This window comes from Mangifera indica, chromosome 13, assembly GCF_011075055.1.
Source record: "Mangifera indica cultivar Alphonso chromosome 13, CATAS_Mindica_2.1, whole genome shotgun sequence".
NCBI lineage: Eukaryota > Viridiplantae > Streptophyta > Magnoliopsida > Sapindales > Anacardiaceae > Mangifera > Mangifera indica.
The window spans coordinates 8,835,902-8,907,990 of NC_058149.1; the positions used below are offsets into that span (position 1 = coordinate 8,835,902).

The following is a 72,089-nucleotide window of genomic DNA, read 5'->3' on the forward strand; positions in this document are numbered from 1 at the left end:
TATAGAGGTTATTCTCGAGTACGAAAGTGATATCTTGTATAAGAGTATAGAAAGAAATAGATAACAACTCAAATCTATGACCATAATAGAATTAGATCGAAGCATAGTCCAAGTCATTTGATTATTGATATGCATCAGTTTATATCGAGGAGTTACAAAGATAGACACACATTTATGTCTCAACCTCAAGAAATATCAATTGACGAATAGATCATATTGTGTTTAATCTATAGTTGACTAAGCCTAAAGATTTTCATTGAAACTTTATCGGTTAGGTCGTCATGATGTCTTGCTAAAGGACAATCTTAATGTAACACCTCTCTCTAGATACATATCTCTATATGAAATGTGTACCCAAAGAGGCATGTCAAATTAAAATTTTCATGTACGATCATTTAAAATAACATGCAATAAGTAATAAGTACCAACCCACAATCTCAAAAAGTTTATTTATCATTTATTGAATAACAATAGCAAAGTCTGAAACATCAATCCATAAAATCTCAAATGCATAACTAATATAATCCCAAAATGCATAAAAGAAAATATATAAAAGTCCAATCATGGAACGTGACAATGATGCCCTTACCCTTATGCACATCCTTGAGTTGATGCATTGGCTCCCTTGTTGTTGTCTTGCTACTTCATAACTCTACCTATAAAACCACACAAATAGAAGATGTGAGTAAAATACATTCAATAAATAAGGAACCCATATAGATTAATCATATATGCGATGACATTTACATGTCCTTTATTTCTCAAATTGTGGTCTCACAAATGTTTTTTCAATATCCCAAATATTCATCTAGATTATCTTGATGCCTAGTGCCCATTACTCAATGTCGATGTCATCTAGGATGATTAGTGTCAAACGAGGTGTACCTTATACATGTGCCAATTGAACTTAGTGTAGGATCGAATGCCTAAGAGGGGGGGTGAATTAGGCAATTTTAAAACAATTTTTACCAAATTTGAGAATTAAAGCAATTTATTTAAATCAATGAATGTTGTCTATTTTTAATCCAATTTATGAGAATAACTAAAATATTCCAAATAATCAATACAATCAAAATAACATAACATAAAGTATGAGTTTAAGGGAAGAGAAAATCAAACACGCGATGTATAGTGGTTCGGCTCAACCCGGCCTACGTCCACTCCTCCAAGCTTTCTCTCTTGGAGTATTCCACTAATCCTTGATTGACTAAAACCTCAACCAAGCTTTTCTTCACAACCAAAATAGCTTCCAAGGTGCTATTAACCTTTACAAATGTTAAAGCTCAATTTCTCTCACTAGAAATTTGCTAATCTCTCCAAGAGTGAACCTCACTCTTTTATAGTACGAATTTTAGTATGAAATTGAAATATGATCTCTTTCAAAAAGTGTATATGAAAGTTAAAGCTTAGTACAACCCAATGCAAATGGAATTACAAAGTGTATGAGCAAGGGTTTTGATTAGAGAAAAGAATTTGTACGTAAATAGCTCAAAACTAATTTGCTCTCAAATATGTGAAAGTTCTTGGTGGCAAAAATTATTTTCGAACGAATTTGATTAGGTTTATTTAGGAGAAAATAAGGAAAGTTACCGTTGTACACAAAGATAGCCGTTTTAGTTTTCCAAAAAATGCACAATTCGTAATTCAGTCAATCGGATGTGACGTGGCACTTCCGTGGAGCTTACATGGCACTAGCCGTTGAAAAATTCAAACTAAAATTCGATCGATCGAATTTCTGGAAGCCAAAATACATGGCTTCTGGATAATTCGGAAGCTGATTCGATCAATCAAATTCGGTCGACCGAATTTTATTACATTTTACCCCTTGAATTTTCAAAAATCATATTTGACCCCTAAAAGTTTGAAAAGTGACAATTTAACCCATTTTTGAAAATTCTTTCAAAACCAACTTTAAGATATGAAAATGTAGTTCACAAAACTTCATCATTTTAAATGAATTAATAAAATTTAGTGAAAAACTTGGTTAACCCAATAAGTTTGAAAAATGACATTTTAACCCAAAATGTGAAAGATATGAAAGTGAGTTTTCAAGTGAGCTATCCCATGCAAATAAGAATTCTAATCAAAACGAATGCTCCAAGTTACAAACATGTCTACCTAAACTTGAGTTTTACTTCAAATCTTCAAGAATTCTTCACTTGAGCTTTGTCTTCATTTTTATCTTGAAACTCCTTCAAGTGCATTAGATAAATTCTTGCAATCTAAACACACACTCAAGTAAAATCATTAGTTAATATGTTTAGGGACATATTAGTTTGTTATCATCAAAATAAGAGCATAATGACTCATTGAGTCAACACTTAGGCTAAGAACACTGTATTAAAATAATAGCGAGATCTCAAGCCTTTCCTATCATCACACATGTATCCCAAATGTTTTGACGTCTATCATTAATGCATAATTATCTAAAGGTATCAAGATCATATATAAATATTAGTCATGTCACTTTCACTATCACACTATATATAATTAGATAATTTATGCTAGTAAAGTACATTGTTTCAAATTTTTGATTTAGAGCCGTTCCGATCAGGAAACATGTTGTCATCCACACAATCAAGCATATCCTTAATGATACTTATCATTAATAACCTTTGTTATGGCCTGTTTATTGGCTTTCCTCATAATTATCCATTCTAAGGGTAATTTAGTTATTTCTAAACTCTCATACTTATATCTGAACTACCTACTTTCCTTGCAAAACTTTTATGTCTCTTTTCTCAAAACTTCCCAAAAGTACATGAATATGTGTCATTTACACACAAAAGTGCATTATTTAATCCTTATAGCAAAAACCTTAGGTACACAAGGGTGTTTCTTTGGGGCAGGACAAATAGTTGTATATTTTTTTTCTCAACATTTCCTAAAAGTACACAGACATATGTCCTTTACATATGAGGGTGTATTATTCAATCCACACAAAGAAAACTTTAGGCATACAGGTGTGTTTCTTTGGGACAAGACATACAGTTGTGTGTTTCATATCACACGGGCATGTCAAATCCATACTCTTAGGTATTGATCTAACATAGGGAGACATTTTCTCCCATACACACGATCATATGTCAACTAACACATAAGTGTGTAGTTTTAACTTTCTAGAAATTATGAACTTCATTCTTCTTACATTTTCTAGTCTTTTAACCATATACCAACAATATCCAATATGCTTTACCACATTTAGAACACAACTACAAAATGCCATCATCAACAACATCAAAAACATCCCAAAGTCACAAGCAAAGATCCTAACACAAACCCATATTCAAAAGATGCTACACCAATTCCTATCACTTCATCTTTAACCTATCCCTACAACTTCATTATTATCACCCAAGATTTTTGGAATAATCGCTAAAAAGCTTAAGAAAGCTTTTCAATAAATTGCTCAATGAAATTCTTATCCAAATTCTAACATATGTTATTCAATTCCACACATAACTCATACCCAAAAAAAAATCATTACAATTCACCAACCTTTCTATCCTCTTATTGACACTAATATTATGTTTTGTGTTTAATCACAAAAAGAAAAAAAAAACAAATCAAAGGATTCATGTTAACTTTTTAACATGATCAACAAACTCTTATAACAAAACATGGGCACTTGATGATCTGAACTCGTTCATCACACCATCAAATATACACCAATTATACTCTAAGTTATCATCATCATAATCATTCACATATCCAAGCACTAAAATACCTCAAGTTCATTACACGTTGATTTTCAACCAACTTTCATGCATGTAATTTTAGGAATTAAACTGAACAGATTAAAGAACCAAGAGATTGTCTATTTACCTCTCTTCTGTTAATGCACTTGATCTTTTTATGGCCTTGATTAAGTCTTCTAAAGTCTCCCTTACGTCCAAGGTCCCTAAAAACTAAAAAGCTTGCTTTTTCTCTTTGTTTTCTATAAAAAATATTAGGGTAAAAAATTAGCCAAACGTCTTTGTGATCACTTTCATTTTCATTCCAGACAGCAATACATAGATATGTACTTAAGGCACACTGACATGCATGTTATTGCATGATTAAAGCCACGTTTTAAAATCCTCGTGAAACACATCTTTATCTCAAATTCAAATATGTTAACAATGCATGAGTGTGCATACCCTATACATGGGCATGCATATCACCAAGACTTAGCCAAATATCAAGAAACTACTAAGAAAAGATAACTTTGCCCTTTTTGCCACACACACACGAGTGTATGGTCTCCTTGCACAGTCGCGTGTTAACTATTTCACCCATATTCATTATTCCTACATCAATACACATATATAAAGACAAAAGATAAATATACCCTTAGACACACATGCAGGTGTTACACTTGGTCTATGTTCAAATTTGATCAAAATAGGAACACTATTAATTTGATAAAAAGCTTATTGGTCACATATATATAGTATTTGATTCAGACTCTGAGGTATAAGGTTATTTGGTGATAATCCTATTGTATTTGGATTGAGATGAAATCGAAAATGGATTAGGCTTGTTTAATAAGATCGAATCAATCTAGTTTGACTTTTTTTTTTACCATAAACAACCGTTCATGGTTACTCAGATTAGGATAAAATTTTATCCAAATTCATACTTAAGGATTCTAATAAATCTTTGATTGTACAAATAAGGATCAAACATGGATGATCATTTATTATTGTATGAATAGTCGTTCATGGTGTTCTCTATAAATAAAAATATGTTTCATTATTTCAGAGTAAGGGTGGATACGAGCTGAGCCTGAACAGGGTCCAGCTTAAACTCGTTTCAAGCTTATCAAGCTCGTTGAAACACATATTTGTGTTCAGCTCGCTTTATAATTTAAGTGTTTGTTTCGGCTTGCACCTAAGTCAGGTTTGTATGTACTAACTTGGGTTCACTCAACTCAACTTTAGGCTTTCATTTCAAGCTAGTGTCAAATTATGGATTATTCTTAATATTCTTTATGAAAAATATATACAAATAAAAATCTCAAATTCAAAAGTTAATATACATATGTAAAGAATATTATTAACCCAAAATATATATTACATCATATTATCATCATTTATCATAAAGTTTAGATTTCTCCTTAATATTTAATTTGAAAGACATGAATACAAAATAAACTAGTTTACATGTTTACAAATTACTTAAACATGAACAAATGGCCAAAATGAAGTTGTCTCCGATCAAACCTAAATCAACCATATTCCATGTCATGGTTCTGTAATTTGTATACCTCTTGTCAAACCTCAATCAACCCTACATAATTATAAAATGTCATGGTTTCAGTCAAACCTCAGCAAGCATTTTCACAAACTATAGCCAATTTATTTCATTCACCATACTTGCAAAATAAATTCTAGAATAAAAACTATAATCTAGCATTTCTGCTTACCCCAATATAACATTAACAAGACAAAAAATGGTATATCAAAACAATTACATTTAGCGTTAACAAGAAAATGAGAATTAAAATAAATTTCATAGTAGCATCAAGAGAAATTCTTCATTCCATAACATCAACAAGTAAATGAATAACATGTAAAAGCAATTACATAATTTTAGTCATGAGACATATATGAACATAATCTGTTCTTACTTGTATAAGAACATTACATCATCTTCCAATATGTGATTATTTAAGTGTCTAGTAATATGTCTATCTCAGTATCAGTGTCCTTAATCTTCAAGAAAGCACATGATGTGGTTTATTAAATTGGTTATAAATATCATAAATAAATAAGTATATGAAGTTAAAGTTACACCTATATTGGTTTTTTTACTGAATCTTTGGCTCGAATCCAATCACCTCCATACATAAGCATGTTTATAGTTTTTAGTGCTAGAGATGCCCTATACAGGGCAATCACCCTACCCCTAGCACTAAAAGCACTTTTTGAGGTGACGATAGAGATTGGAACTTTAAGAATCTTAGCTACCATACGTGATAAGACTAGAAACTTAATTTGATTAACAGACCACCAATAAAGTACGTTAAATTTTTTTGTCTCTGCACCCTCTGATGTCTCAAATGTAAATACATCAGATTCGAGGTATATAGTCAACTTTGACTTTCTTGTGGCTTCTGTTTGACTTTTCTTACGATGCTCATGCCATTCCAACACAATATGAGGATCATCTATCATTCCATGTGAAGATATGGAATTGGAATGTATTCCTACAATGTTTTTTAATTAAAAATACATAGCTATAAATTAATCTAAAACTTTAAAAGTTATGATATAACACTTAATATTAATATATAATGAAATTATATACCTGAGGTAAATGTTCCCATTTATGATGTAAGGGCAAGGGATGGGTTCTTTATTGACAAAATTTTCAGATACTCACAATATAACTTTTCCAATATGTGGCATAGGTTGTCCAATTCAACCTCTGCATCATATCCCTTATATAAAATGGGATAAGCAAAGTTTATAAACTCTAATTTATACCTACAATAACAAGAAATTAGTTTGTTACCACATATATTGGATCAATAGCAATAAATAACATAACAATAATCAAAATTATTACCTCAGATCCATAATGATTGAGACAACCATGAGTAGATTAACCTCTCCCCAATATTTTTTAAACTTTAACATCATTGATCTAAGTATTGAGGCCATGACAGGATCAAATTCTCTATCCTTTAACAATATTTTTACTCTAAAAACCTCCATAAAGTATAAGTTAGCTATTGGATAGTCAGTTTCTAATACAATCTTGCTTACATTATTAAATACTCTCAAAAAGTCATAAACTCTAGCCAACTTGTTCCATTCAACCTCATTCGGTAAATATTGCAAATAGTTTATATCTATAGCTCCACATCACGGTCATACTTCTCGAAAAATCAATGTCACATTCAATATATTATAGGTGTTGTTCCATCTAGTGGGACAATCTAAGACCAATTTCCTTTCTTTAATCCTACAAATTTTTGTAATACTTGCAAAATCTTGTTGTCTAACCTAACTGACATGCACATAATTCACATTGTCCCTTATTTTATCAATAATATCCTTAATCTCACCAATACCATCTTAAACAAAAAGATTGATGATATGAGTTATGCACCTAATGTGGAATAAATTTCCTCCAAAAACTAGTAATCTATCTATCTTAAAATCTTTCTTCAATGATTTGATACACCTATCATTCATTGATGCATTGTCCACAATGATGATAAACACCTATTAACATAACATTAACATGTTTATAAATTATAATTGTTGTCATTTATCATTGATAAGCAAAACAAACAAATTTCACCTTACCTTATTTTGAATACCCCAATCTTCGTAGCAATTGTACAAAGCCTACACAACAGTTTTCCCATTTCTTGGGAAAGACGCATGGACAAAACTAATTATGTGTTTATTTAATGACTATTCTTAATCTACTTAATGTGCGATTATGACCATATATTTAATGTTTTGTGCATCTGACTTCCATAAATCAGTTGTCACACTTATCTTTCTTAACACTTTAAAAAAAAATTTCAATTATTTGGCTTTAGCTTGTACAACTCGATCACAATCAGATTTTACTTATTTTACGCATATTCTCTCATATAATGGTTGTAGAATACTGCAAAAATAATTGAGACCAATATGTTCAATAAAGGAGAATGGCAATTCGTCAGTTAGAATCATGTAAGCCAATGTTTTACAGATCTGCATGTTAAATCACAATAATAATTAATTATTTTAACATAAATTAGTATGCAATTGATAGAAAATAACCAAACAACTTATTTAAATATTTAAGACATACCATATCATAATTATATTTTGTGTTCAGTCTCATGATAGGTGGAGTGAGGGGGTTTGTGCAATTTCCTTATATTGGTTGAAAGTTACAACATTTGTCCCTTCAAAGAACTCTACTTACCCATTGTCTTCTTTCACTTGACACATTATCCCATATGACGACAACAGTTGTTGTTAAATGTGTCTTCTATAGCTTTAAACTTTTGTTACAGAACTTACATACAACAAATCGTGTGTCTCCCACCGTTATAATCATGTCTTTAGGAAAACACTGCTAAACAGCAGAGGTTTTTTTTTTCTTGTTGGGTAGGATAACTAGAGGACTAGGTGAGCTAGATTTTGCTTCAAACATTATATCTTCTCACTCACCAACATCTTCTTCAGACTTTTCTTAATCTTCTATAAATGTAGTTTCTACTTCTGTATTCTCCACAAAACCATATAAATGAGGTCCTTGAATTGTCATTCATTTCCCTTTTACTGACCTTGATGAATGAGAATGTTTATTTCCAATTGTAGTTGATAAATAAGAGGAACCTTGACTAATATTTCTTTGGTGTATCTACATTCAAAGCATACATAATTCATGAATGACTAGTTCATTACATTCAAAGCACATTTCCCCACCTATGTTAATAGTTTATAATAATAAAAATATTAATTATGTCAATGGAAAAGTCTAAAGCCAAACTTTGGTTTAGATTTTAAAGAAAAGATCACTTAATTATAGATACTATTTTTATTAGTCCTATATTTCTCCCTAAGAACATGCAACCATGTATAATTGTGGAGTTTGTTCCAAACACGAAACTATATTTCTCCTATGTGCAGATGCAACCAAAATGGACAACACTTGTCATATGCTTAATGATTCACTTAATCATTTTTTCAGGTATATAGGAACTTGCTTAAGAATAAAAAAGTTTCACTGTATTGGATATCAATGTCATGTACTAACAACATTTAATTAGAGGCATTCAAGTTAGGATTTAATTCTAACCCATAAAAATTAAAATAACATGCAATTGAACATTGACCAATTAGACTAAATGCATACACAGTCATGTTATTTTTAGTCTCCAGTAAATTTCTGAAGGTTTTTTCAAAAAGAATAGTCATCTATATCTAAATTCTTAAGTAATTCCTCTGGGAAAAATGAGTTAAATTTTTAGTCCAAGAGAGCAAGTCATCTAATTTAGTATTTCAGAGCCAATTACATAATTAGTTAGAGTCAAGCATTTTCTACTCTATTCTATTGTTGTTTTCAAAAACATAATCAACATCACCTAATTTCTATGAAAGAAAAACAACTCTTAAATTTACAGCTATGTTTTTCCTCCCTAATTAATTCAGATATAATAATCCTGTCAATTTTAATCATAATATTGGCTAAAGGAACCCTTTCATTGATGCAAATTATAACTTTGACAAACAAGTCATATAAAGTTTGATGCCTACATAATGTAATTCATTAAAAGAAGGGTAACACAGCTTAGCTCATAATTTGCATATCATTAAGTGTCGGGTAAGGTACATAGTTTAACAAGTTTATGAGAAATTTGAACAGCCTGTAAGATGAACAATGAAGAATTAAATATGAGAAATTTGAAAACGTTTATGAGAAATTTGACTTACAAAAAAGTTACCTTACTTGTTCACATCATTGAGTTACCTTGTTAGAGTGGAGAACCAAGGAGAAATGATAGAGAAGAAAAGCCAAAAGCCATTGTGCAGTGGAGAAAATAGAATATAAAGAAAAATATTGTCACAGTTACTAAACAACATTGAAGTCATAGTGGTTGAATGGTGTTTAAACTATGAGCGAATAAAAGAGTCAGAGAAAGTCTAAATGTCGGAGAAAGTCCAAACAATAGTAGAACTTCTAGAGAAATGGCAGTTTGACATGCAAGAAGAAAAACAAAAGAACTTAGGTTTTTTTTTGGTTAAGTTTAGTTAGTTGCTTCTCAAACGGTGACATTTTTAAACAGGAACAGGAGTCCAACAATAGCTTATGCTTTAAGTTAAGAAAGCCTAACTCGACTCACCGAGTTGAGTGAGCCGAGTATTGTTCAAGTTCAATCTCGTATTTGTTTTCTAATTTTTGTTTAGGCTCATTTTAGACTCATTCGAGCAAAGCCCATTTCGAACTCAAAAAAGCTCTCTTCAAATTTAGCCTTATTTCAAAGCATCCTTTTGTAAACCCTAACTGACGAACGCACATTCCCTCATACAAATAACTCATTCACAAAGCCCTAACAACCTCTAATGAACAATTTTATCCTTTTCTGGTTTGTGTTTTGTATCGTTACCAAGGTGTCACCTTATTGTGGGTTAGAGAGCATTCTCATAGCCATATACAGAATGAAGGAGTCGTCTAACGTAGGTATAAACCCTAAACCCTAAGTTTCAAAGGTTTAGAAGATAAGGGAGAAGAGTAATACAATGGCCTTTGTCCAGTGACCCAAAATTGATCGAACTGAAAAATCATTATTCCATATTTTATAATAAATAAATGAGTAATATTATATATATAAATGAATTATATAATTTTTTATTTATAATTTGATACAGTTACATCTGATTAGATAATTTTAAAATTAGAAAAATGATAAACAATTACATCACCTAATCACAAACTACTATATCAATTTGTACAAAAAATATTATACAATTTATTCGTACACATAATTTTATTCTAAATAAATGGTAAATTACATTTTCTCAAAATACAATTTTTCATCTCTAAATAGCATAAAAAAAAAATTTGTTCACTTGAAATCAAATTTTATTAATGAAAAAAATCCAAAAACACTATCAACTAGTCAAATTATCATTTTATCTCTATTATTTTATTTTTCAAAATTATCATAAAACCTCAAATTAACAAAAATTAAAAACATTTTATACATCTAAATTGCAAAACAACTCAATTATTTCATTTCCTTTCACTCTCATGCATTTTCCTCCCTTTTTTTAAGTTTCAAATCATCAACAACAACTTCATCCTCTTCTTCTTCTTCCTTTATTTTTCTATTTTATTTCCTTTTACTGTTTTCGTTTTCTTCCTTTGTTGGTTTGACAAATTTAGGCTGTCGTTAAAGACAATTCATATTACAATGGGAGGGTTGTACAGAATGATAGTGGTGAGATCATGGTGTTGTAAAGAAGTTCTGGTAGTGGCTAGGGTTGCCAAAACCGAGCAAATTTATTCTGTTTGGACATAGTCTTGTTTCAAGAAGGCTTGGACACCATGCCTTTTAAAAGGATACGTCTTCCCTCCATTAACAATAACTAAAGAGTGAAGCCGAATGAATGGTAGAATCTTGAAATAGTGTAAAACTTATTAAATATTTTCAAAAGTAAGTTGAATTATCATATTAAATTCTTGATTTACAGAATTGCATTTGGAATTTTATTCATTTAATTAACTTGATGGCTTAGTTTAATACGTATTTCTAATTAAGGATAAAAAAAAATTGTTGGCGTGTATTATTGCTTGGTCAAAGGTAATGGAAAGATAGTCAAGGGCATATTTGAGTGCAATCTTATCAACCACTTCCTCTCTCTCTCTCTCTCTCTTTGGGCAATGAGGGTGAAGAAGATATATTCCTTTACTCATTTTGACTTGGAAAATTAGAGGTGAAGCCTTAAGCCTTATCATTTATATGAGATTTAATAAATATAAACGGAAAAAAATAAAGGATAAAAGAAAAAGGGTGATGCTTGGTGAGAGGTCATCTTATCAACAAATAAACAAAATGGTACTCTATGATGCCTTCTATTTTCTTTTTATAATAGAATTATTCATTGATTTGCTTTGCAACTTGACAAAGTACTAGTTGGAAGGGACAGATGCCCATTGCCCCATCTAAGTTTTGTGGGTCATTTTATGTCACATCACACACAAGTGAGATTTTGAAACAATGACCTAATGTAATGTAGCCCACGCATGCTCATCATACAAAATTTCCTATTTTGGAGAAATTACAATTTCATTATTGATTTAAGAGAAAGATAAAGTTTTGTTTATCATGGACATAATGTGCTCTCAATCCCATTTTTTGTAATTTTATTTGATGATACTATTATCAATATTTTACCAATTTCTGCTAAGTATGAAGATCATGCTTAAAAAAAGAAGTATGAGGATCATAAACCTTTTGAAACAATCACCAATTGGTAGGTCGGGCCCAAAAGATCAAAGCTACTATATATGGTATGATCAAAATTAACCATATGATCTATGCATAAATATTCACGTATATTACCTGTTTTTCATATTTAGAAATCCCTCAATAATTGCTTTGCAAGCTCAGTTTCAAAATTGGAGTCTCCACCAAATCCTCCGGTCATTTTTTTAAACGGAAAAACTTTATTTGTAAAACTATAACCTTTAGTTATGGATATTACTTTCGAGGAGATCAGAATACCGAACCTTGTAAGAACAAAACCTATAGGGAAAATAATATACGTGCATAATATTTGATTTCATTTACTAACTTTTGTAAAATAAAAATGAAAGAAAGTAATTAAAATAAATAAAAAATTAGAGATTTTGCATTGGTATAGTCCGGTTTGATAGTTTTTCAAACTAAATTAAAAAAATAATTTGAAAATTTTTAAACCAAACCAAACCATATTAGGTTTTAAACCAAACCAAATTGAAAAAATACAACTTGGTTTGGATTGTATTATAGTTTAGACATATTAAAATTATTCGCTTTTAAATATATATTATTTAATAAAATTAATTGAATTATTATTTTCTATAAACATATAAAATATATACACAATATGCATATTAAAAAAATAAACATGAAAAAAACAAACTACGCATCTAATTGCTTATTAAAAAATTCTATCAAATATAGTTATATGCATATATTTTAAGAAGATATGATTTATATTTGATTCTATTTGAAAATCATCTATACTATAATTAAAATTGAAAACTATTTTTCAAAAAATTTATTAACTCAAATCAAACTATTTAACAAATCAAATCATAATTTTTTAGTAATTTGATTTAATTTTATGATTTGAATCGAATTATAGACACCTTTAATCGAGTGTTTAGGTCAAGCAAAAAGCAAGGTTGTTAAACCTAATGGATACATAAGCAACATTTACATTGACAAAATGGGTTCCCCTCATGATATGTTTATAATGTGTAAAGCACAAAAGCACTACATATGATGGAAATTAGACCACCTAACTTAATTCAATTCTCATCTCCTAATTTTTATTTCTTCGGAAACACATATTTATATTATTATTTTTTTAATATTTTTATAAAGTTAATTAAAAAAAAAAAGTGATGTAGGCCGAAATTTGTCTTTTCAAGGCAAGACTTTTAGCAACTATTGTCTACTGGTAAGTAAAAGGTATTAATAATTTGTTCATGAGAGTACAAAATCTTGACCAAATTACACAAATAACATTACAGAAATATAATGTAATAAGTTTACTTCTCCATGTTTAAATGTAATATATATTGCAAGTTATAAATATAAAATTCATTACTAGGAAAAGAAACTAGTAATTGTGGCCAAAAGCTTTATACATTATTTATTTATTTTGCATTGGAAAATCAATAATGATAATAATAATGAATGGTATTTAATTTTAGAGGGTTAAAAATTTGCGAATTATGATTTTCTTAATCAATCTTCAATTAAATTTGAAATTTATGTATTTAGAAAGGGACATAAATTAGTTCCGTAATTCCATAAAACTTTAAAAGGGTGTTTGGTTTGAATAATCTTTTGTTAGTAAAATATTATCTAAAAAATTATTAGATATAAATTATTATTATATTTGATAAAAATTGATAGTTATAAATAATTATTGCATTTAATTTAAGATAATAAAATAATATTAATATATTTGTTTATTTAAATGTCTTGAGTATAAATATTTTAAAATATTTTTTATGTTATTTATTATATTAATTAAAAATATGATATTTTTGTCCTAAAAAATTTATAATGAATGATATAATTATTAAAAAATTAAAATTACTTTGATAATATTTTAATAGCTAAAATAGATGTCGTAATTATATCAAATCCTATCACATCACTTTTGTTAATAAAAAATTATAAAAAAAATTTTGTTGCTGACAAATTAAACAAGATAATGCTAATATTGTTAAGATAATCTTTTATTGCTACAACCCAAACAACCACTAACAACATAATCATATCATTTATCAATCGAGGCAATCCTTGTTTGAAAATATCCTACTACCCTTCTTTCTTAATAATTTTAGGATAATTAAATAAATTGAGATTATACTATATAATTTAAACTTAAATTTAAATATAAAAATATGAATAATACTATGTAAATAAACAATGACATATTATTATATAGTTAAAAATTAAAAATAAAATAACACTTATTCACATAGTGATTATTGTTATCTGTGAACAAAAATTACGCGTATAATTTTATTGTACAAATACCTCAATCCCTTTTATTAAAACCCTAATATTTTCCATGAAATAAACCCCATACCAACTCCTACAAGTTTTAAACGTCTCATTTTTACTCGCTCACCCACATTCTAACTTTAAAATCCAAAATCAAAGAAGAAAGTTTGTTATATTTAGACATTTATACACAAATTTACTCTGAGTTTGACTTATGTGATGATCAAGTATTGTTGTTTGACATGCTAATTTGATTTTCTAAATGTATTTATTAATCAAGAATGATTGAAATCAAATATATGTGATTCACAGGACGAAGTACGTTAAAAACCTCATTATGTTCGTACCTTAAATTCCATCAATATTCAGCCAAAGGACTTATTCCCCCTCAAAGTATGTTGTTTTTTCAAGTTTTCTTCTATTAATTTTGAAAATCTCATTTACCTACCCATAAACTGTTAAAATTAACTGAGTGCGTTAGTTATATCATTTTTCTCCTAAACCCTAAAAACTAATAATTTTCCTTAAATCTAAGTTTTCAAAAATAACATTTTTCCCCCTAGAGTTTTCAATTTTTCAAATTCAAATTTTCGACAACGAAAAGACTTCTCTAACGATTTCTAAATAACATCTCTTTCTCTCCAACATGTCCTTCTTTTGACCATTCTCCTCTTCGTAGTCATCAATGAAGACGACTCGTCTTCGTTGAGACGAAGACAAATTGTCTTCATCTCTGACGAAGATGAATCGTCTTCGTCCAAAGGTGAAGACGAGGTCTTTGTTGACAACGAAAACTCTTCATTAATAATGACATCGAGGAGGATGCCAGAAGAAGGATGCATTGGAGAGCAAGAGATGTTGTCTGAAGATCATCGGAGAAGTCTCTTCATCGTAGAAAAATTGCATATGAAAAATTTGAAACCCTAAGGGGGAAACTGTTGTTTTTAAAACTTAGTTTATGAGAAAATTGTTAATTTTTAAGGTTTATGGGAGAAAAATAAAATAAAATTTAAGTTTATTTTTAATATTAAATATAAAATAACGATTTTATTCTTAAAACTAATATATTTAACTGTATATAAATGAATAAATAAGATTTTTAAAATTAACGAAGAGAAACTTGAGATAAAAACATATTTTTGGTGGGAATAAATCCTTAGGCCTCAATATTCGGTTTACTTTTTGTTGGTGCTAATTTTAACTTAAAATCTTGAATTAAATAATCAGAATCTTGTAGGCCCTAAGCCCAGCAAATAGAGAATAGATGGTAGCTAGCAAAATCATGGCTTGGAAATAAAGCCTATGCCTTAATCAAGTTAAACCGACCACTAGGTCATATGGGCCTCGATGGGGCCTGATAGTTGCTTGGACAGTGTCACCCAGGCCGCAATCTGACTAGCTGTGGCGGTGTGGCCTATGCCTAGAGGTTGTTTTGAATTGTCCTAAGGTTGGAAAAGATGAACTCAAACCTTCCCGTTTCGCAATTTCTGGGGGGACACGTTTCGCAATCCAAACCAAAGTTGTGCTCACGTGTATTAGGCACTACGTTGAGGCGTCGCATTTGAGAAAGCTAAAGCTGATCAAAACCAGATAAAACTCTAACCCGAACCGAACAAATGCAAAAATTCCTCTTTATTTATTCAATTGCCCAGTCCCCAATCATCTTCATCCATACCCCCAACCTAATTTAGTCATTCATTCAACATTTATGTTGATGGTGTGAATTGTATTATATTGTTATATGTCTAATTAGAAGTAGAAATTGGGATCGCTGCATGAAAGAGAAGAAAGGGGGAATTGAGTAGAGATAGGAGAGAAGAAATTACAGAGCAGACGGAAGCTAAAACATGTCTGCAATTCTGTGTGGAAAGAGATCTTTCTTTGAAGATATAGCTGCCTCTCCTCCTGTTACTAAAAGAATTCGTTGTTCTTCTTCTTCTCCTGTGCGCTTCTCTTCTGTTTCTTCCAGTCTTTCTCCTCCTTCTTCGCATATCTTCGATCAGCTCGCTGCTATTTTCCCTCACATGGACAAGCAGGTTCGGCTTTTTCTTTTTTTGGATATGTTCGTAATTCAACAATGAATTGATTGATTGATTGATTAACAATTGTTTTGTTTGGATGTTCTTTGTTTTAGCTTCTTGAGAAAGTGCTTGAAGAATGTGGAGACGATTTGGATTCGGCGATCAGAAGTTTGAACGAGCTTCGTTTGGGCTCTGCCAATGGGAACGAGGACTCCAAAGCCAACGTGCAGCTTCACCCGCAAGGTTAGATTCTTTATTAACGAACTGCAGCCAATTTGCTATTTCTGGACTTGTGAAACTTTTTTTCAATTAAATTGTGGCAGATTGTCCCTTGTGTCTTGTTAATGAGAGCCAATGTTGTGATTGTTCTCTTGTTTATCTCTCCATTAATTTGGTATTCCTGTTGAAAATGGAGATATGGCATTGACCTTATGACATTTCATGATTTTAACCTCAAAACTGGTTTATGGATGTTGGTTCTTTCTACTTCAAACATCTGTTTAATGGTGCTGATTAATCAATCGCCCAGGCCATTGAGTCATCAGCTAGGTATTTTTCTCATGAATCATCTTTCTGTATTTTTCTTCTATATATAATAAACATTTTTCCTGTATGGTTCTCTCAATTGACTTTTTTCAATTAGAAATGCTCTTCTTAGGCAGTTTCTGATTTTGATTTATTGACTTTACTGGCATAAATAACCCCGGTTTAAATATTCTGGTTCAAATTAGTTCTAGCTTTTCTTTATTATGCATGTTATAAATTTCAAATGTTATTGGGTGTGTTTTCTGGTGCAATTCTGAAAGATTGGTTTGATGCTTTGTTTTTGACCACTTAGGCAGCCCATAGCTTGAGGTCTAATCTAAATTTCTGCTGCTCAAAGTTGCTAATTTCAACCCATCATTGGTTTATAATGTACAGATGTATATTTTATGATTTTGTGATGGTGCTACTTTTGCCTATTAGCTTTGTTACTGAATTTGGTTTCTTAACCATTTCCTGTAAGGTATGCTTGGTTGCTTTCTTCAAGATTTGGTAAATAACGTTCTTCTTCAAGTTCATCTGTGAATATGTGAACAATGTTATTTCTTTATTTGCTTATTATGTTTTGTTTTCAAAAAAATTCAGTTATTCTTCGTCACCACAAGTATTTCTTTTTGCTTTGCCTAGCTTTCTAAATAATGTCTCACTCCAAGCTTTTTGTTTCTCCTAGTTTCCAAAATATTCTCACATTAGACTTTTTTTAATGTTTCTTGAGCTTCTCTTGTGTAGGAAGGACTTTGTTTTTGTCCAGTCTTAATATTTAAGCTATATTGCTGACACCTTGAATTCATTTGACCAGCTTGTCAGTTTCTATTTACATCATTGATCACCACACCCCTGATAATACCTTCAAGTCTTAAACACTGCTGATCTTTTATAAATGTACTCTTACTTGTTCTTTACCTGATTGAATTCCTTTGCACTTCTCATTCTTTTGTACCTTTAAACTCTCAAATCCAGGGACATGTTATTCTTAGGATCTCATTAAAATTTGACCAGAGATTCCTTTTATAATTTTCCCCATTCCTTGCCTCAGCTTATTTTTCCTTTTGTTCTTTGAGATGTTCTATTGTGTTTGATATTTGTTCTTCTTGATATGTTCATTACAAATCCACTATATAAACTGGCATATCTTGGCTGGCACATGTGAGAAACTTAGGTGAAGTTGTATTGACTGAGAATAAGTTGTCAATAGCCATCTGCTTTGTATCGTACCAAGAGTCTTTGCTAGTTTTGACCTTGGATTTGTAAATTTTGTTCCTTATTAGATGAAATTTAAGCATCTTTAGTCATATCCAGTCATTGTTAAGATTTGGTTAGTTATATGTATAACAGAAACTTAATTACATTTTAATAACCTGCACATGTAGGAATAAACTTTCAGCTTTGATTTGTAAACTTAATTACTTTTTAATAACCTGCACAGGTTTGGAAAAATAAATTTTTTCATATCCCACCAAAATTCATTATTGGTTTTTGAATACCTTGACCTTAATGATGTCAAGTGATTTGTAAACTTGATATCAAGAGAAATTTACTAGGCAAGATAATTTATTGGACTAAGGATTGCCTGAATATTTCAGACGCAATTCTTTCTGGGCAGGACAGAAATCAAGTTAGTGTACTGAAATTTTTAGGCACAAAGAAACCCAAAGTGACTGTCTTAAAGTTCAAAGAAGGGTTTGTGTAAGTTGATTTTTTAGAAGTACTTCTCCTGATGATAAACCTAACACCTACAAAATGCCCCTTGTGCTCCCCATAAAAGATACACACACACACACACTACAGTGAGTACATAATTACTCCTGATACAGCAGCACTGAAATTTAAGCCTAAGACAGATTGACACTTTTGCAAGTGCCTATTAAAAACTCTGCAAATTGTTACCAAGACACTTGGAGTATGATTTTTTTGTCATTTGGTGACAACAATATAACAATGTACAATTCAATTAATGCTAGATCTAATAGATTTAATGCAGGTCCAGATGTTGATCCTCGTGATAGTAATTTTAATTTACATTTACAATTCTCAACAAAGAGCATTTTTTTCTCTTTCAGGTTCTGTAACAGCTAATGAAGAGGTTCCACCTACCGAGGATCCATCTGCTTCGAAGGCCGTCCAACTGGATGGTCAGGAGTGGGTTGAGCTTTTTGTTAGAGAAATGATGAGTGCTTCCAACATTGATGATGCTAGAGCTCGTGCTTCTAGAGCCTTGGAGGCTTTGGAGAAGACCATCTGTGCACGTGCTAGTGATGAGGCTGTCCAAAGCTTCCATCAGGTTGGTTTACCTGTTTTTGTTGGTTTAGGGGTGAAATTAGTGCCAGAGTGGTTTGGCTATTATAAATGACAAGTTCTGTCAGGTGTTCTTCATGTTGCTTGCCTCATTGCAGGAAAATAAGATACTAAAGGAGCAAGTGGAAGCACTTATTCAGGAAAATATTGTTCTCAAGAGGGCTGTGGCTATCCAGCATGAACGTCAAAAGGAGTATGAAGATCAGGGCCAAGAATTGCAGCACCTAAAGCAGTTAGTGTCACAGTACCAGGAGCAGTTGAGAACACTAGAGGTCGGGCTCACACACACATACCACAACTATTATATTGAATATGTTCTTTAAGCTTCTCGTTATGTAGTTGAAATACATGTCTTCTGCTTCTGTTTGTACCCATGGGAATCTAACTTGTGTAACTTTTGTTTGATTTTATGATGCCCTACCAGGTGAACAATTATGCATTGACAATGCACCTGAAGCAAGCGGAGCAAAGCAACTCCATACCAGGGCGTTTCCACCCGGATGTTTTCTAATAATTGTTTATAAATATTGAATTGGCGACAGAATATACAAAATGCACCTTTTGGACACAACAGGAAAGTAGTTGTACTGATGTTATGAAGGGTGCGAAAGTTAGAATTATGTTGGACCTTTGGCGCATTTTTCATACAGGGACCCATTGATTTTCATGTATTAGGAGTAGGATTTATTAATAACATTTCAAACATTGTTAAGTTGTTGATAATATTGTTTCTGTAATCAATTTGAAGCGGACATGATACCCATGGATATTTATTTATATAGACTCTGCTTTAGTGGGTTCCATGCCTTGTTTGCAGAATCAAACCCTGGAGAAGCTCCATCATTAGCATGTGTGGCTGCCAATTTCAAATTTGCTTGTAACGCAGGCTAAGTTTTCGTCCAAGTTGCTTTCATCATAACCCAAATACTTCTCTTCGCCTTGAAACATTCTTTGTTTCGGTGGATGGCAAAAGTGACTCTCTAAAATACGATTATTTTTACTTTATTTACATCCAATTATTCACGATCATGCATGGAACATTTGTTTAGTCTCTGATTTGAAGGATCGAATTCCTGTAAAAGCTATTGAAACTATTACCCAAATTTATTAGTTGTTTTATCAGAAAACTGCATATTCCTATTCTTATAACAGTGTTCCAGACAGTGTTGAGAGTGATTTTTTACTAACAAATGTGTAATTTAAAAGCAAGATCTTTAGATGGCATATATCAAACATTCTAGGGAGAAGGACTATTTCCCACCTAACTTTTGATGCGTTTTCAAAATGCCACCCACGGCAGATGAAAATCCACTTTTCTCACGCGTGACCAAATTGCCGTCCAATTTTTCAGTTAGGGAAAAGGGTAAAATTGTCATTTACTATTTAAAACCTTAAAACTTTAAAATTTTACCGTTTCCCCCCTCCAGGTTTTAAAAAACTAATAACTAACCCATCCTCAAAGTTTGAAAAGTTTAGATTTCACCCCTAAGGTTTGCTTCCTTCTCCGGCCACCACCGACGACCGACGCAATCAATCGATCTCCCATCTCCGACTACAAACGACGACGAAAGACGACTTTTCGTCGCCCAGATCTGGACGACGAGGAGATGAAGATCTCTTCATCGCACCACTGCCGTCGTACCAGGAGAAGGAGGAGGCCGGTGACGACGTCGGGAGATGAAGTTGAAAAATGTGGGTGAAACTGCTAGTTTTGAAAGTTATGGGAGCGGCTGTATTTTGAAAAATATGGAAATCCTAAGTTTGAGGGTGAAAATATTAGTTTTCAAAGTTTAAAACTTTAGATAAGGTGAAATGTTAGTTTCTAAACCTAAGGGAGGTGAATGGTAAAACTCTCACATCAATTTTGGGATGAATTGTGCAGACTAAATTGAAGGATATTTTTGTCATTTCATCTAACAAGGGTAAAATAGACATTTTACCCTTATGCAAACAAATATCATCCATATTAATGGCTCACGGATGGAAAATGTGAATTTTCATCTGCCGTGGGTAGCATTTTGAAAACGCATCAAAAGTTAGGTGGGAAATAGTCCTTCTCCCTATAATGTTTGATATATGCCATCTAAAGATCTTGCTTTTAAATTACACAGTTGTTAGTAAAAAATCACTCTCAACACTGTCTGGAACACTGTTATAAGAATAGGAATAAAGAGAAAATTTTATACAACATATCAAATGTACTCCAAGATGTATGTGAAACTCAAGGCAAACAATTTTAAGAAGAAGCTTAAAACTGGACGGTGAACGGCACTTTTATTGTCGTATCAACAATCTGTGTGACATCTGAATTTTGTTTCTCCTCTTTCATGTAAATTAGAACTCCAAATTACCTGGATCTGGTAAGGATGAACTTAGAATCCATTTAGATTCAAGAGACTTTAACAAGCTTTTCTCCAGACTTCATCATCCTCCTGAACTCATCAAAATTAACCATACCATCTCCATCACTGTCAACCCTCCTAATCATCTCTTTACAATTCTCAGACTTCTTCCCTTCCTTTAAACCTAAAGAAGACAAAACAAAGCCCAGCTCCTCCACTGAAATTAGCCCATCTTTATCTTTATCAAACACATCAAAAGCCTCCTTTAAGTTCCCCTCTTCATCAAAAACCTCATCTTTGCCATCTTCTCCAATACCTCCTGAAGCTCCATGATCTTGATGCCCAATCACAGCTTCGTACAACATGCAGAACTCATCAAAGTCAATCGACCCATCTCCATTAGCATCAACTTTCGCAACCAGTTCTTCAACTTCCTTCTCTGTAACCAAGATACCAAGGTTCTTCAACGACTCTCGAAGCTCTTGCTTCGTTATGAATTCATCACCGTTCTTGTCAAAGGTGGCAAATACCGTCGTCAGCTCACCTTTCTTATATCCACTACTACCCTTCCTTTCTTTGGAAGATTCCAAAACTTGACGAGCACTAGCGGCAGCAAGAGTACTGCTTGCTTTCGGACACGCGTTGGTGAAGAACGACTTGATCCATGCATGGATTTTTTTGGTGGGAAAATAAAAGAAAATATGAACAACGCTTGCAATAAAAACAAGTAGAAAAAACAAAATGGAAATGATCTCCATATCTTCTTGGAAGAAGAACAGAAGATAACAAAGATGAGATAAGTGTTACATGAGGGTTTAATTTATCGAGTGAAAATAGGTGGTGCTGGTAATGTTTCATTGTCCAAGATACGCGGTATTGCTGATATCACAAACCGCGTTAACTGTTAAAAAATTGGAAAAGAAGATGCCATATTTATGCGAGTATCTTTTTCAAATAAAGTATTTATGGATAAATTTATATCGTTCACCTACAACGCGGTACTTTTGAATGAAATCTGTTGATTCACTCGGTCAGACACACTTGCATTTGGTTATATATTGTTCTTATTATTATTATTTTTTTAATTTAGAAATGTTTTGAAAAATATAGAACTCAAAGTTAACACCATGTAACCCAACACCATGTATATGGAAATTGACATGGGTGACGATCATGCCAAATTTAATTTAGATTAATTGCAATTTGGTTCTATATTTGATTAATTAGATATGAAAAATTGTTTTAAATATTATTTTAAAGTTTATTTAAACAACGTCTAGATTGGATTAAGAAAGAACCAAATTGAATCATTAACTAGGTCAAAGTCTTTTTCTGATAGTAAAATGCTGATTTGCAATTCTCACTTCTTGAATAATTAGCTTACAAATTATAACTTTGTCCAAAAATTAAATAATGGTAGAAGGGTATGAAGTTATCTTAGCTTCTCCCTGCATTCAAAATTTAAAATTAACGAAAAAAAAAAAGGTTAGAGTTGAATCAGTGGATTGCAACTAGTTTTGTGAGATTCTTGTTAATGCAATTCATTTGAATCACTAGATCACACCTTGAATTTTCCAATTCCAGTTGAATCACACACAAAAAAGTGTTAATTGATCAAAATCACATCAAATAATATGTGATCCGACTAAAATCAAACCTTTTTAGGCACGATCACGACCAATGCAATTTTAATAAAATTATGTATACTTACTTTAAGTACACAAATAAGTACATACTTTTATATGTTATTATGTGATTAGATGATTTTGAATTAAAGATAAAGTAACATCTAATCACATGATAATACACATAAGTATATAGTCGTTTGTGTATTTAAAATGGATATATATAACAATGCTCATAAATTAATTATTCTATTATTGTTAATTATTTAATTTTTCTTTCTTTATTCATTACCTGTTTCTATCATCATATTGTGCTTGGATCCAATTTGAACCACATCGATTAAAATGCAATTAGACAATTCGAGTCAAAATGCATTGGCCAAAACACACTTAGCCTAATGTAATACTGATCAAATTGTACATAATAGATGTGATTCAAGTTAAATCGTACTTAAACAAAGATGTGATCTAGTGATTTAGGCTAAACTTCATAAACAATGCTATGTGTACACTTTTTGTACATAATTTTTGTACATACATAATATGTCATTATATGATTGAGTATTATTTTATTTTTAATTTAAAATCATTAATTACATGATGATATATCATCTATGTATTCAAATGCATTGGCCAAAACACACTTAGCCTAATGTAATACTGATCAAATTGTACATATTATATGTGATTCAAGTTAATCGCACTTAAACAAAGATGTGATCTAGTGATTTAGGCTAAACTACATAAGCAATGCTATGTGTATACTTTTTGTACATAATTTGTGTACACAGATAATATATTATTATGTGATTGAATGTTATTTCATTTTTAATTTAAAATCATTAATTATATGATGATATATCATCTATTTATTTAAATTATGTACCAAAAATATATACGTATAGTTTTATTATTATGATTATTATATACAAAAACACATATATAAGTTCACAGTATAGTTAATTTTATATAAAATCAAACATATTTATATAATGTTAAATGAAGAAATACATGATTGATGTCTCCTTCCAACTAATTAAATATGGAGTGTACCAAAAAGTATTTGAATAGATAATACATAGTAATGAGTAAGACAAGTATTATGTTACTATATAAAATAATGTTGACCGTGTCCATAAATTTATTTATTTATAACATATTAAGAAATAATTTATATAAAAAAATTATATTTTTGATTATATATCACTTTCTATAATTTTATCCTTTTTTGGTTTTCAATTTATATATATATATATATATATATATATATATATATATATTCTAATGAGAAATGTTACGTGCATTGTTGAATACTATTTCAATAAAAACAAGATCGACTTGGGAAAAGGTGGCGCATTTGGACTTTCCACAATTTAATGGAGATTATTTCGATAGTTGGATTACCAAAGTTAAGAACTATTTCAATTTTGATGGTACTTCGAATGAAGGTGGCGACATTACATTTGGAAGAGCATGCTACCCAATGGCACTAAGGGTTTATGAAGTCAAGAGTCGATACTATGATAAGTTGGGAAGAATATACTGCAGCATTACATGCTAGATTTAGCAAGTATGTTTTATAATGATCCATTGGCAAATTTGAGAAATTTGAGATAGGTTGGTTCATTGCAACAATATTTAGATGAGTTTGATGAACTTTACCCCAAAGCTAGAATTAAGGAAGACCAGACGCTAAGTTTTTTCTTATCAGTTTAATTGATGCCTTGCAAATACCATTAAGAATGTTCTTACCCAAGTCTTTGTTAGAGGCTTATGCGTTGGCTAAGATTCAGGAGATAACCATGGATGCAATTAAGGAACAATCAAAGCTTACTAATCACACTCCTTATATACCTCCAATTTCTAAGGCATCTTCTTATCATCATAGCAGTACCACTTATCCATTGAAACTAACCTATAATCTTGGACTACTACCTACACCTAAACTAACTTGCGTAACTAATGCAATTAATTCTCCTACTAACAACAAAACAAGTACCAATAAGAACATTGATGAAAAAAGAGTCAAGGGCATCTGTTTTTGGTGTGATGAGAAATATACTGCGAAACATAAATGTAAAAGGAAACAAGCCTTCATGTTACAATTGAATGACTTGAATGAAGATGCCTCTAATGAATTAGAGGAACCATGAACAGTGGAAAAGGAATAAGGCCTAATATAGTTGTCACTTCAAGTGTTGCAAGGCTCAAAAGGCTTTAGAACCATGAGAGTTAAAGGAATGCATTGTAAGTGGCTGTTATATATACTTATTGATTCGGGTAGCACACATAATTTTGTGAATGAGCAATTAGCACATAAGATAGGTTATCTTTTGAGGAAAACAGTAAAGTAAGAGTGATAGTTGCAAATGGACAGGATTTAGAATATGCTACTTTATGTGAAAGGTTAGAAGTAAAAATTCAGGGGCAAGTATTTTCTATGGATGTTTATACATTAACCTTGAATAACTCTGATTTAATTTTTGGAGCTCAATGGCTAGCCAATTTAGAGGGCATTGTGTGGAATTTTAGGGAACTGACCATGAGTTTTTGGATGGGAAATCAACAATACTATTTATAAGGAGATAAAGAGGTTAACTTAAATGTGATTGGAGATGGTAGGCTTAATAAATTCTTGAGGAAACAATAATAGCTTGTTGTTATCCAATTTCTGTGGGTGGCTATAAAAGAAGACAAGACCTCAATATATGAGTTACAAGTGAGCAATGTAGAAATAGTTCTAGAATGGCATGTTGTTGCAACTATTGGAAAAATATGAGCATGTTTTTGCTAAGCCAAAAGGCCTACCTCTAGAAAAGTTATAGGATCATCAAATTACATTAAAGGAAGGTTTACAACCCATGAATTTGTGACAATATCATTATGGAGGTACACAAAAAAAATGTCATAGAAAAGATGGTAAAGAGATGTTGGATTCAGGTGTCATTCGAGATAACAATAACCCATACGACAACCTTCTTATTGTTGTTAAGAAAAAAGATGGTTCATGGAAAATGTGTATGGATTATAGGGCTCTAAATCGGTCCATTATGAAATATCATTATCCCATTCCCTTGATTAAAGAATTGCTTGATGAATTAAGAGACGTGGTATTTTCAAAGGTGGATCTTTGGTCAGGCTATTGGCAAATTCTTATGCATCCCACCTTTATTGCAAAGACTGCCTTTAAGACTCATGAAGACTATTATGAGTTCTTGGTAATACCATTTGACCTTACCAATACTCTTAACCTTCTAGCACATCATGAACCATGTTTTCAGGTCTTCTCTTAGTAAGTTTGTACTTGTTTTTTTTATGACATTTTACTATACAACCATAGCAGAGAGGACCATTTACATCACTTGGACATTGTTTTGAAGTTGTTGGAAGACAATCAATTTTGTGCTAAACATAATAAATATATTTTTAGGGTTGCTCAAGTAGAGTACTTGGGCTACATAATCACTGCCAAAGGAGTTCAAACTGATCCTACTAAGGTTTAAGTTGTACAAGAATGGCTTGTGTCAAGGAACTTGAAACAACTCTGAGGATTCTTGGGGTTCTCAAGATATTACAAGTGTTTCACTAGAGGATATGAAGTTATTGCTAAACCCATCACTGACCTTTTAAAGAATGATGCATTTGCATGGTCAAAAAAAGCTTGATCTACTTTGAAAGACTCAAGCATTGCCTCAACACTACTCTTATCTTAGGCATCTTGATCTATTGGAAGAGTTTTTAATTGAAACTGATGCCTCCAATAAAGGAATTGGGTTTGTGCTTATACAAGAAGGCCATGCCATTATTATATTAGTAAGTTTTTGTCCCCAAAGAATCAATTATTGTTAGTATATGAGAAAGAAATGCTGGCTATCATGTTTGCTATCAAGAAATGGAAACAATATATAAAGGACTAGTATTTTGTGATTTGTACAAATCATCGAAGCCTTAAATATTTGTTTGAATAAAAGATAATTACTCCTTCACAACAGGAATAGGTAGTTAAACTAATGCAGTTTGATTATGAAATCAAATACAAGAAGGGCAAAAACAATGTAGCTACTAATGCCCTTTTCAGGTGTTGCAATAGAGAACTTCATAGTCTTACTTCTATTCTAGTACTTGATGAGTTCTAGCTATGATTGAAGTCGGTTGGCAAGAAGACTCCTCTCTAAAAGCTATTATTACAGCTAAGGTAGTAGATTCTACTGCTTTTAGGAAATACGAGTGATTAATGGTTAGTTGTGCTATAAAGGAAATTTAGTTGTGGCCAATAATTCTAAATTGCAACACCAATTTCTATTATTGTTCCATGATTCTATGGTGGTGAGACATTTAAGAGTGGCAACCATAGTAAAGAAGTTAGTTTTAGTAGTATATTGGAAGAATATGTGGAAGAGTATAAGGAACTACATCAAAAGGCTGCTCTATTTGTCAACAATTTAAGTCTGAAAATGTTGCATCTCCAGGGCTATTACAGCCCTTGCCCATTCTTGAAGGGATCTTCTAAGATCTCACCATGGATTTTGTTAAAGGCTTGTCAAAGTCTCAAGGAAGGTCAATTATCATGGTAGTGGTTGACAGACTCACCAAGTATGCACACGTTATGGGCTTTATACATCCTTTTTTAGTAAGGACTATGACACAACTTTTCCTGAACCATGTATATAAGTTGCAAGATAATCTAACTACTATTACCACTAAATGAGAGGTTATTTTTCTTAGTCATTTTTGGCATGAGCCTTTTAAGCTGCAAGGTGTTAATATTCTATGACATAGCATCCTCAAACAGATGACTAAACAAAGGTGGTTAATAGGTGCTTGGAAGGGTATTTGTGATATATAGTAAGGAAGCTTCCTAATACATGGTTTTATTGGCTATCGTTGGCTGAATTTTGGTACAATTTTAGCTACCATTCAAACATTAACATATCCCCCTTTCGAAGTCCTGTATGGTTATGCTACTTCTCTTCACGTACCTTGTTTCCCAAAAGACTCTCTAGTCACAGAGGTGGACTCCATGTTGCGATTAAAGGAGGATATTATTAAAGTACTTCTAAGGAATTTGCAAAAGGCTCAACACCACATGAAGGTCATGGCAAATAAGAATAAAACTCATCAATGGTATAAATTAGGAGATATGGTTTATGTTAAGTTGTATTCTTACAAACAAGTAACCATGGACCATAGAAATCAAAAGCTTTATCCCAAATATTTTGAACCATTTGTTGCGATTGAGGTCATTGGTCCAATGGCATATCGTCTTCAGCTTCCTCCTAAGTCCTTAATTCACAATGTTCTTCATGTATCTCATCTTCAACCATCCTTTGCTCAAGTTCGTGCATCCCCAACCTTACCTACCCAACTCTAGCATAGTCTTCGTCTCCCTTAATTCATATTTGGCAGGAAGATGGTTCATCAAGGTAATGTAGCTACAACTAAGCTGTTAATTCAATGGTAGGGTGAGCCCAAAGAAACTGCCACTTGGGAATTTGCTAATAATATTAGGTAGTGCTTCCTAGGCTTCCTTGAGGACATGGAAGCTAAGGAATGGGGTTTTGTTGCAGAATAAACCGTTTTACTCGCACAAAAGAAGGCACAACTAGGATGTTATTTGAATTGGGCGATATGACATCATTAGAATAAATAATTGGTGCAGTGTCGTTTTGGCATAATATTTTGGTTATTGTAAAAAATATTGTAAAACGGTGTCGTACGAGTTGTCACGTAAATAATGGTGGAATTGGGACATGAATTGAATAATTTTTGTGTTAAAGAAATGAGAATTGTGTGTTTGTTCCCTCTCTAGAATTCTCTGTTTTCCTTCATCTTGTGTAAACTTTCTTGTGCAAACTGTGTATTTAGATTTAATTGCATCACATAACCCAAAAATTTCTCTCCGTCTTCTTTGTTTTGGTGGATGGCAAAATTGACTCCCTTAAATACGATTATTTTCACTTTATTTACATCCACTTATTCACGATCGTGCATGGAACATGTGTTTGTCTCTGATTTAAAGGATTATATTCCTTTAAAAGTTATAGAAACTATTACCCAAATTTATTAGTTGTTTTACCAAAAAACTGCAAATTCCTATTCTTATAACAGTGTTCCAGACAGTGTTGAGAGTGATTTTTTACTAATCAATGTGTAATTTAAAAGCAAGATCTTTGGATGGCATATATCAAACATTCTAAAACTGGATCATCCCTGGTTGAACTCCAAGAATAAAGAGAGAAAATTTTATACAATATATCATATGTATATATGTGAAGTTCAAGGCAAACAATTTAGGAAGAAGCTTAAAACTGGACGGTAAACAACACTTCTATTGTTATATCTACAATCTGTGTGACATCTGAATTTTGGATCTAGTAAGGAAGAACTTAGAATCCATTTAGATTCAAGAGACTTTAACAAGCTTTCCTCCAGACTTCATCATCCTCCTAAACTCATCAAAATTAACCATACCATCTCCATCGCTGTCAACCCTCCTAATCATCTCTTTACAGTTCTCAGATTTCTTCCCTTCCTTTAAACCTAAAGAAGACAAGACAAAGCCCAGCTCCTCCACTGAAATTAGCCCATTTTTATCCTTATCAAACACATCAAAAGCCTCCTTCAAATCCCCCTCTTCATCAAAAACCTCATCTTTGCCATCTTCTCCAATACCTCCTGAAGCTCCATGATCTTGATGCCCAATCATAGCTTCGTACGACATGCAGAACTCATCAAAGTCAATGAATCCATCTCCATTAGTATCAACTTTCGCAACCAGTTCTTCAACTTCCTTCTCTGTAACCAAGATACTAAGGTTCTTCAACGACTCCCGAAGCTCTTGCTTCGTTATGAATTCATCACCGTTCTTGTCAAAGGTGGCAAATAGCCTCTTCAGCTCAACTTTCTTATATCCACTACTACTCTTGCTTTCATTATTGGGAGATTCCAAAACTTGTCGAGCACTTGCAGCAGCAGTTGTTGGGCAAGCGTCAGCGAAGAACGACTTGATCCATGCGTGGATCTTTTTGGTGGGAAAATGAAAGAAAATATGAACAACGCTTGCAATAAAAACAAGTAGAAACAACAAACTGGAAAGGAACTCCATATCTTCTTGAAAGAAGAACAGAAGATAACAAAGATAAGATAGATAAGTGCTACGTTAGGGTTGTAATTTATGGAGTTAAAAAGAGGTGGTGCTGGAAATGTCTAATTGTATAGGATACGCGGTGTTGCTGGTACCACAAACCGCGTCAACAGTTAAAAAATTGGAAAAGCAGATGCCACATTTATGAGACTATCTTTTTCAAATAAAGTATTTATAGATAAATTATATTGTTCACCTAATGTTTGGACTTCTAAGGAGAAAATTTGGGGTTCAACATCTGTCACGTTTACAAATTTTCACCTAACTTGTTTTGTCTGAAAATTAGATAATGGTACAAGGGTATAAAGTTATCTTAGCTTCTCTAAACCCTAGATTCAAAATTTAAAGTAAAAAATTAAAAAAAAGGGCTGGAGTTGAATGTTGGATTACACTTGGTTTTGTGTGATTCTTGTTAATACAATCCATTTGAATCACTGGATCATACCTTGACTAGTGTAATTTCAATCAAATCACACACAGAAAAGTGTTAGTTGATCAAAATCATATCAAATTAATATAATTTGACTAAAATTGAATCATTCTGAACATGATTCAGTTAATCTAATTTAGCCTAAATTACTAGATCACATTTTTTTCAAATGTGATTTAACTTGAATTAGATTTAGAATATTTATTCTGATCATAACTGCATTAAGCCAAATGTGTTTTGGCCAATGCATTTTGACTTGTCTTATTGCATTTTAATGGATGTGATTCAAACTGGATCCAAACACATTATGATGATGGAAACTAGCGATGATAAAAGAAAGAAAAATTAAATAATCAAGAATAATGGAGTAATTAATTTACATAATGCTCTTTCAAGAGTTTTGAGTTATTTTTCATTAGTAGAACTATGTTTGGATAATTATCTAAAAATTAAGTATTTAAAAGATACCAAATTGGAATATTCTCAATGAGTAAAAAATAATAATTTACAACTAAAGTAATATTATATGTATATATTTTTTTGTACATAATTTATATATATATAGATGACATGTAATCTTGTGATTGAATGTTATTTTATTTATAATTTAAAATCATCTAATCATATAATGACATATCTGTATATTTAAATTATATATAAAAATATATATATGTATAATTTTGTTATTACGGTTATTATATATAAAAATACATATATAAATTTACAGTGTATTTAATTTTATATAAAATAAAACATATTTATATAATGTTCAAAGAAGAGATACATGATTGATGTCTCCTTCCAGCTAATTAAATACGGAGTGTGTCAAGTAGAATTTGATACTTTTTGGCTCAAGAAATGACATTTCCTCCAAAAATTAAGTTTTAAAAAGTGACGTTTTCCCTTTACCTAGGGTTTCAAATTTTGTCGATGAATTTCTGGCGAACAACGACCGATGTCTCTCTCTCTCAATGTCGTCTCTTCCTCTAACATTTTTCCTCCAATCGACGACGTCTAGATTTAATAAAATCTAAATAAATAATCGAAACTCTTCATCATCCAAATAAAGTCAGTTTCATCTAGACAACAACAACAATCCAAATGAGAAGTCATCCTCATTTGGAGGACGACTCCTCATCTGAACAGTTGTCGTGGTCCAAACGAAGCGAACTTCATTTGAACAACGAAGATTCAGACGAAGAGTTTCGACTCTTCGTTTGGATTTTGCCTGGATTCTATCAAATTCAAAAGTTATCAGTAGGAGAAAAAACATCAAAGGGATTACTGGTGAAATTTGAAACCTTAGGTAAAAGGGAAAATGTCACTTTTTAAAATTTAATTTTGGAGGAAAATTGTTAATTTTTCAAATTAAAGGGGTAAAATGATATAAATTTTAATTTTTTTAGATATTATTATTAAATAACGATTTTATCCTTACCCCTAACTAAAAATTTTAACAGATTTCAGTTCATTAGTTAATGTTTGAGTTTTTAAAAATTAAAAGGTAAAAGTTTAGGATTTCATTATACCTTAAATAGGAATAAATCTTTTAAGCACTTTTTTAAATTTAAAGAAGTCGTTTTAATCAAAGGGATTTAAAATATGTAACACTTCTAAAAGAGTAAAGATATGTGAATATATATAATATAATTCATAAATAATAATATATTATTATATAATTAACTAAAATAAAAATAAAAAATAAAAAAATATTTAATTATATTATAATATATTATTATTTATATATAAAATTATATATAAATTTTAAAAAGCGTAATATGATTTTATTCCATACAAGTGGTGCATCCAATTCCAGCATATGGATTATGACAAAACTTCCGTACCTCAGACAACATTAATTGCATGGAAGCTGCCGAGACAGATAACAATTAAATCAAAAATAATTTTTAGGCCAAATGACTATTTCCCACCTAAGGTTTGATGTTTTCCCAAGTTTCTACCTTTTAACTATGGAAACACCAAACACCCACTCATGACCGGTTAGATTTAATTAAACTCTAACGGTGATAATCGTCATTTTCTCTATAATATTAAAAATAAACTTAAATAGAATCTTTTTGCCCCCCTAAACTTTAAAAACTAAAACTTTCCCCCAGCCTAAGTTTTAAAAAATCACAGTTTCACCCTAGGGTTTCTTTTTGAAATCTCCAGTGACATCTCCGGCTCCATTGCCTACGGTCTCTCCCTCCCGAAGCATCCTCTCCTATCGGCGATCTTTTTCCTCTCATTTGGACCCCCCATCAGAGTCGGAGAAGCCGTGGAAGACGAAGAACTTCGTCGAGGAAGACGAAGTTCTTCCTCTTCCCAGTCGTTGTCGTCGTCTTCATCTTCCAACTGCGATGGGGCTTAATCTTTGTCTTCATCTTCCAACTGCCATCGTCATCGTTAGATAAGTCATCTGGGAAGACGATTTCTCTTCCCAGACGACTTATCTCTGCGTCGGATGAGTAGTGCAAGAGTTTAGAGAGGCCGTCGGTGGAAGAGAAACCGTCGGGAGGGGAAGGCGGCCGGTGATGGCACCAGAGAGATAAACCCTAGGGGGGAAATACGATATTTTCAAACCTTAGGGGGGGAAATGAGATATTTTCAAACTTAGCTTAGGGAAAAAATGTTAGTTTTTAAACTTTTAGGGGAGAAAATTAGATTAAATTTATCACCGTTAGGGTTTTGTTAAATCTAACCGATCATAGGTGGGTGTTTGGTGTTTCCATAGTTAAATGGTGGAAACTTGAGAAATCATCAAACCTTGGGTGGGAAATAGTCGTTTGGCCATAATTTTTAATATGCTCTGATCCTCTGAGTTACACACTTGTTAAGGGATTGTGATTTGATTTGATATAAGCAAGAGTTTTTTTTTCAAATAAAATTTAAAAAAGTAATTTAATTTTTTTTTTAATTAAATCATTTTAAGTTTTAAATTAAACTAAACCAAATTAAAGAAAATACAGATTGATTTAGTTTAAACTTATTAAAATTATTCACTTTTAAATATATATTATTTAATAAAATTATTTGAATTATAACTTTTTAAAACATAATATAAACATGTAAAATAAAAATAAAATATATATACAATATAAATAAATAAAATGATAAAATAAATATGAAAAAGATAAATTGAACATTTAATTATTTATTAAAAAATGTTGTCAAATATAGTTATATATATGTATTTTATAAAATATGATTTACGGTTTTCTTTGATTTGAGAATCTGTTAAGTTACAAATCAAACTGAAAACTATTTTTAAAAAAATAATCAACCTAAAATAAACCATTTTACAAATCAAACAAGAAGAAATCATAATTTTTAAATAATTTGGTTTAATTTTATAGTTTAAACTATATTATTTACACCCCTAAATTTGCTCCTTTACACTAGTCCTATTCTCCCAAATAGGGGAAAAAAAAATAAAATTTGCTCCCTCCTCGATCAGTTTAGGATAAGAAAACGTGAAAGCACTTCTCTCTTTATTTAAAAAAAAAAAAAAAAAAAACATCCACAACATCTTAGCACTTTACAATTTACACCCTCATTTGCTTTATTTGTAAGTGCTTTATTCACAAGTATTTTCGATGACTTTATTGTTTGTTGTGGACTTGAGCGAGAGAGAAATATAAGGCAAAGGCAGCTTAATTAGTATCCATACACCTATGCAGATTAAAGATTATACGTTTTAGTGGATTATGGAATTTTCCTTTGAAAAGCAATTCCACTATGCTTTATTTCTTTTTTCTTTCCTTTCTTAGATGGGAATCTCTATTATGCAATGTACACTCATGGTTTAGGATGGATTTAATTCAAACTATTTGAACTCGATCAATATTCGATTCAACTCGAACCCTTTTATACCATTGACATTTACTATTTTTTTCCCCTCTTATAAAAATTTCTTCTCTAATTATTTGAACAAGTCAAATTCAATCTTAAATTGATCATTCTAGATTTAAGTCGAGTTTGAGTGGCACAATACTTGGGTTTAACCCTCTTAAATCCATCTCTTTTCATGATTTATAATATAGGTAATGTTTATTAGCATTTATTATCATCAATAGGTCTAAATGTTAATTTTCAAGCAAATTAAAAAATAGAGCTTGTAGAAGAAATTTTAAGTTTATTTGATTATTTTGTTTTTTTTAATAGTAAACCTTGTGTTTTAGCCTCTGTGTCTATGTTTTTTACTTCTTTTTTTAAGCTATTAATTTAACCTTCAAATTAATTAAAAAAATTAACCTCTTAACATTGTCCACAAATGTTAGATATTAAATTAATTTAATTTTGGATGAATAATAAAATTAGTACCCACTAGACATTTCAAGTTGTGCATTAGCCCAAAGTTTCATAGCTTTAATTTGCTTATACCATCCTCTTCTATTTCGAGTGCTAACCATCCAGTAATAATAGAAATCTTGACTTTCTCATCAATCGATTTTAAGAAAATTTCCATTCTTAATATATTTTTTTTTAAAAGATATCCGTTGTGAGTAGATAAGTGAATATAGAGAATTTAAAATAGTAACCGTAAATGATACAAGTTGATTATAGTTACAATTTCCAAACACAATTACATGTGTAATAATATTAATAACTTGCTCATGAAACTATGTAGCAAAAAAGACAATGAGCTGTAAACGTGAATAAGACAAATCGCTTTTACATGGTTCAGTTTATATCTATGGGATCAAGTCCAATACTCTCAAATCCACTATAACAAAATTATTTAGCATACAAAACTATAAAGCAAAAACCGGTGAATTAAAATTTGATTAATAGAAAAGTTAAATAGATATAAAGATACACACGAACATCCCACTCATCCTCATTAAACCTCCAACTTAGGACAACAAGTTTAAGCTCCCCTTGAACAACAAAATGAACTCCCTTCTATTGAATGAGATCAAAATCCTATATAAAAACGATTTCTATCAAAAGAACTTTAAAACAAAATCAGAATAGTGGGCTGAAAGCAATGCCCTAGCTAATATTAGCTCAAGAATGAAAGACGATATTCATATTGCCTTTCAAATGAAGAAGGGCTTTTTTTATAAAAATCCTATTGCCAAATTATAATCCGCCTGTCCACTTGCATAAGAAATATGAGAAATACAAAGAGTGTGTGTGTATATATATATATATATATATATATATAGAGTAGTGTTATGTGTACAATTTTTATGTATAAACAATGACGTGTCATTATATGATTAGATAGTTAAAAATTAAAAATAAAATAATATTTAATTATATATGACAGATAATTATTTATACACATAATTTTATATAAATATATGTATGCACACAAAATAATGCAGTCCATTGTAATGAATCATTTATGGTTTGTCAATTAAAAATTTACAAAATCATACTAATATATCATCAAAGAAATAATTTATGGCATATAAAAGTGAAAAAAGTAATATTGTTTCTTTTCCAAGAAATGAAAATTTAATCTTTGTCAAAAAAAGATCTCTCAATTATTTTTCATTTTAATTCTAACAAATATTAAAAGTCGATGCTTAATACAACAAATATATCCAATATCAATCAGGAAAACTAATACATCTATATAGCATAAGTTCCATTGTTTTATATCATAAATGATGTGATAAATTTATCTAATTTACATATTATTTGATAATATGTAGTTGATTATTTGAACACTAGAATTGTAAAAGTTCTCCACAATATATCAAATTTTTTTTTTTTTGATTCGGTTAAAAATGTGACAAATAGTTATTATATGCTAACAAATAAATCATTTATAGTTTGGGTAAAGGTTGTTTGAGCTAGGCCTACCAGCTTCTACTAAGCCCAACTTCTGCTAATGAGGCCTCCACGAAATGGCAAATTTCCAGTAGGATTCTTTCGGGATAAGAAATTGATGTACATAGATAATTAGAATATAGATTTAATCAATAAAGTGTGATTATATGTTGAAAAGTATGTATATGTATTTGGTAACATATACATACAAACCCACAAAACGTTTTAATCCAAAACTCAAACTCTTTCCCAGTAATTGACATATTTTAAAACAATCCAAAATGGAATTTAGTTAGCATTACCTCAAATTCACTGGTTAAATATCCAACATTTATGATAATTTTGGAAGATAGAATTTTAATAAAAAGAAGTTTCCTAGATAATTGTCTCTTTGTGAGTTGGTTCTTTGTTTTAGTCTTTGATTATCATTTTTGAAAGACCCCTCCTAAAAATTCTGAGATTAGACTATAATCATTGTTAAACCTAATAATAATAATAATTATTATTATTAAATCTTAAAGCTGACACAGAGATGTTGAACGAGAATTGAGTAAAGCATGTGGGCTGCTCATGTTTATAAATATAATAGTCACCTTTATTTTTCTATATTGCATAATTCATGACCTTAGCATTTACGTACCGTGGATTGTTTTTTGTTTTGTTAACATATACTTCACTTCTGATTTCCTTTTTGTTTGCTTTCATTAGAAAAAAAAAAAGTTGTTACAATACAAGCATACATTTCTTTCTTTCTTTCTTTATAGTATTAGTTTTGATTTGATTTTCATTCAAGTGATTAAATGTCTGATTGAATAATTAAAGTGCTTTTATGAGAAAATGTCAATGGAAGAAGGCTACGTAAAAATCAAGTTCAAAAGGATTTGTGTGTTCTGCGGAAGTAACTCTGGTCACAGAAAAGTCTTCAGTGATGCTGCCCTTGAATTGGGCAATGAACTGGTTTCTTCCTTATCTTTCTTTTCATAAAGATTTTTTCTCTCTCTTTTTTTTTTTTGGGTGTATATTTGGAGGTGGGGTTGAGTCAATGAATGAAAAAGGGATAATTGCTTATTGAACTGAGATTGCTTTGCTTGTTGATCATGTATTCAGTTGGTTTTGGCTTTGGAACACTGACTTTTATGTTCTATTGTTGGTGTATTTATGAGTTTTAGATTAAGTGTTTGATTTACTGAACTGGGTATGTGTTGTTTGGTTTATATCTACTCTGGCTTGAATGAATTTGGATTACAGGTGAGGAGAAAGATAGAGTTGGTGTATGGTGGAGGAAGTGTTGGGTTGATGGGTTTGATATCCCGGACTGTTCATGATGGAGGTTGTCATGTTCTTGGGTAACTTAAATATTTGCCTTAATCCTTCAATTTGCACCATTAAAATCACAAGCAAGCTGTTTCCTTATCACATTTACTGGTGAGCTAATGGTTCCTCTTCCAATGCAGGATCATCCCAAAAGCTCTCATGCCGCTTGAGGTATACATTATCTCAATTCATAAATAAGTATATTTTGCTTTATCTGAACTTCCTTCTTTTCCAAAAAAATATTGTTCCCCTCTGAAATTTAGAGCAACATATTGTCTTTGTTGAGCTGAAATTTTGTTAGCATTGATCATTAGTAAATCATTTTGGGCACCTCAACAGATATCAGGTGAGAGTGTTGGAGAAGTGAAAACTGTTTCAGACATGCATGAGCGTAAAGCTGCAATGGCTCGAGAAGCTGATGCCTTTATTGCGCTTCCTGGTAATAAGAATGAATATCTTTCTTAATGATTTTGAAAAGCCAAGAACAAATGAGTTCCCTAATAACAGAAGTAAAAATTTTGATCCTATACTTGGTAATCATAGTTAGAGAGTTTGTTGTTTTAGGAGGATATGGTACCATGGAAGAGCTGTTGGAGATGATAGCTTGGTCCCAACTTGGAATTCATAAGAAACCGGTAACCCATGAACCTTCTTTTTTGAAGGGGAACACTCCTTAATATGTAATTGTAACTGGGTATTTGAAGTCTGCAGGTTGGTCTTCTAAATGTTGATGGGTACTATAATTCTTTGCTTGCATTATTCGACAATGGTGTTGAAGAAGGTTTCATCAAACCTGCTGCTCGACACATTATTATTTCTGCTCCTACTGCCAAACAACTTCTGGAAAAGATGGAGGTAAAAGCTTAACTAAACTCCTCTATTTTCAATTTTATTAATCAGGAAATATTTGGTATAAGGAAAACAAGTACATAATTTTTTTAATTAAAATTTGCAGCAATACACTCCATGTCATGAGCATGTTGCTCCTTATGAAAGCTGGGAGATGCAGCAGCTCGGAGATTATCCAAGGCCATAAAATGTACCGTCAAATATTGGTGGTAGGTTTTTTCCTGAATTGATTCCTGACGTGATTCATCAACACTTGAATCATGTACAAGTTTCTATTTCAAATGGAGCCAAATATTGTTCATTAACATGTACTTTTGCCGTTGTTTGTGGTTTGAATTCTATTAAAAATAAGATTGCTTTTCATCATAGTCAATTTGCCCACAATTCCTCAGTCATATCAAACTGTTACCACTTAAAAAAGGGCAGGGATGGTTTGCAAGGCCAACAGGTGGTTAAACATTATAGTGCGGAATCTTCTAATAAGCATTAAGGTGGTCCTACATTATTGAGTAGTTGGAAACTTATTTCCTCAGAGGCTGAAAGGTCATCCTGATTTGCGATTTCCTGCTAGACATAAATTTACAGTAAGTATTTAGATTCTAATGTGCTAAATATTCTTGAGATTTTTTTAAATGATGTTCTTTTCAAATAACACTTCAAGCAGTTGTTGAAGATTCTTTTTCCACCTATTGCATTTTTCCAGATGAGTTGAAATAGAGCCAATTTTTTGAAGTTCAAAAGAGAAATTATTGCTTATTACTATACCTCATGTCTACTCTTCCCTACATCCTCCCGCTCCCCACCCGTCCCCCACACTCTCTCTTTCCCATGAAAAGACATCCTTGGCTATTAGAAATCAGTCCTCTTGTGGAAGAGCTTCAAGTGGGGGCTTTTTTGCAGTGATTCTTCTTCCTCCCATTCTGGGGTATAGAAACTTGGTACAGTGTATTCTCAAGACTCATGATAAGTATGTTACAGTGTGAACCATTTTCAGTTAGAATTGGCATAAAAAGACATTTTGAAATTCTTCATATCTTGTGACTTTCTAGTTCTGATAGAGCACTTTGATCATGAAATGAATTATTTCCGCTTCTTGATGAAATCTTATAAGAAACTTAGTCCACCTACTAGGGGATTGAAAAATGCCAAAGTTGGAGAGTGGGAATGAAAGAGCTAAGTGATTTCTCTTCCTTCGGCATCTTTAGTTTATTTGACATGAGAAAGCGGGCATTCCTTGAAAAGTGTGAAGTTGTGGTTTTAAAGTTCTAACCCTAACCCATAAAAGTAAGCACAGGCTACCACCAGGAAACCAGATTGTCCAAAAACTAGGAACCAACTTATCGGTCATTCTTGGGAAGCTCATTTCTCATTTCGGTAGCTTTCAAAGGGAAGTATGGCCTCACTCAAATTCGTAAACAGCAACTCACAAGTGACTGTGAATGTCTTGATGTTGTATAAAAAGACTTATGGTTAAGCAGTTTTGCTGTTATTTTTCCGAAAGTAGCTTTTTCCTTTGTGGGTTGCCCACCAGGATTGGTCATTTTACAAATTATATGATGGCATTTAGATTTTGATTGCTGGGTTGGTTTTGCTTTTCTTGATGGGATATGCAACAGCGTGGCTGCGATAATAATTAAAAAAACATGAGTTGCTGATGACCCTTAGCCATCTCAAAGTCTCATGGTGGACCTGTCAGTGTTATATCAAGAACATGAGTTGTTGCTTTTCATGGGTCCCTTTAAGTGTCAAATTTCTCCATTCATAATAGGCTGTTGCGATAATAATTTAAAAAAAACCATCGACTGTTTACTTGAATTATTTATATGTCAAATTGGAGTGGCCTAATTAAGTCAAATACATACTTTGGGTAGGATTAGAATGAGACCAACATATTATCATTTTGCAAGATGTCTCTATTTCTATGAAATTATTGTTGATCCTCATTGCAGTAGTCTTGGAGTCCATTATTTTTTTCAGTAGAAAGCCAAAGGGTACTCAGACAATTAGCATTGGGTAGGATTAGAATGAGACCATCAAAATGTAACTTTCATTTGCCATAAAAAGGAAAAATCATCGGTGACTCTTAACTTTTTACCCAAATAATAGATGCTTATTACAGTTATAATGTTGTCACTAAAAGCATCATATGGTAGTCATTACAAACGATTGAGAATTAAGAAACAACTTTGTAAAAGAAGGATAATGAGATTGAAGGATTAGAATAAAAAGGATGATGAAAAATTCTCATGCATGTTCATAGAATACATGTTATAGTTGTAAGACAAAAATAAGTATAAAATAGAAGAAGTTGATGCAAAAATTTCGATTAATTTTTGTTTAATTCTTCTAGTATGAGTGGAGTTGAATCATCTTTGCAATCTAGAGAAAAAGTCCAATTTTAGAGGTTTTTGTGAAAAGCAAAGATATGTATACACATTTTTTATATATAATTTATGTACACAGATAATGTTTCATCATATAATTAAATATTATTTTATCTTTAATTTAAAATCATTTAATCACGTAATATTACATTATCTATCTACTCAAATTATATATAAAAAATATATACGTATAGTTTTATTGTTTTGTGAAAGAAATTTTTTTGTTCAAAAGAAATCTTGTGTATTAAATGAAATAATAATTTGTCCTTTTATACAAAGAGTTTATAAAACAATTTTTAAATTGTTTACATGCCCTTATGCAAAGAAATTATTTAGTAGTTTTTTATATAAATTTTATTCACATATTGACTTTGCATTATCTCATTTAACATTTTAATACTTTAAAACATTTTATTTACATTCATAAGACAATTTCGTATAAAATAACTTTATTATTCTTGAAAAGTTATATAAAGTTAGTGTGATACAAGGTTCACTAGTTGACCACTCTTGTTGAACGAGAATGAGGATTTCAACATTAATCCCATCATCCAAATCTTATCAATCAACATCAAGATCATTGAACCTTTAAACCTACTTCAAAATTATTTTAGTGATTAATAGATTAAAGTAACTTAATAAATTATGTGAACATTTTTAAGTGTGATGACCTCAACCTTATCCTCGACACGGGTCACTCAACTAGTCATTAATCTAACAAATCCAAGTGCTGAACTGCATTTATATAATTGCAGATAAAATTTTTTTTAATATTATTAATAAGATAAAGGTTTTATTTTTAATTTTAACCAAAAAATTCTAACAAAAGTCGAATGAAAAGTAAGGATTTAATATATAAACCCTCTATCTAATATATATATGAATCCAAGTGGTTCATTTTTATTTGAATAAAGAAACATTATGTGGTTTTGTTGGGTAGACAACCTTTCTATTTATTTATACTAAAATTGATCCTAACCTTTCATAAAAAGAAAAACATGGTTCTAGATTCTATCTCAAGACTTCATATCTAAGCAAAATCTGCTAATTGTCAAATTCCATTCAGTACTAACAATGCTACCAATTGTAATGAGCCTTCAGGAAACAAAAATCAAGCATTATGATAATGCAAATCCATGGAATCCCCCGTAAAAAGTTTTACCTCAAGCTTACAAGAATGCAATGTATATATAATTTAAGGATTGTGATAAATGCTCAAACAATATTTCAGTATGAATTAAATGCAACTCCATATTCTACAGAAAAGCAGTCAAGATAAAACCTCATCAACTACATCAAAAATACTTGAGCTTTAGGATGTGGCCAACAGTAGAAACAAATCAGATTACAGAGCATGGAATATGAAATTTTTGTTATGAAAAAACATACATGCATATAAACTCAGTTCAAAAACATAAGTCAGAAACTAGCTATGATCAGATGAAGAAAATAGGAGGGCTGCCAACACCAGTCACCATACAACTCAAAGAAGTACAACTATCTTAGCACGTTATAAATCCCCTCTGTCCAAGCTAGTGTCCTCCTTTACTTTTCCTCTTAGATGAACAAGACGGTTCAAAAACATTTGAGTATATAGGATCCTTGTTCAAATAGTGATTCAAACTAACATAGTTAACATATTCCTAATGGCACTCTAGCTTGTAAACAAGACTTGATCATGAAACAGAGATGAGAGTTGATATTCACTATTAGTCAATAGTGTCATGGTCGGCCAACAACCACAAAAACTCCCTACTCCTACGCATTACAGAAAAAATGTTAATAATATGAGTGGTTTTTCTTGTTTTTCTGAGGGAGACATGTAACCTTACAGTCCTGACCAAACAAGGTCTAAGTTGTAACTCAAATTCAAATTTTAGAAGAAGAAGAGAACTATAGACAAAGAATATAGTTTTTTAAAACAGAGAAAGTACAGAATTTCCATGATTCACTGAGGAGTAATCCTCAAAATAATGATGATACTAAGGCACTACTAAGGAGTCCCCTTGGTTACCATGAAGGAATGTCTGGAAACTACGCCTATACAGGTGGGTGTGGCTGGCATAATTCTCGAAGATAAAACATATCAAACTCCTGTTTCAGGAGAAATTATTGTTCATATTGTGACAATAAACCAACAATAACAGTGGAAACCTAGAGTACCATTGTAAGTTGCAAAGTCCAAGAAATACTGACAAAATTGTGAGACAAGCTATGAGTAAGCATTTTCAGGGTGATCAAATCGAATAATGTTTTCATCAAGTTTCAGATGGAAAAAAAATGTAATAAAGGGATTATCATAAACTCACTGGCAGCATTTCTTTGATATGAATCATGCACAACATTTTTGTCATCAGTACTCATCCAGTGCACTGCCTATTAATCAAGGAATTAAAAATAAATACATTATAAAAAGGAGCAACAAAAACTAGGCTACTCAACTAGAGCTTAAACATCAAGCACCTTGGCATCTCAATCTTAATACAATGTAGACGACCTTAATTCCATTAAATATAGCTTATGCTTAGAACACCAAAATTCAATCTCTACAACAGAAAACCCTCTTCTGTAACATTCAAAAGATGTAGCTTATTAACCAATAACCATTTCCAAATTCAAACGTTCACAAATAGGCAATATCACAGTTAATTATAAAAGTATAAATCAATTTCAACAGAAAGAAATTTGATAACAAAAGTTTCAGAAGAATAGGCAAATAAATTAAAACCAGATAAAATTTACATTAAAGATTGACCCTAAGTGGCCAAACCACATCAAGAATTGATAGCAAACTATCCACATATAAAATTTTCTTCTCTTTTTTCCCCTGTTTTGTGACAGGAAAATCCTTATTGTCACACAGAGATCACGACATAAGAACAAGCACAAAATAAAATGAATAACAACAATAACAAAATAAGAAAAAAAAATAACAGTAGAATAAAATCACCACCAGCCATATAGAACCTGAGTGCACCTACCCTTAAGCCACCTAAAGCTCTTCCTCAAAGACCCTTTAACCTTACCTTCAACACTGTACATTCTATAGCTGGCAACCCTCTTCTTCCGCTGAAACTCAGGGTCAGCAAATCTCCAAGGAAGTGAAGAAGAAGAGGCAAAAGTACTTTTCCGTTTCTTTAACTTGAAGTCCCTAACGTTGGAGTTATTGTTGTCGAAATCAAAATTAGGCATGTGAGTGTGAGCATAAGAGGCACTGTAGCTCCTGAGGTCATAGGAAGCGGTCGGTCTGGAGGTGGGAGGAGGAGGGTAGTAGGTGTCCAACTGCATAGAGTTGGGGCCGTAAGACTTTGACCGGTTATAGTCATCCATGGCTAAAAGAAGAGGAAGAGGAAGAGGAAGAGGAAGATGAATGGAAGGGATGGATGAAGTTCAAGTTGAAGAATAGGAACAAGGAATAATGGAAATGCAGGTGGGTCCCTCCACGAGAATGAGAAATTTTGGGGTTTGGATGGGAGATGTGAAGTTGGGCGGTATGGGTGGCGAACAACTGAGTCAAGACGGCCTTATTTACCTACTAAAGGGCTATTGGAATTCTACATTTGAATTTTAGTTTTAAAGAAGAAAATGACAGAATATTCATCATCCTCGCAGACAATTTTGAAGTAGAGAAATTTGAAGAGTAAAATTCCTTCACAATGTAAACTGGAAGAGATGTATATCTAGTGTCAATAGGAATTAGAGGTGGCCATTAAGGAAGAAAAACTAAGGGATGTGACTGATGCAATATTGAAAAAGATCAATGGGCAAACATGTGAGATAACTCATTCATGTCTCAGGAGTGAGCAAAAGAGACGCTTGGACGGAAGCTTTGCAGAGTTTGGAGGAAAAACATTTGGACAAGAATACTAAAAATGTACTATATTTGAAGAAAAAAGGTTTTCCGACCAGGTATGTCCCTGAACAATCACTTAAATGATTTCAATAAGAAGTTATTAAGCTGTCGAATTGGTATTATGATGTTATGTTCTATGATTAATGAGACTATCAGCACCACATTGATTCACCGGAAGAATAAAGTATCTAATAAATTTGTTTGTCCTAACTTTTTTTGTAATTCTTGTACAAGCAATTTTTGATATATATAATTTTAAATACAGAAATTATATATACAAAAGATGTGTTTATATATAATTGAATATTATTTTATATTTAATTTAAAATTAATTAATCATATAATAATATATTATTTATATATACAATTATGTACAAAACGAATATATATATATATATATATATATATATATATATATATATATATATATATATATATATATATATATATAGTTTTATTGATAATGAATTGGAAATCATAACCTGAGGGGGTAAGCCAATTTGTTGAACATTGTAAAAATCATTTTGCTCAATATTTTTTGCATTTTCTTAAGTGCTTCCTTTGAAATAGTATAATCTTAACAGGATAATGAATGAAAATTTTATGAACTTGCCTTTTTGTTTCACCAGTTGAAATTTTTTCTACGCTTCTCAAATTTAATCGTAAAAATTTATAATACCAAAAATCAACAAATTTTTTTAATTTTTTTTATAATTATAGGAAAAAATTTGTTTTATTTTATTTTTAATATTGGTTAGCATAATTCTTACTAAATTTAAGTAGACTTTTAATTTATTTTCAGTGATTTTACCCAAAGTTTTCTTGCAATAGATTCATAATAATTACCCTAATAAAATTATGTATACCCATTTTTAATACAATACACAATTCATATACAAAAATAATATATCATCATATAATTTAAGAATTTTGAATTAAAGATAAAACAACTCTACTCATTAGATGACTTATCCTCTATAAATACAAATTATGTACCAAAAATAAATACAAATAACATTACTCTAATTACCCTTACCCATTTTTTGTAGACACAATACTAATAATAGGTCGTGTCAATCAACTCTAACACTAAGTTTGCCAACTAACAAACTGAACAGGTCAAACAAATTTACTAACATATCAAGGCCTAAAACACAATCCAAACTCCTTTAGTCAACCCATAAATTTATATAAATTTTATATTTTTAAAATTTTTTAATTATTTATTAGTTTTTAGCTTGGTCAGCAGGCTGACCCTAAAGCCCTTACAGGCCATGCCAAAAATAGGATAAAAATTTTTACTGATTTTTTTAAAAATAACTTTTTTATTTTTATATTTGATATTATCTTCAAAGATAAAAATGATTTTTTTTTCCTGAAAAAGAAATATCTTATTTTTATCAGCAAACATCTAGTAAAAGATTAATTTATTGATAAAGATTAAAAAAAATAAAAATAAAAATTTTGTAAGGTTAGAATACAATATAAACATGAGAATTGGGTATGGACAGGTGAGAAATGTCAATCAATTATTATTCAATCTAACAGAAAGTGCTATAAATTTATTCAGAGTGACACTTATCCATCGCAAAAATGAGGCAAGGACTATGACAGTTTCCTACTCCAAACCGCGTTTTGACTAATTCCAAGTAATACACAACACATTTCTAAATTATTAGATCACCCCTAATGAGATATATACAAACACACCATCGTACTTATTTTTAGTACACAAATAAATATACACGTATATATGTCATCACATGATTGAATATTACTTATCTTTAATTTAAAATCAATCAATCACATAATGACACACATAAATGTGTACCCAAAATGAATACATATAATTTTATTATATATGTATAAACATTATCTAGATTGTAGCCACAAGCGATGCCAATAGACCCCTTCGATTCTACTATACTTTGACCCATGTAAGTCAGAATGGATAACTCAATCATTTCTCTAAATTTTGAACACACCCGAATGCAAACTGAATCACGTACACTCAAATGAGTACACAAATGCTATATAAAAAACCACACAGAAAATCAAGCCTTGTTCATAGAAGCTAAAATAACAAGTTCAATAGCTTATAAAACAGTAAGCAAGTCAGATATCCTACGATTAATATCTACCCATGTTTCAACTCTGCATAATATCCCCTTACACAAAAAATACAACTGTAGAACAACATACTTTCATTTGAACCACAACACATGCAACAAAACTTCAAATAACTGGTCTCTAGCCCCAGTGGCCATGGTACCCCAGTTTCAAAATGCACAAGACCCAAGTTCCACAACTAAATGGTATTTATAAATAGGCCCCAGAAAAAGAAGAAGAATACCAAAATAACCATCATGACTAGATTCAAAGCATTTACCTGTGTCAACATGAAACAGCATCAAAGAAGATCAGCAACATTCGCTGGCAGCTCCTCAATTACTACATTATAGAACTTTTGTATGTCAAACAGCATCCTTTCATCATCCCTGGTGATGAAGTTGATAGCAACACCCTTTCTCCCAAAGCGTCCACTACGGCCTATACGATGAAGGTAGTTCTCTGGCTGTGTTGGAAGATCATAATTGATGACAAGAGAGACTTGCTGGACATCTATACCACGGGCAAGGAGATCAGTAGTAATAAGCACACGAGAAGAACCAGACCGAAATTCCCTCATAATGATGTCTCTAGTGTTTTGGTCCATGTCTCCATGGGTAGCAGAGACTGTATGATCACGGCTGCGCATTTTGTCTGTCAGCCAGTCTACCTTACGCCGAGTGTTCACAAAGATGACACTTTGGGTGATTGCCAAAGTCTCATACAGATCACATAATGTCTCCAGCTTCCATTCCTCCTTCTCACAATTGACATAGAATTGTTTGATACCCTCAAGGGTAAGCTCATCACGTTTAACCAGAATCCTCACTGGTTTGTTCATGAATTTCCTTGTGATCTCAAGGGCCTCGGGTGGCATTGTAGCAGAGAAAACTCCAACCTGAATCTTTGATGGGAGCAACTGAAATATATCATAGATCTGGAAAAAGAAGACAAAGGAGCTACTTTATCCATTAAGGAAAAGAGAGAAAAGAGAAGAAAGAACATAAAGCAAACAGAAACAAATGAATATTTATCTATGAATATTTTAGATGCCAATTTAGCTTGAAGATCCAAGCAAAAAAAATCAAACAGATAACTAAATTCTCTGACTCCTTGACCAACTAAAAATATAGCTCAGCAGACATCCTACTTTGCTCTACTGTAAGCACAATAGGATTATCATTCGACATCATATGTAGTCATACAGATGCAAAACTTACAACCTCCTATTTTCCAGCGTATCATGTTCTCATTTCCCACAAACAATAACAAATATCACGAGAAGGCACTCAAAATTCATAGTAAAGAAAGGACCTGATCCTTGAAACCTCGAGAGAGCATTTCATCTGCTTCATCCAACACAAATATCCTAATGTGGTCAGGGCGGAGAGATTGTCTTCTCAGCATGTCAAACACACGGCCCGGAGTACCAACCACAACATGAACCCCACTAGAAAGAATGCGTTGATCTTCACGCACACTTGTTCCACCAACACATGCGTGAACCTTCACACCAAGGTAGTCACCTAGGGCTCGCATAACCTTCTCTATCTGTTGTGCCAGTTCTCGAGTTGGTGCAAGGACCAATGCCTGGCATTCAACTAAGCTGTAATCAAGCTGCTGCAGAATTCCTGAACAAAAAGTTGCTGTTTTTCCGGTCCCCGACTGTGCTTGTTGAATTACATCAAGCCCCTTGCAGAATGGTACAATCCCTCTTTGCTGAATTGCAGAAGGCTTCTCAAAACCTTTAAAAAGATTTGAACCAAACTACCAGTTATATTTTCACAATGACAAAATTCAGTACATAGATATAGAAAATCACACTTTAAAAATACTCACTCCAAGGATACAAAAGTTACAACCTAAATCAGAAAAGCAAGGAATTAACATTTAATGCAAAAAATAATAAAAATCAAATGGCCTATAAGCCAAACACAAAATAAAATAAAATAATAGATTACTGCAATAAGAATATAACGTCTTTCTTCAAACAATTAGATATTAATAATCGTTTGGCCAATCATGCAGCAATTCTCTCAAGCTGCACCCTAAGGAAACTAAAATACAAGAAAAGTTCCATAAAGTCACAAGCATCAGCTTAAAATAATTTAGTCATAACAGAAAAGCTTAATTGCATCAACCATAACTCCCATGAGTATTGGCCTGCTTACAAGCAGATCAAATTGACATGGAAATAAACAAAATATTTGTGGTTCAATCAAATTTATCCCAAGAAAGCCATGAACGCAAGTTTACATGACTTTCAAAAAAGAGAAACACCAAGAAAAATGAATTCTGAATTCTCTTTCTAAAAGCTTATTATTATAACTTAAGAATCTACATTTTTTCAAACACATTTTTGCAGATCACTCATCATTTTCATCTAACAATAGCTTATAAAACTATCATGAAAATGATTGGCAGTCAGTTTCATCAGGCATTTCTAATAATATTTTCCTAAGACACAATTTTCACCTCATATTAGTTTTTTTTTAATTTTTGTACACAAGCACAAAAGAGACCACTTTTCCCACCTCAAAAGATCTATTTAAAGGACCTAGGAACCCACAAGCAAAGGACAAAGACAACCTAAAAAAGATAAGAAACAGCTGCCAAGAGAGGTGCACAACTCAACATGCTTTGCTACATAAATGTTACCCACAGTTATCTCTAGGTTCCAACACAAACAATTTATAGTCAAACCTCCACAAAATCTAATAGGCATTTTTGGTGCCTAGTTTGTTGCTTATTTCTCGTCCACTTGTCAGAAGATGATTTCATTTCTCCGAAATGGTAGTGGATTTCTGTGGATCCCAGTCTGAGATTGCTTTGATGGTTATTAAAAAAGGATAAGGGAATCACTCACAAAGATAGAAGAGACAAGGGAGAAGAAAGGATAGGAATAGTGCAGAGAGTGAGGGTTAGACCAAAGGGAGCAAAATTTTATACCCTTTGTCTCTCTTCTTCCCCTCCATAAATTCTTCATTTATCCCTATATTTCCACCTCTTCCAGAATTTCCACCAATGGGACACTCCTTTGAAATTATTTAATGTCAAGTGTACATTTTTATTTGTACTAATCCACGTTAGAAGTTTCTTAACCATAACCCAACCAATCCCTATGTTAGTCCTCAAATAAACTCAGTTTTTCACTCAATTTCAAATGGTGAGAATCCAGTACCAACAAGCCAATTCATTCACTCCTCAGATGAATAATGAAGCTCCACCACTTAGATGTGGGCCACATGTCATCTGTGAGTGACCTGACAGCTGCCACCACTTAGAATTTGAACCTTCAAGCATTATTAGTTTGTTTTCATCAGCGAGAGACTGTTTTGATGACTCATTACACTTACATAACTGTTTCATATGAGTGAAAAGGTGGTCCATTTAAAGATCAAATTCAGGTTGTTAAGAGATTATGTTTAATTCATGAACAGAAAATGTTCAAAGTTAAATCACTACTCAAAAAAGAATAGATTATAACATTATCTAACTCACCATATGCATATATGCCTCTAAGAAGATTTTCCTGCAGTCCCATTGCATCAAAGCTCTCATGAACCTCATCATATGATGTAAAGAAATCTTGCCCATCAGATTCCAGTCTGCTCCCACCAATATATCAATATAAACATTAAAGTTTTATAAATATTAAGTAAAAAGATAACCAATGTTTTGCAGCTAACTTACCACGTTACTTAAAAAGAACAAAGTTTAAGACATGCTACCATCAAAATCATAAAAAAGTCAAGGGACTCAAAACTTACAACTCATTCATTTTAGAATCATATTGACGAGCATCAAATTGTGACCCTTCAGGTGCCGTACCAGCCATGTCTGCAAACAGTTCACAGTATATAACTAGCTGTGATGATATTGTTCTTCTGTTAGATAAAAACCAGAATTATTACTGAAATTGGATTTTTTTTTTTCCTTTTTTATATTGAAAAATATTAAAGTAAAAGTGAAGTGCAAGAGGGACCAAATATCCAATATAGTCAGGATCCTCTGTGAAAAAGGAACAAAGAAGTATGCAGAAGCCTTAGAAGACAAGAGTATACTCTTTGCGCAACTAACAAAAATGGAAATTGATTATGTGTGTGGAAATTAAGAAAAATGTAAGCCTACACTGAGCAATATGTTCCATTAAAGCTCTTACGAGAATTTCAACTCAATTTTTTAGTGATGAGAATAATTCCCAAAACATAGATTTCCTGCAATAACACCTAACATTTACCTATCAAGAAAACCTCTTAAGGGCATGAAAATGAAATACAACTCTTGAAATTGCAAAAATCACAAATATCTAAGCAACCAGTTTTAATGTAAAATTGCAAATAATGAGTGACTTTTATCACAGCATAAAAATGAATCTGCTTTATCTATACTTCTCAAGCAGCATAAATATAACAATCATCACATATTTCTATATTTTAGTTCATGCTAATCCTAAATTGTTAATTATTAACAGTATAAGTGTCAGTATTGCATGACCAGCGCCATAGAAAATACAAAAAGTCATAGATCAGCAGCATCAAACATACCCAAATTAAACATCCATCGCATATTAAGAAAGCTAGGCAGTATATTATCTCAATTTCCAGAAGTATCTAAACAACAACAAAAAAAAAAAAAGATTTGAACAAATTAAACTAGTTTTAAAAACTCATAAACAAAGTTGAAGTGTGAGCCTATTAATCCTTGGCTATCAAAGATGATTAAAAATAACATAGATTGAAGCAGCAAACACTGATCTGTCGGAAAGTAAAGAAAAAAGAAGGTCACCGAACCTGATAGCGATGAAATGAAGAAAGACGGGGCGCGTGATCGCTTGTTTGTTTATTAGTTAGTTTTTAGGATTAGGGTTTTCCCGTACTCCTCAGACGCCGAAGCGAGTGATTGTTTGTTTGGAGAGTTGAAAGAACGAAGCGTGTGGATGGAGAAAGTGAGGAAAGACAAGAGGGCATGCGATCTTGGACGGCGAGGGGCTTTCCATCACTTCTCCTTTCCCCATTTTGTCCTTTCAGCTTCTCCTGCTTCGACACGGCGTCGTATCATTATCATCATATTCTATTAATACACAAAAAATTTTTATTAATTGATATCATAGTGATAATATTTTGCTCTCATATCGTATAAATGACTGACTTAGATATTAGCTTATAAAAAGAAAACTTTCAATGATATACTTTAATTTTGTACTTCGGATAAATCGGCATGGTTGAGGATTATCTATTGCTTGGAAATGGAGCCAATAATAGTTTCAATGCACAGCCGATAGGGTTAGACTCGAGCTAAGCCAGCTCGAGCTCGGTTCGATCGAGGTTGAAACGAGTCGAGCTTGGTCAAGCTCGACCTGGCTCAGTTGATTTGTTTTTTAAATTTTTTATACAAAACGATATCGTTTTGACCAATATATATTAAAAATGATGTCATTTTGATAATGAAAAACGAACCGAGCCAAACTCGAGCCCGAAACGAGTTGGCCTTAGCTGAGCTCGAGTCGAGCTTGAGCCGAACTCGAGCCCATCCATATATGAACCGAGCCGAGCTCGGCTCGAATCCAACCCTAACAGCTGGGCATATGTGAAACTCACCATCGCCACCCTATGATGACTTATATGACTATAATTAGAGTCGATAGAGGGGCTAAGGCACGGCCCAAAACCTTATGTTTTGCCCGATTTGAGTGGGCACATATGCTATTGTGATGGATCATATTAACCGGTGGGTTGTTTGGGTCATACTACAGGCTTAGATTTTGATCTTATAGACTAGTTTGATTCGATATGATATTATTAGATCTAGTCCACTCATGATGGGTTGACATGATCTATTAGGGTTACAAATTCAATGTTAACCCATGATATGCAATATTTCAATTTTACCCTTGGCAGTTATTAAAGATAACTGTCACTCTCCCTCTTATTTAATAAAGCGTAACTTCTATTGGGAATATAGAACACATACGCTAAAAACAGAAAAGGAATACAGAACTCTTTCTATTCAATTCTCCAGAAGAATTCTTGCACAAACGAGGAAGCAAATCAACAAAGTGTGTTGTGGATACTCCCAAGAGTGCATCGAATCACAAAATCATCATCAATTGTCAGATTTATGTGTACCTATTTTTGGTACACAATTCATGTACACAGTGATGTGTCATCATGTAATTAGGTAATGACAAAATATGTTATCACCATATAGATATTATAACAAGAATAGTTTATAGAAATTGGGATAATTTTTTTATCACAATATATTTCAAATATTATGATAAAAATAAAATTCATCATAATAAACTTAAAAGGATAGACTTATTTTGACAATGATAGTGACAACATATTTTGTCACAATATACGTATTATAACAATCATAATTTATAGTAATTGTGACAAAATATTTATCACAATATATTTAAAATATTGAGACAAAAATTAAAGTCGTCATAATAAACTTAATGACGAACTTATTCTAATAATGGTGGCAACAAAAAATTGTCATTATATATGTATTATGGCAGTTCATCGAAGATGAACAAGCATCACTCTGTGGAAATTTTAGTGATGGGAAATCTCATGTTCGTTCAAGCAGTGAAATACACCGATGAATGGTTGTGTCTCACCGTTTGCACACTTATTAATGGCTCATTTTTCAAGTTTTACAGCGACACAGTCATTGGAAAACTTCCCCAACTTGGCATGCCCACATCAGGATGAGGTAATATGATATGAATGTCATCCTCACAGTAATAGCAATCGTTGAAACGTGTAACAACAATATCAAATGTGATTTTGTGCAACAACATGTAATCTAATGACAATCAATGGAATTTTCAATAACCTATACACTTCAATAATATTAAGTAAAAACTCAGTAAATTGAATACAAACTTTACCTTGTCTACATGGCCTCAGGCGTATTGCAACAACAAAACATGAACAAATAATTTTAAATTAAAATTGCATAAAAAAATTTACAATAGCCAATTACAATTTATAACAGTATACAATTCAATATCAACAAATATACAATTGAATTAATAAAATTCACAAGTATAATTTTGTAAATTAATCCCTTGAGAGTGTCTCTAATATCACTGTAGAGAATTTGCAACCTTGAAATTACAATTAAAAATTTTAATAAATAAATAAATATATCATAAAAATCTTTTCTAAATTACTCTCATAATATAATTAATTTATAAATATATTATTTAGGGTCAAAGGACTATTTTCCACCCAAGGTTTAGTGAAAGGATGTTCCCATCTATTAACTTTTAAAAACTAAATACCCATCCATCAGTTAAAATTCACTATTGAAATTAAAAGTAAAATAGTCATTTAGCTAAATATATTTAAAAAAACTAAAAATGATCACATTTCACCCTCTAGGTTTAAAAACTAACATTTTATCCCATTGAAAGGTTTGAAAATTCGCCATTCTCCCCTAGGGTTTGGAATTTTTTTTGTTTCTTCTGTTAAGCAGAGTTTGCCTTCCCTATTAATCTTCCGTCGGTGGCCAAAGAAGAAGGTCGACGGATCTCAAACATGAGCAGAAACATCTACTCGACGCCGTCATCGCGCTATTCGTCTCCTAGGTGTCTCTTTCATCACACCATTTGTCTCCCCAACGACTTTTTCGTAAAGCAATTCATCTCCCTAACATTTGCAGGGAGAGGGAGCACAGGTGAGGGAGAGAGTGCTGGGAAGAAGAGATTGATAGAGACGAAAATGGTGACAAAGAAGCTTGCCAAAAAAAAAAACTGAAAAAAAATTCCATACCCTAGGGGGGAATGGCGAATTTTCAAACCTTGGATGAGGGAAGAAATATTAGTTTTTAAACTTAGGGTTGTGAAATGTGAAAATTTTTTAGTTTTTTAATATTTTTAGTTAAATAACCATTTTACTTTTAATTTTAATAATAAATTTGAACTGATTGATGAGTTTTTAAATTTTTAAAAATTAATAAATAAAAATCTGTTTTTTTACTAAACCTTGAGTGAAAAATAGTCTTTTGACCTATTATTTATACTCCTAAGACATTTATGGAATATTTATATGTAAACAACTTTTTTGACTATGATAATTTATGAAGTCACTATTTGAATTAAGTGTCGGTCAAACTTCAATATCTATAAGAAGTATGAACGAGAGAAAAAAAAGACTGAAATCACGCTCAAAAGTTGTTACGATCTCGAGGATGACTATGTATGGCCTTATGAAAGTACGACAGGGCCAAAATTCCTTCAAAAAAGGCGGCTAGGCTTTTCTTTAGCACACATAATGTGCGCTTGCTTTGTTCCTTCCGTGAGAAAGTTGAAAACGTGCGCCACAATTATTCCATGAGAAAATAAGTGCGCCGCCTCTAATGCTTTCCATGAGGAAAGTATATATAAATACAAGAATACACTTGCAGGGCCCCATGGCATTTATTATATTTATTATTATATATATTATTATATTTTATTTCAAAAATTAAACTCATGGCCAATGGCTCACATAAAATCATAAGTTAAGATTAGATTTATTTAATTAGATAAATCTAATCATGTATTTTTTCATATACAATCTAATCATGTATTTTTTCATATACAATCGTAATCATAAAATTTACTTTCGAGTGTAAAAGTCTTTCTAAGATTTGAAATCATTTATCTAAAATCTAGATCAGACTTGACTCAGATTTGATTAAAAAATCTTATATTTTTAGAGTTTGATAAACTCTTTTTTGTATATAACCGATAAGTTTTTCATTAAGTCGATGGTGACTAGATTCGTGTTAGGCTTCTAATCTAATATTCGTCCGAATATAGATCAAGATTGACCTCTAGTAAAACATCATGCGCACCCGATTAATAGTGTCAATATAAAACTTTTTAACCTATTAGTGATATGGTTACTTGTATAATTTGATCATTTCGTCATATGATATCATATCGACGTTGAAGGATAGAGAAGTGTTTTCTTTAGAGATCCTTGAGTTACATAGATTGAATTTTGTTAATGACCAAGAAAATATCTCATCAAACATAAACTTAATCCTATTATGACCATAAGTTTAGTTGATTGTTGTCATTTATCTAGGGGCTCTAACTGAGATATTAGCTTACGTGCTTAAGAGTGACGAATCCTCTATTGATACACCGTAACTTTTGTACAAATCTCGATATGACCAATCACCACTATTTTGGCAATCGTCTGACTGAACTATGTCGGCTTGGTGTCAAACAATGCCGATCATTGCATAAGACGGTTCGGTGACTTCAACTTTTAGGATCATATGTACCTTTGTTTATTAAGAGAATATATTTCTTAGACACTAGAGCAACCATCCATATGAGATCCTCTTGGTAGGTCAGTTTGATGAATATATCTATAATGTGCACCTATGTGTTGCACCAAGTTGTCATAAACAACTTTGACATATGAGAATTGTCATCATCTTTACATGAGATTGTTCAACACTATGATAACTTTATCACTATTTCTTATACGTTTAGTCATGATAATATTAGAATTATAGACGTTTTAAGAACAACCATTTAATATATAAATACGGTTCTCACGATCAAATGTCGAATATTGATTCCCCTGCCTCGGTTAAACTATTCTTAAGACATTTGTCTAAACGTATATTAATATATTTTATGGACAAAGAATGTTATAACAAATTACAAATATGACATTTATTAATGAACTTGTATTGTTATGGGGATTGACTCTAAGATATTAACCGTAACATTTGATACTATTAAAAATTTGTGAATTGAATGAATATTATTGACAAATACTATGCAATATATAGTATTATAATGTAGTCTAAAATGAAATCCTAATCTTATAAAATAAGAAAAATAATATAGAACAAATTATATCAAATCAAAATTAAATCGAATTAAAATCAAATTAAAGTAGAATCATATCAAATCAAAATTAGATTGAATTAGATCAAATAATAATCATGATCAAATCAAATAAAAAAATGTTGACTATAATCTTCATGTGCTTATTATGATTATGATCTTTCCTGATTAATAATGTTCTTGTCTTTCCTCACATTGCCTTATACGTATGAAGAATTCCACCACACACTCCCTAATAAACTCTCAATAGGCTTCACCTTACTCTTTGTTTCTTTGAATACAACAATGATTGCATTTTCGACAACATTATTGCTTATATCTCATTCGGAAAAGCCATATTGGACCACCTCTATCAGTTATACTATTGCATTTTTTCTTGTCAACATATTTACACTCACATAGTTTCCTATTTATGTTGTGTTTGAGAAAACTTTGCTTAATCAAGTTGTATTGTAGATTCTCTAAGAATTTGCATCTCACAAAGCCTCGATGATACAAAACAGCTTAGGAACGAGGTCAATTGTCTAAGAATAATGTTAATCATAACAACTCTAGGCTCCCAATATGAGGGTGTGATATAGTGTGGCTTTAAACCTGAAGGGCAGAGTTGTAACTGTGTAATGTTAGTGAGGGTAGTTTGAGTCATTTTATGGTCAGAGGGTATTTTAGTCCTTATAGGCCTTTTTCTAATCCTTTGGGTTATTAATCCTTACCTTTGGATGGCTGAATAGATTAAGTGAGGGCTAAAAGCTTTTAATCTTTTTCTGTCATGTTTGGTTCCTCTGGATTTTTCTTAGAAGTCTCTCTAGAGTTTGAGTTAAAGAGGAAATCTTCTGGATTTCTATGATCAAACATAAGGGTTCTAAGTCTATGCATTGTGAATTGGTTTTGGGCTTCTGTTGTGGGTTTTTGTGTCTCGATTGAAGGTTTATTGTATTGTAACTTGAACTCTTATTTTGATTCATAGTGCATTCGACTAAAACTTTGTCTCTACCTTAGATATAGGGTTTCGATTTGGGAACCCAGACCAAGTAAATCAAGCAGTAATAATTTTGAACTCTTTCCTTGAATCTTTTGAAGATGTGAAGACAGTTATTAAGTATTATAGAGAGTCATTGTCTTTAGATGAAGTTCTAGGTGCATTGAGATCTAAAGACTTGGAAATAAAATTTGAGAAAATGTCAGTGGGTGAGGATCTTCAAGTTAGAGGCAGATTTGATAAAAGAAATAATCAGAAAGAGAAAAAATATGCTAGGTCTAAGTCTAGGACTAAGAGAACATGTTGGCAGTATCATAAGAAAGGTTATTTTAAAAGGAATTGTCTTGAGAAAAAGAAAATGCATGTAAATAAATCTGATAAGCAAGATTTGCTAAATTTTCTAGATGGCTATGAAAATGCTAAAGTGTTACTTATATCTGAAAAAGCTCTAGACGAGGAATGGGTATTAGACTTAGGTTACACATTTCACATGACACCAAGAAAAGAATGGCTCATGATGTAAAGTATGTAAATGGAGGGAAGGTTTCAATAGGAAATAATGATTCTTGTGATGTTATTGCTGTTGGCAATGTGAAATTTAAGATGCATGATGGTTCTATTAGAATCCTAGAGAATGTTAGACTTGTTCCAAAATTAAAAAGAAATTTAATTTCTTTGGGACTTTTGTATTCAAGTGGCTTTGCTTATAAATAAAAAAATGGTATATTAAAAGTAGTAGAAAGATCTTTGGTTGTGATGAAAGGAAAGTTGTCATATGGTTTGTATATCTTGGATGGTAATGCAGTTTCTGATGTCATAAATTCTGATATTGACATCCAAAATGAAATTGCATTGTGGCATCAGAGATTAGGACATATTAGTATTGCTAGTTTACATGAATTAATTAAATAGAAATTGATTGATTCAAAGACAATATCTCATCTTGATTTCTGTGAAAATTGTGTGCTTGGTAAATCTTATAAATTGAAATTTGCACCTGCCACTCATAGATCCAAAGGTATCTTAGATTATTTGCATTTTGATTTGTAGGAATCTCTTCAAGTCCCGAATTCCTTATCGAATTCTTATTATTTATCACATTCATTAATGATTACTTTAGGAGAATATAGATTTATTCTCTAAAACAAAAAGATGAAACATTTAATTGTTTGAAGGACTGAAAAACTTTGGTTGAAAATCAAACTAGTAAAAGAATTAAAGTTCGTAGAACTGATAATGGGCTTTAATATTGTAATAAATTTTTTTATGATTTTTGTAAAAAGCATGACATTCTTAGACATATAACTTGCATTGAAACCCCTTAATAAAATAGTCTTGCTGAAAAAAATGAATAAAACAATTCTTAATAAAGTTAGGTGCATAATGTCTTATTTAGGTATGAGTAAAAGATTTTGGGCAGAAGTTGTAGCAATAACAAGTTATTTTATAAATAGATCCTCATCATCAGTATTAGACTTTAACACACCTATAGAGATGTGGTGAAATAGACCGCCATCTCTTAATCATCTAAGACCATTTGGCTGTTTAGCACATGTGCATGTGAATTAGGAAAAGCTGAATCCAAGGGCTCTAAAAGCTGTGTTCCTAGGCTACCTATTCGATACAAAGGGCTATAAATTATGAGTAATTGATGAGAAAAAGTGTGTGGTTAGTAGAAATGTTACCTTTAATGAATTTAAATTTTATAAATATCTTTTTTTATGTTAATAAATTAATTGAGCAGGTTCAGTTTGAGGTAGAAAGACTTGTTAATAGTACCTGATATGGATTTAGATTTAATTCATGCTCCAAAGTATGAAATCTCAAGCTCTAATCAGTAACCCCCTACAGGGTCATGGTGAGAGTTCACAGAGTGATGCAAATCCAAACTTTTTTAATTATCAATTAGTAAGAGATAGAACCAGAAGGGAAACTAAACCTCTTGCTAGATTTGCACAAGTTGATCTAATATTTTATGGTTTCCAAATAAGTGATGTAATTAAAATGGATGAACCTTTGAATTACAAACAAGCTTATAAAAGTAAGTATAACTCTGAATGGAAGAAGGCCATGAAAAATGAAATGCTTTCTTTATGGAAAAATAGGACATGGTCCTTAATGGATAGACCAAATAAGAAAGTAATTGGTTGTAAATGAGTGTTCAAAAGAAAGTTTGGGATACTTGGAATAGAGCAACCTAAATTTAAGACTAAAGTTGCGGTAAAAGGTTTTTCTTAGAAGGAATGAATGGATTATCATAAGGTTTTCTCTCTTGTAGTTAAACATACATTCATCAGACTTATCTTGTCTACTGTAGCATTATTTGATATGAAAGTTAGACAAATGGATGTTACAACAATTTTCTTGCAGGCGAAACTAGAAGAGCAGATATTCATGAACAACCTGAAGGTTTAGAAAAATCTAGTACTGAATAGGAAGTTTGCTTATTGCATAGATCTTTATATGAATTGAAACAATCCCCAAGGTAATGGTATAAGAAGTTTGATAAATTATTTCTTTTTATTAGTTTTCTTAGATGCAACTATGATTATTGTATGTATTATATGAAATCTGAACATGATGATTATGTTTATCCTTTAATATATGTTGATGACATACTCTTGGTTTCTAATAAAAAGTCTGCTTTGTATGATTTGAAACACATGTTAAATTCTGAATTTGAAATGAAAGATTTAGGTCTTGTTAAAAGGATTTTAGGTATGATGTTGTGAAAGATAGATAAAAAAGCTACTTATTTTTATCTTAATCTGGTTATATTAAAAAGGTTTTTGAAATCTATAAAATGTCTAAAGTAAAATCTCTGAATGTTCTATTAGGTGCTCGTTTTAGATTAAAAACTACTTCTGTTTTATCTATTAATAACTCTGATTTTATGAGAAATGTTAGAAATAATCAAACATATCAGGATCAAATTCTGTGAATTCTGTAAATAAGGATTTGCGTACCTAGATTCAATTTTTGACAAAGCCTTTTCAAACACGGTGCAAGGTATTGGCGTTAGTCGATTCCCACATCCCAATTTGTACTACGTATTGCTTTTATTTTGGGAAGATAGGATCTGTGCCATTTATGGCTTTTGCATTAAGATGGGGAATTCTTCTCTGGTAAAAAAAAAATGTAATCTATTTTTGGAGAGGTAGTTTGGACTTTATATAAGAGTCCAACTGCTAATCATTAACCCCAAAAACTGCCCTTTGGTAGTTAAGAAAATCGGATCAAGTCAATCCGTCATGGGTGGGCCCGAATCCAATATCTCCCACTCACACATTATAGAAGACCCATACTAAATACTTAGCCACAAAAATCCTATATAACAATATGCTTTATATTTGCAAATGTGTCGTGTGACCTCGCAAGCAACCTGTACTTGGGACTAAATACTATGTATATGTTAGAAATAGTATAACCGCTTCAATCTGAATAAAACAAAATAAAGTGTTAGGCTCGTAGCACCTCAGACTTACTCGACAACATTAGCTCTTTTTAATCCCTCATTTATCATTGTGTTATCTTCCTATGTATCCACAATCAAGTCCAATCTCCTATATAAATTAACTGATTGGCCAACAAATGGACACACTTAATATATAAGTCTTCCTCTTCTAGTCGAAATTCTTAATTTAAACTTAGTTGCTTTTCTAGTCATGTTCTATAGACCGAATCATGTATGACCATAAGTTCTAAGCTAAGACAACAACACTAAGAGTAAATATCGAACAATAGTAAAGAGTCAAAGGGTACCAGTATGAGGTAATCCTCATAAAGTCTCATGCAGTAAGGGAGTAGAGATTCATCATCTCACTACTTTAACTGGTTATCTTACTTATGTACACATGGTATGAATTATGTGCTACAGTGTGCATTTTCTTAAATGTCATTCACAACACTATACAAATTTTAGTTTAGTCGTTACACCCAACGCCTAACTTGAGTTCTTAATCATCTTCACACTTGCAAGTATTTTTTCCGCATTAAGAACTCATATATAGCATTCACAAGTTATTTAAACATGGAAATGCAAATCGATAATTTTCAAATGTATCCATCCATGACCTCATCTTGATCAATCATTAAAGCAATATTTTAATTTCGATAAATCTTTTCCTAAAAAATTTGTCTCTCATTGGTATGCTCTCTTTGCATCACATTTCTCAAAAATAATATCTTATCTTTACTCACTCTCTCAACGCCAAAAACGATTGCTCATGTGAGTAAGCCAATATCTAGCTTGTGTGACATTACAATCTTGTTGAGCTAAAAACGATGTGTATGCAATGAAAACCAAGAATTTCGGGGTGCAAGTTCAAAACATAAAATGAACTTGAATTCATGATTTTCGACATTGTGTCACCAGTACAATATATAAGCTTAACACTTATCAATAATAGTCTACGCAATCCAAGAAATTTAACATATGCAAGAAATACTTTTCTTTGAATAATCTCAAACAAAGGATCAATAACTATACAATGTGTAGAATTATATTGTACGTTCATTTTCCTCTTGGAAATAGAGTCTTTTACTACGTTGTATCTTGTGTCGATATGTTTGATTATCCTATAAAAATTCAGGATCTTTTATTTCAACAGACAACTATTGCTTTAATAATCTTGTCCTATTTACTCAGATTCACGAAGAATCTAAAGGATCGAATGACCTAAGAGGGGGGTGAATTAAACAATTTAAAATAATTTTTTACAAAATTAGAGAATTAAAACAATTTATTCAAATCAATGAATGTTGCATATTTTTAATGCAATTTATGAGAATAACAAAAATATTTCGAATAATCAATATAATCAAAATAACATAACATAAAATATGAGTTTAAGGGAAGAGAAAATCAAACACGCGATGTATAGTGGTTCGGCTTAACCCGACTTACGTCCACTCCTCCAAGCTATCTCCCTTGGAATATTCCACTAATCTTTGGTTGACCAAAAACTTAACCAAACTTTTCTTCATAACAAAATAGCTTCCAAGGTGCTATTAACCTTTATAAATGTTAGAGTTCAATTTCTCTCACTAGAAAATTTCTAATATCTCAAAGAGTAAACTTCACTCTTTTATAGTACGAATTTTTGATATGAATTCGAAATATAATCTCTTTCAAAGAGTGTATATGAAAGTTTAAGCTTAGTATAACCCAATACAAATGAAATTACAAAGTGTATAAGCAAGAGTTTTGATTAGAGAAGAGAATTTGCAAGTGAATAACTCAAAACTAATTTGCTCTCAAATACTTGGTGGCAAAAGTTCTTTATGAATGAATTTGATTGGGTTTATATTGGGGAAAATGAGGAAAGTTACCGTTGTGCACAAAAACTAGCCATTTTAATTTTCCAAAAAACGTAAAATTCAATCGACTAGATGTAATTTGATCAACTGGATATGACATGACACTCCTGTGGTGCCTATGTGACACTAGCCGTTAGAAAGTTCAAACTAAAATTCGATCGATCGAATTTAATTCAGTCAACCAAATTTTTGAAATAAAAAATGCATAGCTTCTGGATAATTCGGAAGTTGCCATCGAAGAATTCGGTTGGTCAAATTTGGTTAACCAAATTTTATTACATTTTACCCTCAGAATTTTTGAAAACTTACAATTTACCCTTTAAGCCTTTGAAAAGTGACAATTTAACCCATATTTGAAAATTATTTCAAAACCAACTTTGAGATATGAATATGTAGTTTACAAAACTTCATCATTTTAAATGAGTTAATAAACTTTGGTGAAAAAATTAGCTTAACCCAATAAGTTTAAAAAACAACATTTTAACCCAAAATGTAAAATATATGAGAACAAGTTTTCAAGTGAGCTATCACATGCAAATAAATATTCTAATCAAAATAAATGCTCCAAATTACAAATATATCTACCTAAACTTGAGTTTTTCTTCAAATCTTTAAGAATTTTTCACTTGAGTCTTGTCTTTATTTCTATCTTGAAACTCCTTCAAGTGCATTAGATGCATTTTTGCAATCTAAACTTATACTCAAGTAAAATCATTAGTCAATATGCTTAAGGACATATTAGTTTGTTATCATCAAAATAAGAGCATAATGACTCCTTGAGTCAACAATCTCCCTATTTTTGATGATAACAAACACATATGCACTTCATGGAATTTTATAAAATATATTTCCTTGAAGTTAAGAAACACTTGATTTTTAAAAACTTTTGCGTGAGTTTGCTTTAAAAAATCAAGTTTCCTCCCCCTGAATATATGCAAATAATAATACAATTCATATCAATATCATATATCCAACATTAATCTCATCAATCAAATATATCTTCATTAAAATATCCAAAATATCAATAAAATATCTTCATCAAAATATCCATAACATCAATAAAATACTGCATCATAATCAAATATATATATCCTCATAATCTTCCGTAACCACATCAAAATATCCACAATGTCAATCGCCAATCAAACTTTTCTTCCCTTTTGCCATTATCAAAAAGAATAAAATGATAAATAAAAATGATATAATCAATGAAACAAAAGAAGATTAACATGCATGAACAATGTAGAAAAATGAGCACCAAAATGACCAAATATAAGCAACAAGGTACAATATAAGAATATAATATCTAAATAAAGATGATCAACAAAATAAGAGTACATAAGGAAAGTCCATACATAACAAAAATATAATGAAAAATAGAGATAAACTAAGAAGGAGGGGGAGGAAAACGATGAAAAAGTTCATCTATGCCACCCTTGAGCTCGGCTCGAAGATCGATAATGTTAGCATGAACAACGATAAAATCAGAACGAACCTTAGCACGAAGATCAGTAAGCTTAACAAATAAAATAGAGATCAGATCAGCAGCTGAGGGGGGTCTGCTCAATAAATGAACTCGCTCCAATAGCCATCTGAGATCTCTTGCCAGAAGGACGTGCCTGTAACTTGAATAAATCTCGGTCCTTATTTGCCTCAACATTATCGTCATCAGTATCAATGTCATCAACTGAAACATTAGGTGTTTGGGGCTCAACATCAATATCGACGCATAGATCGTCAACAACGTTACCTCCATTAGGTACTATCTCAGAAATGTGACGCCATACATTATTATACTGACGAAAGCCCACAGTACGAAGGTTGGAAGCAGTATATGGATCAACAACTAGGTGTATAAGGTATAATATGGGTATGATGAGAGACCATTAGATAAAAAATGACATGACAAAGGTTTATAAGAGACCCCTAAATGAGATACGAGAGGAGATAGAAGTCAACTGTGCTAACTTCTTTGAAATGATTGGATTTCGGTATAAGAGTGTAACTGATAATGTTATGAAGGAGACGAGCGGATGGAGTGAGATACCTATGTGGCAAAAGAATAATGACATCATGGTTAGGATTGCTTGTCATAGATCAAAAGGCATCAAGATATAATGGGTCAGTGAAATGCCACCTTTGAGGGGAAAGAAAAAGGCCACGAACAACAGGAAGACCTAAGGTGACCTGAAGGCTGGCAGGAGAGAAAAGAATATCCTAGCGTCGGATAAAAGAGGTGGCTTCATTTTGTATAAAATTCACGAACAAAGGTAGGATAAACACAACCACCTAAGGTGACAAAACGAGTCCATCAGAATCTATCAAAAAGAGTCATAAGGTTGAATTGCACTAACAAATTAAAATCAACTTGACGAGTTTTACACAAACCACGATGACTATAACGATCAGCATAAGTCATAGTAGCTCAGATAGAATGAAAACGAGTCTGATCAAAGGAAGCCTCTAAAGGCTCGGGTTGATCGATAGGTGCTAAAGATCTAATATTGACATTTCTAAATGGCCTAGGGGCACACCTAAAACTACTATGACGAGTGTTAGCCATAATTGTAAAATATGAGAATATACACAATAAACACACAAAATCTAACGACCTATGCTAACAAATTACAAACTGAAAATTTTAAAAGATAAAACAGAGAGCAAGAGAGGAAATACCACACAAAAACGCGATGGAATGTGGCAAAATGGAAAGCTACGTCAAATCTACATACAAAGGTAGAATCATAATTTCACACAAACAAACCCGAATTGGAAAACTAAGTGCACACCACAGTTATAAATGATAATAGGATGACAATGGTATATTCAGAAGTCAAAAAGGTCGACTGTAAGGGGTGTTTTTGTAAATAAAACCAAAAATCAGAATAAAATTTTAGGGGTTTTTGATGTGAAGCCAATATTTAAAAATTGATGCTTAGAACTTGAAAGAATGATATTGGGAGTGATGATTTTGTGGTCAATTTGATGAAAAATCAACAAAATTTGGGTGATTTTGGAATGAATTTAAAAAGCTAGGGTTTAGAGTTTAATGAGGTTTAGATTGATTCGAGGCAAAATGTGGTGTTTTTGGAAGGGGATTTTGGCTTAAAACAAGTAGAAATGATGTGTGGAATTGATTTAGAGCGAAAATTTTGAGTTTGAAGTAGATTATGGTGAACTTGAAGCAATTTGGTTGAGAGAAAAAATGGAAAAGGCTGAAGGATTTTGAAAAGAAAATGAAGCTTTTACTCTGCCCTTGTACACCAGATTCAGTCGATCGACTTTTTCAGAATTCGATCAACTAAATTTTGCAGAAAATCCAATCGACCGAATTTTGCAATTCTGCAGCCAAATTTGTAAAATCTAGGTCAATCCTTTTATGTATTTGGTGATTTCAATTTGAACATAAATGAGTTCAAGTGATTCAACTATGCACTATAAATTAAAAACAAATGTAATTTAATGCAAAATGTGATGAAAATTAAATTAAACACATTAAAGAAAAAAGAAATGTAAAAATAATGGAGACAAAAGGAAACATCAATTATGATCAAACATTAAAATGATGCATAAAACATATATTGACATTTTCAATTCAACTAAAACACCACAACCACAATGATATTTAAGTGTTAATCCTAATATGGTAATTCCATGATCCCAAGCTCACCTTTAATTTTGCAAAAACTTTCTTCCTCAAGAGGTTTTGTAAAAATATCCATAAGTTGATTTTCAGTAGATACAAAATTAAGAAAAATATCACCCTTTTGAATATGGTCTCGAATAAAATGATATCTAACTTCTATATGTTTGGTTCGAGAGTGTTGAATGAGATTTTTGGATAAGCTAATAGCACTTGTGTTGTTACACAAGATTGGAGTTTTAGATAGGCTAACTCCATAATCTCTAAGGGTTTGTTGCATCCACAAGGCTTGGGCATAATAACTAATAGCGGTAATATATTCTGCTTCTACAATCGATAAAGCTACGAAGTTTTGTTTTCTTGAAAACCACGATACTAATGCATGACCTAGAAAATGACAAGTACCACTAATACTTTTTCTATCAACTTGACTCTCGACAAAGTTGGCATCCACATAGCTCACTAGGCCAAAAGAAGTTTCTCTAGGATACCACAAGCCTAGAAATCTAGTACCATGTAAATATTTGAAAATTCTTTTAAGGGCTTTTAAATGAGATTCCCTTGGACATGATTGGAATAGAGCACATAAGCACACACTAAACATAATATAGGGTCTACTAGTGGTTAAATATAAAAGAGAGCTAATCATACCTTTATAAATTTTAACATCAACGTTTGGCCCACTTTCATCTTTGGTAAGCTTGAGGTTTTTAGTCCTTCCATACCAAACTTCTTTGATAAGTCCTTGATGTATAAAGATTGGTTGATGAAGATATCCTCTTTGCTTTGCTTGATATTAAGTTCGAGAAAATACTTGAGTTCTCCTAACATGCTCATTTCAAATTCTTTGCTCATGAGATTAGAAAATTCTTCACACGAAGAAACATTAGTAGAGCTAAAGATGATATCATCAATATAAATTTGAGCCAAAAATATATCATTTTCTTTTCTTTTAACAAACAATATAGTATCTAATTTTCCAATATAAAAAACCTTTTTCAAGCAAGAATTTACTCAAACGCTCATACCATACTCGAGGTGCTTGTTTTAAACCATAAAAATCTTTTTGAAGTTTAAAAACATGGTTTGGAAAATCATAACTTTCAAACCCAGGAGGTTGTTCAACATAAACTTCCTCTATGATAAATCTATTTAAGAAAGCACTTTTGACATCCATTTGATATAAAATAAAATTTTTAGAACATGCTAATGCCAAAAGCATCTTAATGGATTTTAGTCTAGCTACCGGTACAAAAGTTTCTTCAAAATCTATTCCCTCTTCTTGGTTGTAGCCTTGAGCCACTAATCTAGCTTTATTTCTAACAAGCACTCCGGATTCATCCATTTTGTTTCTAAAAACCCATTTTGTGCCAATAACGGATTGATGATCTGAACAAGGGACTAGTTTCCAGACATTATTTCTTTCGAATTGATTTAGTTCCTCTTGCATGACTAAAATCCAAAACTCATCATTTAATGCATCATGAAATGTTTTTGGTTCAAATTGTGAAAGAAACGCAAAATTATTACAAAGATTAAAGGATGATCTAATTTTAACACCTTGATTTTCCTCACCAATAATTAATTCTTTAGGATGAACATTTGCATACCTCCAAGCTTTAGGAAGATCTTTATCTTTATTTTCTTTATGTTTTGGCTCTTGTTTTGTTTCATCTTTAACATCATTTGGTGAATCATGAATTTCCGTTTGGTTTCAATTCTTAACTTGATCATCATCAATATCAACTTGCACATTAATTAAAGGATTAGATTAATCAGAAATGACATGCATGAATTCCTCGACTATTAGTGTCCTTTTGTTAAACACTCTATATGCTTTACTAGATGATGAATATCCAAGAAAGATACCAATATTTGATTTTGAATCAAATTTTCCTAAGTTTTCTTTTGTGTTCAAAATAAAGCATTTGCATCAAAAAACTTTAAAATAACCAATATTTGGTTTTTTTGTTCTTCCAAAGTTCATATGGAGTTTTATCTAAGGATGGTCTTATTAAAACATGATTTAAAACATAGCATGCGGTGTTTACGGCTTCTGCCCAAAAATATTGAGGTAAAATTTTTTCATTTAACATGCTTCTAGCCATCTCTTGAGTTGTCCTATTCTTTCTTTCTTTCAACAACATCATTTTATTGTAGAGTTCAAGGACAAGAGAACTGATGTTCAATACCATACTCGTCACAAAAGTTTTCAAATAAATGATTTTTAAATTCTTCTTCATGATCACTTCTAATGCAAGAAATATACATTTCTTTTTCTTTTTGTATTTTCTTGACAAATTTTGAAAATGCATGAAGGGCTTCATCTTTTATGCAAGAAAAAGTATCCCAGTAAATCTTGAAAAATCATCAACAATATCAAAAGCACAATGTTTTCCACTTAGGCTTACAATTCTTGAAGGACCAAAAAGATCAATATGAAGAAGTTGTAAAGGTCTAGATGTGGAAATATGAGTTTTACTTTTAAAAAAAATTTTTTGTTTGTTTGCCAAATTGATATGCATCACAAATTTTATCTTTAACAAAATCTATTTTTGGAAGACCTTTGACAAGCTTTTTCTTGAAGATTTTTGAAATCAAGTCCATGCTAGCATGACCTAATCTTCTATGCAACCACCAACTATTTTCATGTAATGCGGAGAAACATAAATTTTCATGAGATGCATTTTTTATATCTATAGTGTAAATATTTCCATCTCTATTTCCTACACAAATTGTTTTTCTATTATTCATATTTTCTATAATGCAATTATTTGGCTAAAAAATAACTCTAAATCCTTTATCACATAGTTGACTAATGCTAAAGAGATTATACTTAAGACTATCCACCAAAAGAACGTTTTCAATGATGATGTGAGAGTTGTTACCAATATCTCCAATGCCAATAATTTTACCCTTCGCGTTGTCTCCAAATGTGACATGTCCTCTACTTTCTTGCTTATTGTCAAGAAAAGTGAAATATCTCCGATCATGTGTCTTGAACAAGCATTATCGAGGAACCATTTGCTTTTCTTCCTTTTGTTTTTTGGTTCTTAAACACAATGAGAAATTCAATAATTTGTTTTAGGTACCCAAATCATGTTAGGTCCTTGGTGGTTAGTTTTTGTTCCCTTAGGAACCCACACTTTCTTAGTGCCCATATGATATTTCTTTTGAATTGGGCAAGATGATAAGATATAACCTTTATTTCCACAATAATTGCAAGTTATATTTAATTCACTTGAAGTTGAGGCTTTAACAAAATAATTTTTTAAGTACTTTGCTTTGATAAAAGGTTTATAATCAAATCCTCTTTTGTTTAAAACTCCACTTTGTACACCAAACATTTTATCAAGAATATCCTTTCCATTTTTAAATTTTAAGACTATTTCACTTAAATCCTTTGCTCCATTTTTTAAAACTTCAATTTCACTTTCTATAATTTCTTTTTCTTTTTTAGCTATGCAAAGATCATTTTCAAACTTTTGTTTTTCTTTGTCAAAGATAAAACACTTGTTTTCTTCATTTTCTTTTCCTTTAAGCTTAAAGATTTTTTGGTTAAGAGTTTCATTTTCTTTCTTTAAAGACTCATTTTCCTTTTCCAAGTTAAAATTTTTCTTTTTAAAAGTTACATTTTTATACATATAGAGAGCAAGTTTTTCATTCATCTCTTTGAGTGTATCATATAATTCTTCATATGAGGGGTTTTTATCTATCTCATCATCTATATCATCTAAATCATCACAAGTATTAGATGAGCTAGAGTTAATTACCTCATTATTTGTAATTGCCATGAAACACATGTTGGCTACTTCATTATCCTCCTTTTCGGATTCACATTCGTCACTATCATCCCATGTAGCTTCCATTGCTTTCTTTTTCGATCTATCAATTTTCAGGAGAGGACAATCATATTTGATGTGTCCCAACTTCTTGTATTCATAGCACACAACTTATTCTCTCCTTTGTCTTTCTCCTCTTTCACCTTTAGAAGCCTCTTTTTTTGTGAAGTTTCCATTTCTTCTTAGCTTTCTATTTCTTAGAAGCTTTCCAATCTTTCTAGTCTAGAGTGCAATGTCTTCATCTTCATCATTTGATGTCTTCTCTTCTTCTTCTAGGAACTTTTCATTCTCTTTGATGAATGATTTGAAGGCGATGCTCTTTTTCTTCTTCTTCACTTCTTCAATTTGTCGTTGCTTCATAGTAAGCTCATGAGTGAGAAGTGACCCTAAAAGCTCTTCAAGAGGTAAAGTCTTGACATCTTTTGCTACTTTGATTGTTGTCACTTTGAGATCCCAAGAAGGAGGCAAACACCTAAGAAGTTTCTTGACATTTTCTTGGTTAGTATAAACTTTACCAAGATTTTTCAATTCATTCACAATAGTAATAAATCTATCAAACATGCCACTAATAGTTTCATCTTTATTCATTTTAAATAACTCATATGAGTATGTGAACATGCTAATTTTAGTCTCCTTGACTTGTGAAGTCCCCTCATTTGACACCATCAATAATTCCCAAATTTCTTTAATGAGGTACAAGTTTGTACCTTATTAAAGTTATATTCATTTAATGCACAATATAACACATTCATAGCTCTAGCATTAATGACAATATTTTTCTTACCTTGAGAGGTCATTTCTTCCCTAGTTTTAGACACTTGTTTTCCATCTATTTCTTTCATAGGAATAAAAGGTCCATCTTGCACTACATCCCACAATTCATAATCACTTTAAAGGAAAATTTACATACGATTTTTCCAATGGGTATATTCGATGCCATCAAACAATGACGGTCTATAAGAGGTAAGCCTTTTACTAGCGGTATGAGATTTTCCTAGGTTCATGGCCATTGCTCTAAATAGTTAAGTTTATGAGAGTGAGCAACCTTGCTCTGATACCAATTGAAGGATCGAATGGCCTAAGAGAGGGGTGAATTAGGTAATTTAAAATAGTCTTTACCAAATTAGATAATTAAAACAATTTATTTAAATCAATGAATGTTATCTATTTTTAATGCAATTTATGAGAATAACAAAAATATTTCAGATAATCAGTACAATCAAAATAACATAACATAAAGTATGAGTTTAAGTTTATGAGATTTTCCTAGGTTTATGGCCATTGCTCTAAATAGTTAAGTTTATGAGAATGAGCAACCTTGCTCTGATACCAATTGAAGGATCGAATGGCTTAAGAATGGGGTGAATTAGGTAATTTAAAATAATCTTTACCAAATTAGATAATTAAAACAATTTATTTAAATCAATGAATGTTACCTATTTTTAATGCAATTTATGAGAATAACAAAAATATTTCAGATAATCAATACAATCAAAATAACATAACATAAGTATGAGT

The 72,089-nt window shown here is 31.6% G+C and overlaps 6 protein-coding genes across 9 annotated transcripts; 2 read left to right on the top strand and 4 right to left on the bottom strand.

The window, feature by feature from the left end:
- The first annotated feature begins 15,701 nt into the window (after positions 1 to 15,701).
- Positions 15,702 to 19,889, top strand: LOC123195275. The gene is made up of 5 exons (XM_044608925.1): positions 15,702 to 16,263; positions 16,362 to 16,491; positions 18,852 to 19,072; positions 19,185 to 19,358; positions 19,511 to 19,889. The coding sequence occupies exons 1-5, from the start codon at positions 16,075 to 16,077 to the stop codon at positions 19,595 to 19,597; spliced, it is 801 nt and encodes a 266-aa protein (XP_044464860.1). The 5' UTR covers positions 15,702 to 16,074; the 3' UTR covers positions 19,598 to 19,889.
- A 1,324-nt stretch (positions 19,890 to 21,213) lies between these two features.
- Positions 21,214 to 22,246, bottom strand: LOC123194284 (calmodulin-like protein 3). Its single transcript, XM_044607455.1, has one exon. It carries the CDS (start codon positions 22,184 to 22,186, stop codon positions 21,476 to 21,478), a length of 711 nt encoding a protein of 236 aa, XP_044463390.1. The 5' UTR covers positions 22,187 to 22,246; the 3' UTR covers positions 21,214 to 21,475.
- A 7,048-nt stretch (positions 22,247 to 29,294) lies between these two features.
- LOC123194341 (calmodulin-like protein 3) lies at positions 29,295 to 30,298 on the bottom strand. Its single transcript, XM_044607520.1, has one exon. It carries the CDS (start codon positions 30,156 to 30,158, stop codon positions 29,457 to 29,459), a length of 702 nt encoding a protein of 233 aa, XP_044463455.1. The 5' UTR covers positions 30,159 to 30,298; the 3' UTR covers positions 29,295 to 29,456.
- A 6,563-nt stretch (positions 30,299 to 36,861) lies between these two features.
- LOC123194362 (cytokinin riboside 5'-monophosphate phosphoribohydrolase LOG8-like) lies at positions 36,862 to 38,942 on the top strand. Of its 2 annotated transcripts, none has more exons than XM_044607548.1 (7): positions 36,862 to 37,368; positions 37,660 to 37,757; positions 37,866 to 37,896; positions 38,065 to 38,164; positions 38,290 to 38,360; positions 38,437 to 38,580; positions 38,681 to 38,942. In XM_044607548.1, exons 1-7 carry the CDS (start codon positions 37,249 to 37,251, stop codon positions 38,759 to 38,761), a joined length of 645 nt encoding a protein of 214 aa, XP_044463483.1. In that variant the 5' UTR covers positions 36,862 to 37,248; the 3' UTR covers positions 38,762 to 38,942. The 2 variants fall into 2 exon arrangements, with proteins under 2 accessions (XP_044463483.1, XP_044463482.1); XM_044607547.1 differs by lacking the exon at positions 36,862 to 37,368 and adding an exon at positions 37,428 to 37,468.
- A 4,714-nt stretch (positions 38,943 to 43,656) lies between these two features.
- Positions 43,657 to 44,714, bottom strand: LOC123194363. The gene has a single exon (XM_044607549.1). It carries the CDS (start codon positions 44,286 to 44,288, stop codon positions 43,905 to 43,907), a length of 384 nt encoding a protein of 127 aa, XP_044463484.1. The 5' UTR covers positions 44,289 to 44,714; the 3' UTR covers positions 43,657 to 43,904.
- Positions 44,715 to 46,846: 2,132 nt separating this feature from the next.
- LOC123194361 (eukaryotic initiation factor 4A-15) lies at positions 46,847 to 51,966 on the bottom strand. Of its 3 annotated transcripts, none has more exons than XM_044607544.1 (5): positions 51,714 to 51,966; positions 50,691 to 50,760; positions 50,422 to 50,528; positions 48,235 to 48,665; positions 46,847 to 47,857 (listed from the first exon to the last, which is right to left on the bottom strand). In XM_044607544.1, the coding sequence occupies exons 2-5, from the start codon at positions 50,756 to 50,758 to the stop codon at positions 47,222 to 47,224; spliced, it is 1,242 nt and encodes a 413-aa protein (XP_044463479.1). In that variant the 5' UTR covers positions 50,759 to 50,760; positions 51,714 to 51,966; the 3' UTR covers positions 46,847 to 47,221. The 3 variants fall into 3 exon arrangements, with proteins under 3 accessions (XP_044463479.1, XP_044463481.1, XP_044463480.1); XM_044607546.1 differs by having other exon boundaries at positions 50,691 to 50,788; positions 51,714 to 51,935; XM_044607545.1 differs by having other exon boundaries at positions 50,691 to 50,807; positions 51,714 to 51,935.
- Positions 51,967 to 72,089: the final 20,123 nt, after the last annotated feature.

What these genes read in the sequence shown, in the direction of transcription:
- LOC123195275 (XM_044608925.1), top strand. Translation starts at nt 16,075, where the DNA reads ATGTCTGCAATTCTGTGTGGAAAGAGATCTTTCTTTGAAGATATAGCT. An exon ending in TCCCTCACATGGACAAGCAG is followed by an intron (nt 16,264 to 16,361) that starts GTTCGGCTTTTT and finishes TCTTTGTTTTAG; the next exon opens with CTTCTTGAGAAAGTGCTTGA. An exon ending in CGTGCAGCTTCACCCGCAAG is followed by an intron (nt 16,492 to 18,851) that starts GTTAGATTCTTT and finishes TTTCTCTTTCAG; the next exon opens with GTTCTGTAACAGCTAATGAA.
- LOC123194284 (XM_044607455.1), bottom strand. Translation starts at nt 22,186, where the DNA reads ATGGAGATCATTTCCATTTTGTTTTTTCTACTTGTTTTTATTGCAAGC.
- LOC123194341 (XM_044607520.1), bottom strand. Translation starts at nt 30,158, where the DNA reads ATGGAGTTCCTTTCCAGTTTGTTGTTTCTACTTGTTTTTATTGCAAGC.
- LOC123194362 (XM_044607548.1), top strand. Translation starts at nt 37,249, where the DNA reads ATGTCAATGGAAGAAGGCTACGTAAAAATCAAGTTCAAAAGGATTTGT. An exon ending in TTGAATTGGGCAATGAACTG is followed by an intron (nt 37,369 to 37,659) that starts GTTTCTTCCTTA and finishes TTTGGATTACAG; the next exon opens with GTGAGGAGAAAGATAGAGTT. An exon ending in AAGCTCTCATGCCGCTTGAG is followed by an intron (nt 37,897 to 38,064) that starts GTATACATTATC and finishes GCACCTCAACAG; the next exon opens with ATATCAGGTGAGAGTGTTGG.
- LOC123194363 (XM_044607549.1), bottom strand. Translation starts at nt 44,288, where the DNA reads ATGGATGACTATAACCGGTCAAAGTCTTACGGCCCCAACTCTATGCAG.
- LOC123194361 (XM_044607544.1), bottom strand. Translation starts at nt 50,758, where the DNA reads ATGGCTGGTACGGCACCTGAAGGGTCACAATTTGATGCTCGTCAATAT. An exon ending in GATTCTAAAATGAATGAGTT is followed by an intron (nt 50,529 to 50,690) that starts GTAAGTTTTGAG and finishes TGGTGGGAGCAG; the next exon opens with ACTGGAATCTGATGGGCAAG. An exon ending in CTCGAGGTTTCAAGGATCAG is followed by an intron (nt 47,858 to 48,234) that starts GTCCTTTCTTTA and finishes TTCTTTTTCCAG; the next exon opens with ATCTATGATATATTTCAGTT.